This window comes from Lepidochelys kempii, chromosome 19 (assembly GCF_965140285.1).
Source record: "Lepidochelys kempii isolate rLepKem1 chromosome 19, rLepKem1.hap1, whole genome shotgun sequence".
In the NCBI taxonomy this organism is placed as follows: Eukaryota; Metazoa; Chordata; order Testudines; family Cheloniidae; genus Lepidochelys; species Lepidochelys kempii.
Window position 1 is genome coordinate 6,959,209 of NC_136398.1, and position 62,537 is coordinate 7,021,745.

Below are 62,537 nucleotides of genomic sequence, written 5' to 3' on the forward strand. Positions count from 1 at the left end.
CCCCAGTGTAGGAAATGTCAGGACAGAGATGGAGTGTGGCCAGAGCATGCTTGTGCTGTGGTTATCATCAGGTGCTGAATTGCCCCTACGGGGCATATCTATTGCAGCTGGAGGCTGAAAGTAGACATGATATGGCTAAATTTCAACAGGGGCTGAACAGGCCTTCAGACAGTCCAAGTGCTAGTCCACACTAGAAGTGCTGCAGCTGTGCCTCTGGTGAAGACACTCTATGCCAACGGGAGAGAGCTGCTCCCACCAACATAGCGCTGTCCCCACTGACACCACTCGGGGTGAGGAGGCCTATTCATGCTCCTGAGCAACGTAAGTTATACCGACATAACCTGTAGTATAGACAAGCCCTTAGAATACAAGGAGTGCAAGTAGAATTTGAACCCGTTTTTGGCATGTCCATTCTCCATTCATTAAGGCCTATATATTTTAAATGACTATTTAAAATATAAATTGGTTTCTTACCTTCCAAAGTTTTACCCAGCAAGTGTCACACCTCCTAAAAGCAAAGCATTTTCTTGCATTATTACAATAATATTTTCATATAGTATCTTTTACATACTCTCTAAACACTTTTACAGTTAAATGAAATTTACATAGAAAAGGGGAAAAATTAACTTTTAATTTTAACAGGTATCAATTATGGAGATATACTTCCAGCAGAGACTTAAAAATAGCTGAAGTTGAGGTGAAAAGATACATAAGGCTGTTCTAAACTCAAGGAGCTGCAAATGTGGTTCTTACCTACAATAGCAAATTTCTTATCCGTTGTTCAGCTGCTCCTGTGCTTCCAGTGCATAGACCAATATAGACCACATGCATACATCTTTTTAAAAAACTATATTATCAAATACCAAAGTGGCTAGATTTTATGGAGGGGCAGAGGAGACCAGTGCTAAGATAAGTGAATAAAGGGGAGAGGGAGAGAGAGAGAGAAAGCATGTGAGGTTGTTCACAGTAAATCAATAGAAGGCTTTGAAATCAGGATCCAAATTAGTCAATGGGGTAATTCTATTGAAGTGAGTAGATGGAGTTACTTCATGGATGAGTTGGGCCACAGAGGACATTTTTTCCACTATGCACTGAAACAGATGAGGATCTAATAGGATCTGTGATGAGTATGGGGTTACACTTGTTTTAATGTGTGAGAAAGTAGACAGAAGCATTCTGCACAAGCTGAAATCTAACAAACCTACACTATCTGTAAATGCATGAACGATGCTCTTTTCAAAGATTCAGCCTTCCCAAAAGGTAATGCATATATTTAAAAATAAATATGAAATACAATTAAGAGTATGCCCCAAAATAAAAAAGTGAGACACCTATTTATGTTTAATCTGAGCAGGAAACTTTTATTTTTTAAAAATAGAGCATTCCTTTTGCATCTTAAAACTATTTATTTTTAACTACCAGACTGGAGAGGTTTCATTTTGTTAGATACATATTTACATTTGTGTCGTCATTTGTCATTAATAAAATCAACTACTTTTATTTTAAAATAGTGAATTTTCATAGTTTTCAATTCTTTACAGATAAATACACTTTGACAAAAGATTTTTTTAAATTTAAATTATTGCTATATTGTATATATATTTGAATTCCTTTCAAATGTACTATAATAAGTATGGCATGAGTGAAATATAAGTGGAAAAAAGACTGTCCTTTAATATTAAAGATATAACAAATGTCAAATTTCACCCACAAACACAAGCCCTTCTTCATCTGCAGGGGAGCTACATATGCACCTGTGAGGTCAGCACTTTCCACCCCTCCCAAAAAATAAAAGTTATTGCATTTAAATATTTTAAAATATAACATGTTTTCAGAGTATAGATTTTTTCAAAGCCAGAACCGGTTGAGTATGATCAAAAATCCGACAGATCTTCGGAGTTTGAGGAAGGGAGTTCAGTCCAGTTGTTGGTGAAAATGTGTACGTCATAGGAAAACATCAGAATTGGCAACCATGTTGATAGTTTCAGCAGTCTAAAGACTGCATGGGAACAGAAGCTGAACTACCTTCCCCATTCCTTGAGAAGGTCCCCGTGGAATAGGCCTAAGCGACCATCCCGGCTTGTGGAAGAAGCTTGTACTGCTATTGGCTGTGGTGCATTTATTTTTACAGACTGAGGCTTTCACTCTCCAGAGATTTTGTTCAGGAACCAAAATACACTGAAAAAGACCTTTGCGGAGGGTGCCCATATGGTGGTGAGAGAGAGCCCTCATTTTCATATTTGCACGCAGAGCATTGCACAGGAAATCCATTTCAACTTTAGCAGTGAGGTGGGCCCATACAGATGCCAGGGAGTGCCAGTTCGCTCATTCAGGGCCCAGCTGAATGATTCCAAGAGGCACCAATTTCAAGTCTCTCCTGACTTTTTCAGATGGTTCCACTGAATGCCCACCATTTTCCATGTTTAGAAAAATAAATTAATATCTAACATTTCACATTTTCTCCACAGAAAACATTATTTCCCCCCCCCCCATGATTTGGGCTCAAGCACCACCCACTCCCTGCCTCTCACAGGTAGTGCCTTTTATTGCAGGAGAAACACCCCAGCCTCCTCTTAGGACACCCTGCCCTTCTTACAGCAACAGCCCTCCCTCCTGCCCTCTGCTTAGCCCCCCACCCTTCACAGGGGCTCTGGCCACCGTCTAGTTACAGGGGCAGGAGGCCCCCTCCTCAAATACGGTCATACAGAGATAGTACCTCTAATTCCAGCACCTATAGGTGAGGCTGCACCCCCTGGCTTTGATTTCCATCAGACAAGGGTTTAGTTTTGTTCAATGGCTTTCAGCACCCGCCCCGCCACCCACCACCCACTCTAAAAATTGCTCCAGCACCACTGGCCTCACCCCACCTCCCCCATTCTTACCTCTAGCCCCATCACGGGCTAGCCCTTGCCACCCTGCCCCCTCTATCCCCTCAGGATGGGCCCCAACCTCCCCTACAGGGCCTTCCGCTCACGCTTCCACTGCTGCTGCCCCTTTAGCTTTCCTCACACTGGGGACCGTGCTACCCCCCCCGCCCCATGCCAAAAATCGACCTGACATGCCACATCCAGCCCCACCTGAAACTCCTTCAGGCACCAACGGGAACCGAACCCGACCCGCCCGAGGTTGCTCTGGTGACAGAATTCCAACTCGACGCACCATTGGCTGAATACAGCCACCTGACAGCCCCTGGGAAGTTGGGCTAACTATCTTGTCTTCCTTCCCCCTCCCCTGTGATAGGTCAATTAAGATGACTGATTGACAGCCACATGGTCCAATAGAACTCCTTCCTGATTAGCTGCTTTGAGGGGGTGGGACCTGACCCAGTGCTCAAACAGCTCTGTGGAGTAAAAGCTCTGCAGAGCTTCCCGCCAGCCCCGCATCAACTCCACGCTGCTCTTGGCTGAACAAATCGGCAGACCGTTTTTGCCCAATGGGGTGAGGAGTTGCCTCGAGTGAGGGACAGGGGCTGGCCTGGGTGGGAGATTGTCCCCGTTCACCCCCCGGCCCTCAGAGAGGTGATGTCTTTTGGTTCCACTCTTATGCTATAAACCCTCTGCTCTCTGGCTCCACCCCACTAGCCAGCGTTGGCCCAGCCATGTCCTGCTGGGGGCCGGCTTCCCTCATGGCCCGGGCTGGTTCCCCCACCTCATATTGTACACCGTATTACACACCCACCCCACTCGCATCAGCTCAACTAGTTCTCAGGCTCGCACACACACACATCCTCACTCCAACAGGCAAACGGGACATCACCCCAATGCAGCCAGCTCTGGGGTGCAGGGAAGTAGCAGGCAGCCAACACAACTGTACATCTTGCAACAGCCTGAGGGAGGGGCAGTTTAGCCAATATGTCATTGCCCATGTGTAACAGAGTTGCAGAGGGTCAACTGGAAGGAGAGGGAAGGAAAGTGGTGACGGTATTTGCCCTGCTTCACCTACAAAACTAACCCCACCACTCTCTCTCACCTCCAGGAGATGCTGCTCTCCATAGATGGTTATAAACACCTGCACAATTAAGTCAACTTTATTTCACACTATACATGCAACTAAATTGAAGAGATTTTTAAATGGCCATGTGCACAGTAACATGATTGTAAGAAAACCCGTTCCTCCCTTTAAAGGTGGTCTTAAGTGAAACATTTTAAAAAAGAAAGCTGCTTGAAGTGGGCAGCCCTTTCTACACTTTGTATTTTGAGAAAATAATTACAATGGAAGAAGGGAAGGGTACTAAACACAGTATTAACCTTTCCTAGTTATAGTACAATAGACTCTTCTTTTTTGAGGTAGTGGGCAGTGGGGTTCGTTAGCGTGATGATGTCCCAGTTTTATAGGGACAGTCCTGATATTTGGGGCTTTGTCTTATATAGGCAACTATTACCCCCAACCCCCATCCCAATTTTTCACACTTGTTGTCTGGTCACCCTAGTTCTGACATGCTATACTGAGCCAAACAGACAACTGCAGATAAGATGTTACTGATACCTGTTGGTGATTTGCTCCTACCCTCTTTCAAACATCCCACTTCCTATGCTGATAATAAAAGGAGAGCTAGTAAGTGGTCATTTCAAAAAGATGACAATTGTCCTGCATGGATCCTATATGCAATAATGTTCAAACAGCAAAGAACAGTTACTCGCACAGTTAACTTGTACACTACTGTGAAAGATACGGGTCCCAATTCTAGTTTGCCCCTGGCAGCATGAAGGTGCCTTAGAGCTGCTGAAAATATAATTTACTCACTCCTGCCCCCCAAAAAACTCCACTTGCTGTAATTATTCTCTTTCTCCTCCCCACTAACACACCCACAACCATCCCTTGCTAGTAAAGGCCAACCCAAAATATACGTTAGCATTTAAAGAAAGACATAGGAACTTTCCGCACTGTTTACATGCAAGGTCTCAGAACTGTATAGCACAATGAAGAACGGTGAAGTTTACACACACTTCTCTGTAGGAAAGGTGTTCAGTCAGAGTTTGCCTCCTGCATGACAATGCATTGTCCTACAATGGAGGAATGTTCTGTACCGTTTCTACGGTCTTAAGAAAGAAGTAGCCAGTTTATTGACTGCCATCACGGGAACAGGAGAGAAGTGCCCTTCATATGCCAAGATCTAATTGTTCTGGGACATGTAAATCCAGGTAGACTCCCTTCTACCCCAGAAATGGTGAACGCAGCCTCTGCTTGTGGGAAGGGCAAGAAGAAACATTAGTACTGTACTACACTTACATGGACACATGCTTCATTACAGTAGGAGTTTACCAGTGTTCTATGGAGGAGATCCAGTACCACCTAGTGGCATCTTTTCACTTTAACACAGACAGGTCAAGATGGACTTTTACCATGGTAAATCCTTTCATTAGGCCAGACTAGCAGCAGAGATCTCAAGGTATGTCTACACACCAACTAGAGACTTGTGGCTTACCCGTGCCAGCCGACTCAGGCTTGCAGGGCTCTGGGTGTGGGGTCGTTTCACTGCTGTGTAGACTTCCAAGCTTGGGCTGGGGCCCAGGCTCTGGGACCCTGTGAGGTAGGAGGGTCCCAGAGCCTGGGCCCCAGCCTGAAAGCCTACACAGCAATGGAACAGCCCCACAGCCTGAGCCCAAGTCGGTTGGCATGGCCCAGCCATGGGTTTTAGTTTGCTGTGTAGACATGCCCTCGGAGGCTTTAAATAAAGTGAAACAGAGATGCCACTTTGGAATGAGCAAATTAAAATCTATATCAAAACAGTGCAAAACAGAGGAGAGGTAGTTTCTCTAAAAGAAGGCAAAAAAGTGTTCAGATCTATGACACTCTAGTCTTCTCCTGCTCCTGTTAACTCAATAACATATATTTTTGGCTAATAAAAATAACCCCCTTTTGATTTCCCCACCTACATTCAAAAGGAACCCAGTACCAATGCTGGCCTTTAAAAATCGATATAAAAGTATCAGTGCTACTGAGAGACTCCCTACAAATCCCTTTCTTTTCACCAGAGAAACTTAGCTCTCCTTTCTGGATATGCAGTTCCCAGCCTGGTTCACCATCCTCAGAGTAAAATCATAGGTGGCTATTCCCTGTGATTCCTCCTCCCAGCTGATGGAGCATCTTACTGGGTCTAAGTATTACAATACATTTATAGCCAACTGTTCCATTATTTCCAGACGGATGACAGAGTTCGTGTGGGACCTTTGCCAGCAATGACAAGTATTCACTCCTTTCAGCAGTTTTCTTCTTGTTTTAGATATCGATGATCACAAACACTTCTGGAGTCTCTTCTTCATAGATCTGCATTGCTGAATAAGTTATTGCCTTGACCTCAGTACCCTAGAGGGAATGGGCACAGGAAATTAGAGTTTGTAAACCATGAGCCCCAGCAGTGGCTCTGTATGAATCACAGCAATACATGAATATTTACTGGCTTCCTGGGAATGCTATTCAGTTTACAGTAGTTTTCAAACTGGGGTATATGTACCCCTAGGTGTATGTGAGCTCTCGTTAGGGGGTACATAAGAAAAATCCTGTAGTGGCAGACAACGCATTTTATTTAGTACAGAGATTTTCAAACTGTGGCGGGGTGCCCCCTAGGGGTGTGTGGAAGAACATTTGGGGATGAGCGGGGACACAAGGTGGCTTGGGCCAGCGAGGCCAGGCAGCTCAGGGAGGGAGTGCCACCTCCACCCCCTGCCTGATCTCTATGTAAATGGAAGGCAGAAATTGGGGAGGGGCACATGATCCCACACATCCTCCCCCACCTATGTCAGATAGGGGCATGCAGTAAACTATATTATTTCGAAATGGGTACAGAGCCTAAAAAGGAAAAGGAGTACTTGTGGCACCTTAGAGACTAACCAATTTATTTGAGCATAAGCTTTCGTGAGCTACAGTTCAATTCATCGGATGCTAAGGTGCCACAAGTACTCCTTTTCTTTTTGCGAATACAGACTAACACGGCTGCTAAGAGCCTAAAAAGTTTGAAAACCGCTTAGTTTAAAAAAAAAAAAAAATCCTTCCCCAGAAGCACAGCTGTGCTGCACTTGTTAGGAGTGTAAAGGTTGGGACATCAACATGTAGTAACTGGTCTAGGTGATGGGAAAGTAGCAGAACAAAGTTACTTTCTGCACAGCACCAACTCCCATCAACTAGCCACAACAGAACACAGTTTGGATGATGTGGGAGGGAAATCAGGAAGGATTAGATTAGTTTATTACTGAATCTCTAGAGAATTTACAACAGAGCAACCTAATAACTATCATGCCAGTGTAAGCACCCTGACTTTGGATTGGTTTGCATTTCATTGGCTCAACTAGACAACAGACTTCTCATTGCTGCTAGCTCATGAGTAATCACCCAGACACTCAGTTTCAGGAGTGCTAATTGCTGCATTCACAAATGGCAGTTAGTGAGCAAGAGCTTTGGTATCAGAGGCAATACTGGCATCTAATTACGCAGAAAAGTTAGTAACTGGCTCTCTTAATAACTTAGGAGAAAAGCCTTTGTCATACCCATGAAACCATAAGACACAGAGCAATTGTTACATACCTGAGGGTGTTTGGGTAAAGAGAACTCTTCCCCCCACCTTAGGGAACAAACAAAAAACAAACCCACAGATAAGTGTGAGGAAATTGTTGAAACTTTGGTTTAATTCAACAACCATCATTGCTGGAATTACCAGTGCAAGTGAGTCACTTAGAGGAAATCCACTTTGTGGAAAGGTCAGATTAACTCTCCTCAGTAGTTCTCTCATAGCGTAACTACTGAGGTGGTGTGGAGCATAGTTACTATCTCAGAGAGCTGAGCCATCCCAGCAAAGATACTAGTTATTTGTACCTTGCTTGTTTAAATATATAAAAAGCCTCCTGTTCCAGGCTCTAGCCTCTTGGGCAATTTTACAAGCTATTAACAGAAGAAAAAAAAAGAAAAGTAATTCAGGGAACAACATACTACACCCTCTCTAGTAGTTAAAACGCGCAACTCCCACTGTAGGGGAGAGAATGGCACACCATCCCTTGTGCCCCATGGAGGGGAATTTTTCCAACTAATTGCTGGAAAGGTCACTCCCATAAGCCAGGGTTGCTAGGAGAGGTGTGGGTGGAAGAGAGAAAGCATGAGCCAGTGGTTAGGCAGCAACCCATGACATAAAAGAATAGGGGTGAGGCTCTTCTACAGAATTCCTCTGTGATCTTGGGCAAGTCACTTAGCCTCTCATGGTCTCAGTTCCCCGATCTGTAAAATGGGGATGATAGCACTTCTACACCTCACAGGGGTTTTGTGAGGATAAATATGTTATAGCCTGTGAGGCACTAAGATAAAGGGCCCAAGAGAAGGACTTAAGATAGATAGAAGGGAGAGGAGAAGAAACAAAGCCCATTTTCCTTTCACTTATGCATTAGAGATTCACTCTTAACAGTTCCCCTATAGAATTGGGAGGATTGAAGCTATTCTGGTCCTTCCAAGTCTCCTCATGCAAGTACAATACACACAGTGTACCATCAGCTACAACACTGAAAAGCTAATCCCCCCAAAAAAATCCACTGAATCATCAACATGTATGTAAATGCTATAGTTGTCGTCCAGTGGGAGCGAAACTGGGCATCTATGGCATTGTCTAGACTAGGGCTACACCCACACCAGGAAAATGTATTAATTAACCATGTGCTAACATCCTAATCTTAATAAGGCTGCTATAGTTCAAACACTTTAAACTGGTCAAGATAAAACTTAAGGGGAGTCTAGGGTTTAACTCCATCAGGTTAACATGTTCTGAAGTACAACTGCTTTGTCTCAATTAGACTTTTAGAAGAGGTTAGTTAGATTGAGCTTTAAATCCTAAATCTAGAGAAGGCCTACAAAATAGGGAGAAGGAAGCGGAGAGACGTTGATTTGCCTACAGTCCCTGTATTGTATTAAGTAAATCCCTGAAGTTCTGGGCTCAGATTATTTTTATTTCCGGTCTGCTTCCAAGTCTTTGATAGCAACTGGCTGAAACACATCAGAATAATAAGTAGTATTATACAGTTTTACAAAGATTAGCTGATTAATCCTCATGAGAGAGAGCATGATAGATACTTAAATTTTATATACAGGACAGACACAGATAGAAGGACTTGCCCAAGGGCCCCCCGACTCCTTCCTAGTCTTTATTCACTGGTTTTCAGAATTTCGCTCTTAAATGAGATGGTGTTGATTACTCACCCAATGGACCTTATTTTGTACCTCATTCGGTCAATGTGAAGCACTTTCACCTCCTGCAAGGAAAAAAGAAACAGGGGAAAAGTTGCCTTTAAGAGGACTTCTCATATTGATTTATACCACCGGATGAAGACTCCCAGTGAACATGCCTCGATACAAAGCCAATATTCACATCACCATCGGAACCTAAAGCCAGCGTTTGAGCAGCCTCAGAGACACACTGGTGTTCAGAATTCAGATGTACACAGAACAGTTATTATGGTATAATGGCATCTATTCATTAGCTTTTACAACAGCAAAACTAAGAATATGTGCCCTGCCTCTCCCTATCCTTGTGTCTACAATCCCCCTGATGTGTTGGCGGGTCTAAGTGTTTTGTTGGTTCCACCTTTACTGCCCCAGATACTGCTGTACCTTTGGCAGGTGTTGGTAGGGAATAGTCCTGTCCTGTAAGATGGAAGAGACTTACCCTGGGTACGAAGAACTGGTCAGCACTGAATTTATACAGCCACTCATTTAAGAAGTTATAGAGAAGAGAGAGCAGGTCATGTCCTACAGGATAGAAGCAGAGAGAGAAAGCGACTCAACTGGGAGCTCGGTCAAGAACTTCCCAAACATTCTTTCAGTCCATATCAAAGGGGCAGTTTCCTGATGACAAAGTACTAGAAGATTCAGCCAACTGAGATTGGCTCCTTAGATGTAGTACTGACCTTTTTATTTCAATGCACTTCTCTTTCAACGAGTTCGTACAATAGGCTCACTGCCTTCTTACCTTCTGCCTCCACTTCTATAGTATCCAAGGGTTCAACCGTCTCTGTATCCGTCATGTAGCCAAACATGGCCATAGCACACTGCTCAAATGTCTCTTCCAAGGTATCTCCCCAGGCATGTAACCTACAGACAGCAGCATTACTCCATCATACAATAGTAACAAAGAAAGTGGGGGGATGCAGATGAAAGATTGGGGTGCTAGTATAAGTGGGAAAGGAAGTGAATGCAGAGAAGTGCAGACCTGCCATTACCTATGAATAGGGGCATTTGGGAAGAAGATTAGGGAAGCACTGTTGAAATATAGCAAGAGGAAAGGAGCTTCCTTTTGGAGGGACAGAGTGGGAAAGTAGAAAATATTTTACTAAAAGAAGTGATGTCCTTCCTAAATATGGACAGTTGGCATGCATGGAAATAGATCACTTGGAAATAAAGAGGTAGCATGAACATCTGAGGTTGAAGAGAAGAGACAAGGAGCTGAAGAATTAAAACACCTCCATGTAGCTTAGACTTATTTCAGGAGCACTCTAGGCATACCTTTGTGACATTCTGTACCTTGGAGGAGCACCCTGTAACTCCCCATATTCCTCATCTGTATATAATTGTGATATTACATATAAACATGCCTTGTAAGGTATCAGTGGGAAGGTTATGATCTGCTGAAAGTCATTTCTCTATGCATTAATGATATACATATATGGATGTGAAGTTATGAGAATTGTGTTGTATGGCTGTCACTAAAACATGCTGTAAATTGGGGAATTAGCCAGATGATAGCTCGCCAGAGGAAACAGCAAGGAAAGTAACTAACACCCAGGCAGGATGTCAAACAACCCATCAACCACCCTTGTCCAGCAAGGGAGCTACAATTCAATGACTCACTTGCATGAGGCCACACCAGAGGAATTGCTCAACCTTGCCTGGAGACTCAGCAGTGCCCTGAGACATGCCTGGACTTTTGTTCTACAACACAGGGGGCCCAGGCTTGGCCTTTTACTCCTTCACCCACCTATGCTGCAAGCAACAAGGACACTCTGAAGTCTCCAACTGAGGGGACTGGTCCAGATGTCAAGGGTGAAATCTGTGTATTTTGAACTGCAATATCCAGTGGGGTGAGAAAGACTCCTTAATCTAGTTGTTGCCCAGTCTAATAGGGTTGAGAGTTTAGACTGCATGTTTATATTTTATTTCTGTTGGTAACTAATTGACTTTTTGCCTATCACTTAAAATCTATCTTTTGTAGTCAATACATTTGTTTTACTGTTTATCTTTACCAGTGAATTTGCCTGACGTGTGTGGTAAATCTGCTCAGGTTTTGCAAAGACTGGTGTATGTACACTTTCCATTAATGAAGAAGTGAACCAGTTACTAAATTTGCACTGCCCATCTTGAGCAGTGCAAGACGGTATATTCCTGAGGTCCAATGCTGGGAGCTCCTGGCTCAATGCTGTCACCCCACCAGCTCCTGAGCCCAGGCCCCAGTCTGTCCCCCCAGCTAGCTATTCTGAACCCTAGTCTGTGACCCCTAGCAGCCCTGTGTGCCCCACTCTGTCCTAACCTGGCTCTGCAGGCAGGGTGCAGTGATGAACTTCTACTCCTGGGGGAATTCTGCTCCACTGTGCATGCACAGAAAATACATTCTGCCCTAGAAGTGCTGCAGTTCCACCTTTTGCCCACCAGAGGCTGCTGTGGCGCCAGAACAGCCAGCTGTGTTCAGGTGCTGTTGGCTGTTCTAGCGCCACAGCAGCCTCTGGTGGGCAAAAGGTGGAACTGCAGCACTTCTGGGGCAGAATGAATTTTCTCTGTGTGTGGGGGGGGAAATTCTGTGTATGCACAGTGGCGCAGAATTCCCCCAGGAGTAAATTTCTGGGTGTAACCTCACTAAGATTACTTCTTCTATCACATTTGATGTAAATCAGGAATAACTGTGAAGTCAGCAGGGTTGCATCTATGTACTGATGTGAGAGGAGAATTGGGCCAAATATATCCCCTTTGAGCTTATGGAATGCATACCTAAGCATGCTGGGATGCAGGGGTGCTGGAACTAGGGGTGCTGGGGGTGCAGCAGTACCCTCTGGCTTGAAGTAGTTTCTATCATGTACAGGTTTTACAGTTTTGTTCAATGGCTTTCAGCACCCTCACTATAAAAGTGATTCCAACGTCACTGCTGGGATGCTAGATATTCTTTGTTTCATTTCAACAATATGGTTTCTCTTTGGAGGTCATGGGGGGTGGATATATTTATCTATTTCTCTTTTGATAAGTTTGTAATGGGTTTCCCGGGGTGCAGCCTGGGACCGTGGGACTGCTGTGCCCCCTAAACTCTCCAGCCTGAGCTGTGTCTCATAATGCCTTGCTAGTGACCACCAGCAAACCCCTCTAGGAGCTGTGATCACTCAGCACAACCTCATGTGGAGCCCCGCAGCCAGCTAGATTGCATGAATGCTCCCAGAGCCACTCATGAATCATGCAGGGAAAGGCACCAGCCAAATCCCTCTAGCTGAATGGGAATTGGGATGCAAGGCCACATGGGGATTGGGGGAGAAGGGCTGCAGGGACACATAAGGATGGGGAAGAAGGCTGCAGAGACCCATGGGGATGGGAGGTGTGGGGAGACGGGCAGATGTGCCTGACTGAATGAGAGAGGATTTGGGTCAGCAAGGGTCTGCATGAGGGAGGCGTCCAAACTCCCTTACAATCCAGCCTGCCCCTCACCCCCCAAACAAACAAACAAACAAACTGTTCCATACTTCTTCCAGCCACATCCAACAACCCTCCAGGTTCACTTCAGGCTCTTTCTCTCTCCCTCAGCTCCTCCATTACCCCTGACTCCCCCAAGCCTTTGCACTGCTTCCGACTGGTGCAGGAAATACAGTTCTGTATTAAGAAAAGGAGTACTTGTGGCACCTTAGAAACTAACAAATTTATTTGAGCATAAGCTTTCGTGAGCTACAGCTCACTTCATCGAGTTCTACTTCTACTCACTACTCTGAGTTCTGTATTGTAATTTAAATTAATTACTCAAAGTTCTGTGCTAATATGCTTAGTAAGGAATCTGTTTGTCAAAAAAATTTACCAGAATCTTTTTTTGGTTACAGACAAACTTGCTGACAGATATTTTGAAATAAATTACCAAAATAATTGAAACTGGCGTGATTATACTGTGATATTTTGACAAATAAAATATGCAGAATTTTGCAGAATTTTAAAATATTGGGCACAGAATTTATTTTGGCATAGAATTCCCCCAGGAGTAGAAATTGCAGCTGTAAATACTCACTGAACGTCAGCTGTGTGATCCAGATCTGAGGGAGTAGAAGAAGAATAGTTATGAGATCATCATGGTGGTTTAAAAATAAGCAATAATATGGAAGAAAAAGTCAGGTCCTGTTAATAACAAGATAATTTTTTGTGCTTGTTTTGACACCGAAGCTCCAGCTAGTGTGTTAATCTGATTAATTAACAATGACACTTGAAAAGATTTAATTCAGTGTCATCAACACATGTCAACAGAACAGGTTTTTAAAAGAAAAACCACAAAAAGCTAACTTGTTTCTAGTGAAACCACCGATAACATGGTACAATTCAGGGCAGCTGCAACAGTGTTCCCCTTTTGTGGTCCACCAAGGGCACTCACTCTTAAACCTCCAGCTCCCAGCCATCACCTCTCCTGGGGAGAGACCCGCATCTCTCTCCCTCTCCTGAATGGGGTTTTTCCAGGTGGCACAATTCCCTACCTACACGGTGTTATTACCAGCAAGTCAGACTGCCTAAATAGACCAGGGTCTGTGATTTGCTCTTATTCCAGAAGCTATAGCCAGCTTAACTGCCTACAGTTATGCTCTTACACAACTCTAGGTCAGCACTTTTATTCAAGGTGAAAGCATTACAGAGAAAAACACAATTAAAACAATTCTACACATGCAATAATAAGTTTACCAAAGACCATTCCCACCCCTACTCCAGCAGAGGCTCTGGTAGGAGTTAGTCCTTCAAACCCCCCCAAAATGTTTTGTGGTTACAAGTTCCTAACAGCTTCAGCTCAGCACAAGCACATCCATGCATAGGTCAGTCTTTCCTTTATGCAGCCAGGTTGTCTAACTGTATCCAGCGTTTTTTAAAATCAGGTTTTTTTATTAAAATGCTATTCTAGGCCATTCCACCTTTTATCCCCCTCCAATTAATCCATTCTTTGGGTCAGCTCATCAACATTCAGCCCCTCCCTGTGCTTGTGCTCTGACTCCCACTTGCAGAAGTCAAGCACAGACAACGTAACCAAGTTAATTTTACAATTAAAGTGTACTCCCACCTCCATTGTAGGCAAAATACCCCAGAGAGGACTGAGCTGAATAAGAAAAAAGCAGCCGGTGGTACAGAATGTATTTTGCTGCTTGCATACAACAAGGTGTGGTGTTGTAATTGATAACAATATTCTACACCATAATTTTGAAGCATAATGTTGATGGATCAGGACTGGATACAAGAAGTTGGGGAGAACTTAAGAACGGCCATACTGGGTCTGACCAAAGGTCCATCTAGCCCAGTATCCTGTCTTCCGACAGTGGCCAAAGCCAGGTGCCCCAGAGGGAATGAACAGAATAGGTAATCATCAAGTGATCCATCCCCTGTCGCTCATTCCCAGCTTCTGGCAAACAAGAATCTAGGGACACCATCCCTGCCCATGCTGGCTAATGGCCACTGATGGACCTATCCTCCATGAACTTATCTAGTTCTCTTTTGAACCCTGTTATAATCTTGGCCTTCACAACATCTTCTAGCAAAGAGTTCCACACGTTGGCTGTGCTTTGCGTGAAGAAATACTTCCTTTTGTTTGTTTTAAACCTGCTGCTTATTAATTTCATTTGGCGACTCCTAGTTCTTGTTTTATGAGAAGGAGTAAATAACACTTCCTGATTTACTTTCTCCACACCAGTCATGATTTTATAGACCTCAGTCATATCCCCCCTTAGTTGTCTCTTTTCCAAGCTGAAAAGTCCCAGTCTTATTAATCTCTCCTCATACGGAAGCTGTTCCATCCCCCTAATCATTTTTGTTGCCCTTCTCTGAACCTTTTCCAATTCCAGTATATCTTTTTTGAGATGGGCCAACAACATCTGCATGCAGTATTCGAGATGCGGGTGTACCATGGATTTATATAGAGGCAATATGATATTTTCTGTCCTATTATCTATCCCTTTCTTAATGATGCCCAACATTCTATTCGCTTTTTTAACGGCCGCTGCACTGAGTGGATGTTTTCAGAGAACTATCCACAATGACTCCATGATCTCTTTCTTGAGTGGTAACAGCTAATTTAGACCCCATATTTTATATGTATAGTTGGGATTATGTTTTCCAATGTGCATTACTTTGCATTTATCAACATTGAATTTCATCTTCCATTTTGTTGCTCAGTCACCTAATTTTGAGAGATCCTTTTGTAGCTCTTCGCAGTCTGCTTGGGACTTAACGATCTTGAGTAATTTTTGTATCATCTGCAAATTTTGCCACCTCACTGTTTACCCGTTTTTCCAGATAATTTATGAATATGTTGAATACGACTGGTCCCAGTAGCAGCTCCTGGGGAACACCACTATTTACCTCTCTCCATTCTGAAAACTGATGAGTTATTCCTACTCTTTGTTTCCTATCTTTTAACCAGTTACCAATCCATGAGAGAACCTTCCCTCTTATCCCATGACAGCTTACTTTGCTTAAGAGCCTTTGGTGAGGCACCTTGTCAAAGGCTTTCTGAAAAATCTAAGTACACTGTATCCCCCTTGTCCACATGCTTGTTGACTCCTTCAAGAATTCTAGTGTATTGGTGAGGCATGATTTCTCTTTACAAAAAAAGAAAAAAAACCATGCAGACTCTTCCCCAACACTTGAGCACTTGATTCCCACTGACACCAGTAACTCAGAGGACCAGGCCTAAATGCCTTCAATTACATGGCGGCTCCCTAGTATAGCTGCACTTTGTAAGGCATTAGGTTTACATTTAAAAGTGTCGTTAAAAAATAAATTTCCAAACCTGTGCAGTTAAAGCAGATACATGAACAGTCAAAATACTGGTCATCAGCCACTAACTGATCCAAAAAAGTGTATACATGGACTGTACAATCCATTGCAGACAGATCTTTGTACAGAGTCACGTACAGAGTAGTCCAGTGAAAGGGCTAACGAGTCGTGCTCTGCGCACTTACAGTGCAAGATGCAGACATTAGGCCCGATCCTACAAATACTGCCCGTCAGCTCTCAGACAGCTGCTGAGTGAAGAGCACTCTTGAAAATCTGACCAATAATTCTTACTACCTTTAGTAGTCTTATTGACTTACGCCTAGTGTTAGCGTGATCACGCCCAAGATGGCACAATTTCTCCATTTTATTATTGCTAGTGCGGTATGCTCCAAATCCTGATTCCCCCTTAAGATTATGAAAGACAATTTTAAGCAAAACCTCTCTTTCTTAAAAGGCTTTTTACAGCTAGGTTTTGGGATGTGTGTGTCAATAACGGTTTTAAGAGAGGACAGTGCACTTAACAAATAAAGAGTACGATGACCCTAAGTAACAAAAATCTAATTGAGAGCAAAGTTAAGGGACAAAAGTAAGTGAGCTAGCGCTTGAGTGAAAACATTAGTTATTAAAATCAATAGGGGAAACCTAGAATTGGTGTATCAGTGTTGTTGCATTGTCAAACAACATATAAGTTAGAGAACCAAATTTCAAAGCAAAGATGAATACAGTCTATACCTCCTATCTCTAGCTAAAACAGATTTCTGACAGCTCTTATGAGATATTAAAGGTGTTTACTGCATCAACACAGCAAACAAGTGATGATGACTAGATGTCTGTGACAGTTTCTTCTTTTCCCTCAAGGCTGAGAAGTGTCATGTGTCCGTATTCTGCAGACCTACTGCACAAGCCTTTTCTGTTCATTTATAGCTTTTAAGCGGCCAACACCCTAATATGTGGCATTGACTTTTAAACCATTAAGAAGGATTACAAAACGAGGAACTCACAATATAAAATTGATCTTAAATTATGTAATATTAATTCTTTAAACACATATGAAATTTTCTACATCCACAATTTAGGGATCTAGAATTTAAGTCAACTCACAGTAACACAAAAGGTGTGTGAAATTGTTGGAGACAGATTTAAACTTAGGTCTAAAATAAGTAACATACAACAGATCATTACAGCTGAAGCCACCCTCTTGGCTCCATAATCACTTACCTGCTTTGTAAATAGTTCCCCTACCAACTATCTCTAACGAACAACAGCTATAGAGTCTAATTCATTTCAGCCAGAGAATAAAAATCTTCTCTGATTACAGAAGGAAGATTGGCTCCCTTTTGACTGGTGGAACATGCTGCTGTCATTAGCCTATACTAGGCTTAAGAGCTGAACAAGTCCTGAAACATATGTTAATAAATTACACAAACTACTCTCTCAAAGAGGCACAGCCTAAATAAAACTACAGTTAGACCCAGGCTGCTTCCTGTAAGCACCTAAAGCTATTAAATCAAGGCAGGAAGGAATTCCTGGGGAGGGAAGGGGAAAAAAGCCCAGGCAAAAGTCTTAAAGCAGCAGATTAAAGCACATAATGCAAAAACAAAACAGAAAAACATGTAGCGAAGAAGATGGAAAAAATACATTATCTCAAGCATTTGTTTAGAGACAAGAAACAGCTTAGAAGGAGTGTTTCCCTGGATGCTTTTGATGAATAAGTCATTGTATAGTTATTTACATCACAGAAAGGCACAAAGTAATTCAACAAATTAAGAATCACAAACAACCCCTACAGTTAATCTACAGGCACACACCCACAATCTGAAAGTGAAAACAGCATGCAGCACCCATGTATTAAGGAGACTCACCTTTCCAGAGTCCCCCTCTCCCCCACCCCATGCCCAGCACCCCATAGACTATGTCTAGACAAGGCTAGGAATACTCACACTCATATTTCTTATTGAGGGGCGGGTACTTGGCTTTAATGGCCTGCTGGTCCGCTGTCAGATTATAGTCCCTGTAGTTATCTGCCATGATCACTTTAGTGTACACTACTCACTTCCTGCTTTATAAAAATGGCCACCCCCTTCCAGGCTGTCAGGGAAGTTTCCACACGTGATGCTGGTGCTTAAAGAGAGAGTTCTCTTTTTATCAGGCCAGTCTCTGAGGAGTATCAATAGCAATTTTGGAAGAGATCTTTTATTGTAACTAAATGTAGCTAGCACCACAACTGTAGGAGGCTATGGAACTGTGATATTTCAAATGTGCCTCTCTGAATTCCCATGCCACCAAATCCTTCATTCATTGGGGAAATTTAGACCTTGATTCTGCAAAGATTTTACATGTGCTTTTAACTTTATGCGCTATGAATAGTGAACATGAACAGTGGGTAAAGTTAAGCATGTGCATAAGTCTTTGCAGGTTTGGGGCCACAAATTGTTAACTCCTTGGAGCAGGAATAATGTCTTCCTTTATGTTCTGTACAGTCCCAAGCATGCTGTCAATTCTCCATAAATAATAGAATGATATTAAAACCAAAGTAACAAGTCAGTTGTATAGGAGGACTGCCTGAGCTTCCAAGTGTCAAATGCTTTCAACTCCCCCTGAAGTTAATGGTATCTGAGGGTATTCAGCACTTTACAGAACTATGCCCAGTGTGCATATGGAAATCTAAACATAGACATGTTACAAAACAAGCCCCTATAAAGCCCACCAAAATCACAGCAGCTGGCACAAATGCAGACTCTCAGTAGCTCTCAACCATGTCACTACAGCAGATAAAAGTGAAATCTGTTCTTTAGGGCAGCAACTGTTTGTTAGGCCCCAATCCTGAAAACACATGCAAATGCTTAAGTCAATGGGGCTCTGAATAGGATCTGGTCCCTAGTGAACAAGGTTGTCAGGGCCCAGTGAGGAGTACAAGTTTCCTAAAATCAGCCTGTTTGCAGTTTCTTCAGACTTTCAAGCCCCGTTTTAATTTGAAAGGTAAATGGAAATAAACTTCAGGACCAGAAAACACGTGTCAACTGCAGGTTCTGTAATCAAGTATTTATCCCCCAACTGTATCTTCCACTTCCCCACAGAGTGACCAGCCTTGCTCTTTCCTTAAATTGCTTGCATGTGGAAGGAGCTATCTGCAGCTAAATCCAATTAGCATCCTCAACAGCTGATGGAAATTGTACTGGTTCAAAATTGTCAGCTCTTGTGATTTTATCATGAGGGTCTCACAATGTGTAGCGTCTTCTTAAAGGCCCAGGTTCTGGAATCATGATATTGCATAATACACCTCTACCCGATATAACGTGACCTGATATAACACGAATTCGGATATAATGCAGTAAAGCAGCGCTCTGAGGGGCGGGGCTGCGCTCTCTGGCGGATCAGCGCATCAGCATGTCTGCCCTGACATGCTGCTCTGAGCGGTGTGTTAAGGGTGCCGGGCTGGGGCCTAGGGGTTGGATAAGGGGCAGAGGGTCTCGGGGGCCGGTCGGGGACAAGGAGCAGGGGGGGTTGGATGGTTTGGAGTTCTGGGGGTGGGGCAGTCAGGGGATGGGGAACGGGGGCGTTGGATAGGGCATAGGAGTCCTGGGGGGCCTGTCAGGGGGCAGGGGTGTGGATAGGGGGCGGGGCAGTCAGGGGACAGGGAGCAGGGGGGGTTGGGTGCGTTGGCGGTTCTGAGGGGTCAGTCAGGGGTTGGGAAGTGACTATTAATAACAGAAATGTTTGAGGCCAAAGCAAGTTCAATATAACGCAGTTTCACCTATAATGCGGAAAGATTTTTTGGCTCCCGAGGACCGGGTTATATCGGGGTAGAGGTGTAATTTCAACTTTAATTTTTTAAAGTAAATTTCTAGCCCTTGTGGTTGCAGAGAAAATCTTGAAAATGTGAAGCAAGGGATCCCTAAAGAGTCAAAAGGCAAGAAAAAGTACCGAACATTTAATATTTTAAAAAACCCTCATGATTTTTAAAACAATCTCTCCATTTTTATGGGCCAAATTAATAATTTTTCAATGTTTGGGGTTGACAAAGCAGGGCTAATAATGTTCTGAATGAAAATGTAAGAGAGGAAATCTATAAATAAATAAGGGTATACCTTTTTACTTTCAGTAGAAGGGAAGGACTTTTTGGAAGGACTAAATAAAAAGCTCTCATAGTTTTTTTTTATCAGGAGATTTTAAAAGAGGTCAGTATCATTATCTCCACTTTAAAAATGAGGAAATGGAGGCTCAGAGATGTGCAAGTGACTCTAAAGTCTCCTAGTAGAGTCAGAAATAGAGCCTGCATTTCCTGAGTCCTAGTCTAGTGTGTACACCTCTAGACCACACACATTTAGTAGCAGCTAGTCTGCTTTTTAAAATTGGGATTAAGGACAGAGTACAGTCTGTGTCTATCCAATGTAGTGTTTTCTATAATGTCCATCTCTGTTGCATCTAAGTGGTATATATGGAAAGGGGAAAGTATTGACTAGGGTTGGATATAGTCCATTTATGTCTTGCTGCCATGGAGAGAACTAAGAAAATAATCAGGAGACAGGAAACATCCAAACATACAGGGCACATAATCAAAAAAACCTTAATTTTGTCTGTAATGTTTTAACTCTTCGGTGAGGAAGGGTGGTAACAAACTATCTAGGAAGCAGATTAAAGGCTGAATTTGAACCTTGTTTCTCAAATTCCGTAATTGTCTGGATTTTAGGGTGTTCCATACTATTATCTGATAATAGATTGCAGTGACTTGTAGACAAAAACTTTTATTCCTAGGTATATTTACTTCCCTTAGATGTAGTATGTAGGGACACACAAACTTTATAAAAACAGAGGTTTATGGGCAATTAAATTTGCATAAAGTGGAGCAGCTAACAGTTTTTCTGCTCTCTCCTAGATGCAGCATGGAGATGTCTGCAAATGTCTGATGCAGCACCTCATTAAAGAACATCTTGGAGCACTGCATGGTGGGGCCTCTAGTCTCTGTGGTGTAGTGCTGCACTATTTAAAACTGCTTGGACCAACATGCAGCATTCCATACTGGGACCATCTGCCTGTATTATAGATGGGTGGTTGTTCATTGCATATTCCTCCTTAGTGTTGGGGACACTGGGGCATGGCCACTAGGTAACTCGAGGGGATGGAAGACGACAAGCCCCCTCGCACTAGGCCCAGGTGTCCTTGGCCTCCCCTCCTGCCTGGAGGCACTCGCAGCAGCTCTGCGTACTAGGCCCAAGTGTCCTTGGCGCCCCCCCCCCCCGCCTGGAGGCACACACAGCAGTTATGCTGAGAATCTGCAACAGTATGTTGCAGAGTCAGACTGCCTGAAACTAAGCAAGGCCAAACAGGGGAGATATGGAAGAACAATGCTGAATAAAGCAGCTTTATGTATAGTTTAACAAATGATACAGAGAATCAGGAAAGTAGCTGGGAACTGGATTGGCTGGCTATATGGATACTTGGGGCAGCTTGCTATTGGATAAGTATGCTGAGAAAACGGATGTATAAAAGCCTGTGTAACTTCCTGCTCTGTTGTGCAGGATTTGAGATTTTATTCTCCCTGTACCTTTTTGCAGCTGCAAATAAACTTTTCTGCTTCTCCACCCCGTTGTGATTATTGGGTGTAGCACACCGGGTAACGAACCACTCAAGCTGTTGTTCAGCCTCTCGGCACTGGGTGCCGGCAACATTAGTGCACCTTAGCCAGTACATGATATAATATTACTCCTTATCATGGATCCACAGGATCAGTGCTACACTCCCAGTTTTGGAACAGCGTCTTGGAGGAATCCCTTTGATCTGCCAGACCCCAAGGAGTCTCACTTGACTCCCAGGGTAGGCCATGCATCCTTACCATCTCCTGAGACTAAACTTCTGGGGCTTCATCACTTCTGCTTCATACTGAGCTCTGTTCAGCAAGTCCAACTGAAACAGGGTCCTGATAGAGACTTGTACACTCTTCAGGGACTAGTGCACTTTACCAAGTAATTACACTGACACTAACATTGCATTTTCAATACAGGAGGTTTATTAGTCAGCTGGAACACGGAGTAGGAAGTCCTTAGGTTAGCATACAGAAATTAAGGTTAAAGCATAGTCCATTATGGTCAGCCCAGAGCACCAGCTAAGCAGTAGTGAACCCCATTTTCAGACTCTCTGTCTCTGACTTCCTTCCTCAGCTCCCAGGTAACAAAGCCCCAAGCTTCTTCCAGGAACCATCTCTTATGTCCCCACCTCACACCTCCCAGTCCTTTGTTCTCCAGCTTGGGTCTCTGCTCAGCTTCTCTGCTGAGGCAGGGAAATCCTCCTGTCTCTGGGTCATTGGTTGCTAGGTGTCAGTGTCCTGGTTAGTGGCTTTCCATTGGTTCCATTCCATTCTCTGCCAGTCCTTTTTAATGACACTCATCTAGTCCACTCAAGTGACACAGACACAGCTATGTCTTAGGCTATTTCTACACGACCACTTCTGTCGGTATAATTTATATCGCTCCTGGGTGTGAAGCCACCCCCCAACCAACATAAGTTACACTGACATAAGCGCCGGTGTAGACAGGGCTATGTCAGCAGAAGAGCTTCTCCAACCAACATAGCTACTGCCGCTCACTGGGGGTGGATTAAGTTGATGGGAGAGCTCTCTCCCGTTGGCTAAGAGTGTCATTGGTGCAGCTGTGCCACTGTAAGCTCTCTGAGAGCAAACACAGTCCTTTCCCCCCAACTGGGTAGCCAGGCAAAGTACAGGGGAAACTGAGGTGTACATAGGATTCGTAGGTTTCAGAGTAGCAGCCGCGTTAGTCTGTATTTGCAAAAAGAAAACGAGTACGTGTGGCACCTTAGAGACTAACCAATTTATCTGAGCGTAAAAATGAGGATTCATAAAAATTTACAAAAAATTTCCCACAGTGTCACGCTGCTCACTATGGCGGTGGTAGGGCCGGTTGTTGAGTGGCAGGAGTTACACGCAGGCTTTACCCTTCGGTCACTCACTCAGATGACCCCCAATAGTGCTGGCAAATAGGGCACACCTGTGCAATGAGATGGGCCAACCACTGCCATCCGCGAGGGGACCAATGTACATCATGCAGTGCCAGGCCATAGGGCTGGAGGGCGGCCCATCTGGAAAGGGTTTTGAGGGCCGGGCCGGTTTCGAAGGCCGCCACAGCGTCACCTGTGGCATGCGGTGCAATCGCTGATCCCACCACCCAGGGTGACCCCAACCAATGCACGGACGTGGGGCTCCAAGCGGACAGTCTGCGGTGCCTGTATGCAAGTGGCCACTGCCTGGTGACTGGCCCTTTAAGGAGACCTGGGCGAGGAAAAGGGCCCAGGCCGCCCAACACTGGAAAATGGCGGCTCCCAGGGGAACTTCAGCGGCACCTTCGCCACCCACGTGACCGGAGAGCCCGCTCGCCGCCCTCTGGGCCCGCCCACCCGAGGTCGCCTCGGCGCTACGATTGGCAGCGGGGGCCCGGCCGCGGGCTGTGATTGGCGGCTGATGGCGCGAAGGGCGCGCGGCGCTGGAGCCGCACGCAGCGGGCAGGAAACAATAGAGCGGCGGCTGGCGGGGACGGAGGGAGGCGAGGAGCCGGCTGGCCGCACCGCCTGCACCGACGCCATGGCGGACAAGGAGGGTAGGCGAGAGCGCGCAGCCGACGCGCGCAGGCCCCGGCCGGCCTGGGGCCCCTCCCCCCTCTCTGTGAGGCGGGGGGGGGCGGCGGCTCGGCCCCTTCCCCGGCCTGTGGAGAGCCTGCGCCGGGGGGCGGGCCCGGCTCCCGGTAACGGGGACCGGCGCTGGGTCCCCCTCCCCGCCCGCCGGAGCCGGTCCCCCTGGTGCGAGGCGGCCCTCCCCGGAAGGGCTGGGGGTGGGGCCCCGCTCCCAGGCGGGCTGCTGTGGAGGCGGCCCCTGGGTCTGGGGGGGCGGGGTCCGGCCCCGGGGTGTCAGGCCGCGGGCCCCGCGCCGCGTAGGGCGGGCAGGGGCTGGTCGCGCTCCGGCCCAGGGGGCGCCTGCTCCCCTAGGGCCCCCGAGTCTGGGGTGTCAAATGGGGAGGGGGGCTCCCGGAGGGGCCCTTCTGGGGTTCGCCTCCGCCCTCGTAAGGTCACTGCTGAGTCCCGCCCCTGTGAGCGTCAGGACCTTCCGCACCCTCGGCAGGCTCCCCGCGAGCTGCACTCGGCCCCTGGGGCTGTCCGGGGCTGTGCTTTGCTCATCCAGCCCAGCTGCCCTGGGATTCCCATTTCTTCCCTAGCCGCCTGCTGCTGCTCCCTCTGCCCGTCTGTGAGGTGGTTCTCTGGGGCACGTTTGTCCAGTGAAGAACTTCCTACCCTCTGCTTACAGGGGTTCATTCCTTGTGATTCCCCAAATCGCCCTTATCGACCAATTTAACTCTCAAGGGCCCCAGAAACTCCCCTTCTACACACAGGGAAGTATCTTTGCTCTGTCTGGGTTCTGACCCCATCTTTACTACTGCATTTTTATAGGATTCCTGGGTTGCTCAAACCTAGATAGTATAAAAGGAGGAAGATTTTGTTTTTCATGTTCGGTGAAAACATTAGAGGAAAGAATGCCATTCTAAATTGTGGAAAGCTTTTGTGCATTATCTTTAGTGAAGGGTGAGTTGGTAGGTTTAAATTCAACTCCTCTGTCACACAAGGAGATACAGAGGGATCTATTGGTTGACTTAGGGCTACATAGCCTTGTTGGGGATATTTCTAGTATGAACTGAGCCCAGCTAGGCACTGCTCCTTTGTATTCCAGGCATATTTAATTTTTATTGCTTCCTACATCTGTGTGACAATGGATCTTTAAGTGTTGGTTCTGGATTAGTCTTCTTTATCTGAAGAGAGAGAGGTGATCGCATGTGCTGCAGGGGATTTTTAATCTAATAGTTGTCTTTTTGGTAGATGTATGGTGTCAGTATCAGCAGTGTGACAATGTAAGACAAAAAGAAAAGGAGGACTTGTGGCACCTTAGAGACTAACCAATTTATTAGTAAGACAGATAGCTAGTTGTTAAATGCCCACTCATTGTATTGTTGCTAGCTTATAAATGTACTTGTCCATATTAATTTTGTGCATTTTAAAAAAAACTTTAGCAGCTTTTGACGATGCGGTGGAGGAGCGTGTGATCAATGAGGAATATAAAATTTGGAAAAAGAATACTCCTTTCTTGTATGATCTGGTAATGACCCATGCTCTGGAGTGGCCCAGCTTGACTGCTCAGTGGCTTCCTGATGTAACAAGGTAAATTGAGCCTCTTATTTTGAATGAGGAGGGAGACGGTGATGGAAGAACAAATTTGCTATCACATCTCATATTGCAGTGAGACTGTATAATTGCTGTCTTCCATGACCCAGCTGTTTGTACTCTTGCCTTATGAGTAGTGAGTTGAGGACTGTGATGGCCCGCAGACTGTTAGCCAATACCTGTGCTCCTCCTTTTTGGTTTAGAAACAAGCTTCTGTGTGACGGTATCTTTTTTTTTTTACCTGTATTCAAAATATCGAGTTGTTTTCTGCTCTTCCCCCACCACCCTACACCAGACAAAAGCTTCAGAGTAAAAGTAAACCGTTTACATATGTCCATTGCCTGCTTCCTTGTCTGCACGCAACCGCTGTCCTCCCCTTAATTTCTGAGCCAATTTATTTTCCATCTGCTGCTTGCAGAAAGTGCTAATGAGCCTCAAGGTTTTACTCCACTAGAAGCTCCTTGGGCGGTATATCGGGGACACTCTAGAGGGGCAAAGAAAACAAGTAGGTTTTGGTGTTGTGAGGACTCCAGTATGGGATCTGGAAGCAACCTTGTTTGAAGTGAGGGGATTTCCTATCTGAGTAGGCGCACAGGGACAATGCTAAAATGAGTGGGTGGTTGTGTTGGTTGTTTTGTAAGGGATAAGTTCCAGGCAATGGCTCATTCTGACGAGCTGGTTACAGCTGGATATCTCTCCCTTGATTACTCATGTAATTTCCTTTTGTTGTAGACCCGAAGGCAAAGATTTCAGTATTCACCGACTTGTCCTGGGGACCCACACTTCAGATGAACAAAATCATCTTGTGATAGCTAGTGTTCAGCTGCCCAATGATGATGCACAGTTTGATGCTTCACACTATGATAGTGAGAAAGGAGGTAAGAGATAAAGGAGATGAACAAAGTGGAGTTTTAACCTTTTTCTCACTAGCTCTTGGCCTTTTCTTAGCTTTGGGTTCATAAAGTACAGATATAAAAAAAATTAAAACTCTCACACTACTAAATCATCAGGAAAGGATTCAGCTTCTCTCTCATGGATTTCTACACAGTACCTCTAATCTATATGCTACACTGAATTAAATTTAATTTTCACTTAGTAAAATATAACCTTTTTTTCTTGTAACTGTGGTGAAAAGAAAGGGGGAAGGTTTAATGCAAAATGGTGGGGTACAACTGTATATCCATTATGAGATGACTGAATTCTACAGGTTGACTTTTACATTGCATAAAGTATTCCTTTGTAGTGGCTGTTTTCTTAACCTGGTGAAAGTGTCCTTTTCCTCTGCCCTAGAGGGGGTGTAATGTTTCAAATGTTCTCTTTAGTTTGAATCCTGCTGACAATATTTGTGCCAGCCCCTTCAGAATAAAAAGAATGATTGTACTTTTGTCCAGTTAAATAGTCAAATACTTCGGGTTTGGATCCCATGTTTTCTGCAGCCTTGTTTGGCTGCCAGTGTTCCTATTTGTTATAAGGAATGGCTATTTTAGTCAGTTTAATCAATTGTTCTGCATGACATATATCATTTCCAATCCTGTTGTTTGCTGTGCACTGTCTTGCTAGAAGCCAGGATTGTGCAATTGACATTTTGATCTTTGGACTTCTCAGTATTGCTCATGAACAGGAGTCTATCTAATAAAATACTTCATTTTAGTATTTATTTTCCAGAAATGTCAAATCTCAGTAAAGCTGCTTCTTTTCTCCTTCGTATCTTAATCCTTTTTGTTTTTCATGATGGGTATTGAATCACAATATTTGAATTCTACTTGCAATTTTAAGTGAGATAGGAAGTCTGTAGAGAATCTCTTCACCCCAGAACTTTTAATCATGGTCCTAAAATGGTTTTAGTTTTAATTTAATGACTTTCACATTAGTGTCTCTCAAGGAATATACCGCACAATACTTGTTCTCAATTTTGTATTCAGATGCTAAACAGCTTCAAAAAGTTATCAACTGATTTTTTTAGTCATCTGACTTTCTATAACCCTGATATATTTGCTACTCCTCATTCTTCCACATGAGGCAGTATGGCCTATTGAACTGAGCACTAGACTAGAAGCCAAGAACACTTGACCTAATCCTAGCTGTGGCACTAATGAATGCCTTGTCTAAACACCCATGGCAAGGCCTCCTATTGTGGCCTTGGGCACGTTGCTTAATGTAACCTTTCTACCTCAGTTTCACTCTGTAAAACAGATTTGTTTGCTATTATTGTTCATCTAGCTTCTATTTTAAGCCTATTTTATTAGTTGTAAATGAGAGGAGCATAAACAAGAACTTTGTTTAACTTATTACAAGAACATTAACAAGGACTATGAACTTTCTTATTTTTAATGTCCCAGTACTATAAAGTACATTCATCACAAAAGAAAACCTTGCCATTTTACTGTGAGTTCAGTTGATGAGATTTAGTGAATTAATAGTTTTCTATCTAAAAATTTTAAAATTTCTCTGAAAGTCTCATTTCTTGCATTCATGGGCCAGATTCCAATGTGGTTTCATTATCATTCAGAAATGGAAGAGAAATCTACTGTGAATCCACTCATAGGAGTAGGTAGATTGATGCCAACACTGTGGAAGAGAGGTCAGGAACTCTGTCCAGGGATTCTGTCACTCTGACACCTTTCTCACCTCTGGTCCCCTGCTGCCAGATCAATGGTGGTAGGTCCTATTCTCTTTCCTAGACTTGGGGTTGCCTGCCATATTTTTCATACAAGGTCCTGCATCTTCCTCAGGGAGCCTTGGGGGTAGGCTGAATTGGTCCTGTCTGCAGAGGCAGGCTGAACTGTTGAACAAAATTGTGCTGTAGCTCCAAGCCTTAAAGGACAGTATGATGCTTTGTTAAATAAAGTTTGGTACCATCTAACTGGGCAAGACTCGAACTGTGTTGTGTTTAGGAACAGATGTGTTCTGATGGATCTCCCAACATACATCACCTATTTGTAGAACAGAGAGGCTCTTTTAAAACTATTAGTCTTGAACCTTCACCAGTAATAGATTTGTGAGTTTCTTAGCTGAAATAATTAGCAGAAGCTTCTAGTAATAAACTGACTTGGGGGTTTGGGAGCTAGTTAGAGCCCTGTTGTGTTGATGTAACAACAACAAATGCATTTTAAAATGAAGTATTTGAAAATCAGCTTCTCCTGGCTTATTTTCTATGAATATTGCTTCAGAACAATAAATTGTCCTATAATCTATGTGGATACTTCTCTGGCCTTGTTGAGTTCTCATATTCTGTTTTGAATGACATGCTCAGTTCACTATTAACAGCTATCTGTTCCTTATTTCCAGAGTTTGGAGGCTTTGGCTCTGTTAGTGGGAAAATTGAAATTGAAATCAAGATCAACCATGAAGGAGAAGTGAACAGAGCACGCTACATGCCCCAAAATCCATGCATCATTGCCACAAAAACTCCATCCAGCGATGTCCTGGTCTTTGATTACACCAAACACCCCTCTAAACCAGGTGTCTGTAGCTCTCCTTTGCCATAGTCCAGAGCTGAGCACAAACTCTAGTGGATAGGCCGTATGAATCTGTGTGTGTGGGAAGGGTGAAACAGGCCAATAGAAGCTTAAGGGTTTGTGTGGGATATATCTTGTTTTTAATTCTTAGAATTAAAAACCTGATTTTTGTTTCTTATGTAGAAGACTTCTCCAAGGAACTAGTTGATATGTGTTCTCAGTGGCTGCCTCACTGAATGCTCTGTCATGTCTTGTTTAGAATCTAATTTTTAAATATTTATGTATTGTCTGAGTGGGGCAACGCTAGCAGTTCCTCACTAAGGCAGTGTTGGGAGTTCACCTGTTGTGGTAATGGAGGATGCTCAGTGACCAGCTGGAAGCTGTTTTGTTTGCTAGGTGGCTGAGCTGCTGTCCTGGCTAACAGGGATGTAAAATCATCAGCAAACAGCCTAGGGAAAGTAGGGAGAGGTGGTAGCCTTAAAAACTAATTTGGCCTCTTTTGGGGGAAGCCAACGAAGATCATTGCAAATTACAAAATGAGTGGTTTACATTGCACCATCCAGCCTGACAAATTACTTCTTGATTTACAGATTGTAGACATGGAGCAAAGACCGTCTTTGTTTTGACAGCACCTTAGCATAATGGAACCCTGGTCCAGAATTAGCTCCTCAGTAATAAATGTTTTGAAATATTATTCTTCCTTTTAGCAGTTTAAGAAGACATTAGTTCTAACATTTTTCTTTAGCCTTGTAGATTGTCTTGGTGCATTCTACAGCTTTTCTTAAAAATGAAATGGTCCCACTGCTGGAGAAAATACTCAAGAGACTAAAGTGGAAATTCTGTTTAAAATGTGAAAGCAAAGCTTGGGGAAGCAATGTAGAACTCTTTTTTTCATGGTGGTCTGGGGTGGGCTTGCATGAGTGGAGTTGTTAGGAACTGAAGTTTTCTGACACTGCTTTTGCAGACCCTTCTGGAGAGTGTAACCCTGATCTGCGTCTTCGTGGACACCAAAAGGAAGGCTATGGACTATCATGGAATCCAAATCTGAGTGGGCATTTGCTTAGTGCTTCTGATGATCACGTGAGTATTGTAAATATATGTAGAATGCTGTGCTTTAGTTGATTAACTATTGCTTTTTTGGGGGTGGGTGAGGGGAGGTGAGGAGAGTTCCTCTATCTTAAAGATACACTTTTTCTTTAAGACCATCTGCTTGTGGGATATTAGCGCTGTTCCAAAGGAAGGTAAAGTGGTGGATGCAAAGACCATCTTTACAGGGCATACAGCAGTAGTGGAAGATGTATCTTGGCACCTGCTCCACGAATCTCTTTTTGGATCTGTTGCTGATGATCAGAAGCTCATGATGTAAGTGGGTAGTATCATTATTTGTAAAGTTGAGAACATTCCACCTTTCTTTTGATGTTGGACAGGAAAAGTTTATATCCCATCACGTTCCCTCTCTTTGTAGTTGGGACACCCGGTCAAACAACACCTCCAAACCCAGCCACTCTGTGGATGCTCACACAGCTGAAGTGAACTGCCTCTCTTTCAATCCCTATAGTGAGTTTATTCTGGCTACAGGATCAGCTGATAAGGTATGGTCTGTCTTGAATGTGGACAGATGACATCCTTTAAGCTCGTATTCACACAACTATATATTGCTAACTCTGGTAAAAGTATCTCTTGCCTTTAATTTTATTTTTTCTTCTTCCTGAATAGACTGTTGCTTTATGGGATCTGAGAAACCTAAAACTGAAGCTGCATTCCTTTGAATCTCATAAAGATGAAATATTTCAGGTACAGTAAAATGGTATATTTTTATGGAATTACTTTGATTTTGTTTCCTGCGGTTGAGGGGCCTCCAACCTACTGACACCCTGCACAGTGTTAACATATATTGATTAAAAATTAGTCCATTTCGTTCCTTTCCTTCCACTGTCCTTAGTACTAAGGATATTTGCATTAAAAATTTGTGGCGGTTTTTGGCAGCTTTATGTGACTCTCTCCACAGTAACTAGTTGCAGTGAGGAGCTGCAGCAGATAGTGAGCCCTTTAAATGTGGAAGAATACCAAACCTTTACAGGAGTTAAAATGATTGGGAGAAAGGAACAGGTTAGATGAGAGGTAGCTTTAATGGCCTTTCCTCATTATCACTAAAAAGAGAAATGTTAGCAATACAGAGTAAAATTAAATTATTCATAGTGGTAGACAGAAACAAGGTGGTGTGCTGAAATGTCTGCAGCATGTTCATCATCTGGATTCGTCCCTCAAGGAACGCTGCACCATCTTAGAGTACAAACTGGTGACCAATAATGGGGATCTTCAGGGTCAGCTAGAGACAGTGAGCAATTGGGAAAGCAGGACACCTTTTTTAGACAGGTTAGCATCTTCAGCATCAGAAGAGATGGCAGGTGACGATAATTGTTCGAGAGCAGCAAAATGGGAGACTCTTTCGAAAGAAAAGAATATGCAGGGGTTTGTTGGGTAAGATGCTTACTATCATTGAGAACTATAACAGTTTCTAAATAGAACACTTGATGGCTTTTACATGCATTGTTGAAAGACATGTGCTTAGAACCCAACACTCTTCCCTTGACCTCTGGCCCAGCGGCTGGATTTTAGCATTCCCAGGAATAGTTTGTCCTCCAGTTGGAGGCAATAGCTCTAGTATTTGGGCTGATATAAACAGGATTTTGGGACTTCTTCCTTTTTCCCTTCTGTTCTGCTTTTTCTGTGCTCCATGTAATCTTGCATCCTATTTCACATGAGTGCATGGTTTGTTGTGTAAGTGTAACCCTCATTATCGCAGATGGGAGGGAAAGCAGCCTCCTTGGAGGATGCAGTGCTTTTCAGTAAGCATCCCACATGAGAAGGAAGACTGGATGTTGCAGCTCCCTGGAGTCTGAGTACATCACCTCATTCATGCTTTAGGCATGCCGTCATGAGTGTTCACAAGCCTCTCTTCTATGTAGAAGCATTATCAATGGAAAATTCATATTTTGAATTGATGCGTTTACAACTTGAAACTGGAAAACTGCATTCATGAGATAAAGCAGATGTAGCTCCACTGTCTCATGCATCGCTTCTTAAGATTCATCTCCTTTCTGATATGCTCTTATTTGTGCAGGTTCAGTGGTCTCCTCATAATGAGACTATTTTGGCTTCCAGTGGTACTGACCGCAGGCTAAATGTCTGGGACTTGAGGTAAGTCCTAAACTGGCAGTGTTACCTGCTATTGTCTTTCCTGAATCAATTCCCTTGTGTCCTATGAAAACTCTGTTTACATTTTGCTCTTGTTTCTACTACAGTAAAATTGGAGAAGAGCAGTCCCCTGAAGATGCAGAGGATGGCCCACCGGAGCTGTTGGTAAGTTTCTCAGACCATAACACTGGATCTGACATGCTTTACACTGTAGACCTGAATGCTCTGTCTTTTGTGTTTTCCCCAATACTAGTTTATTCATGGTGGTCACACTGCAAAGATATCTGATTTCTCCTGGAATCCCAATGAACCCTGGGTAATTTGTTCTGTATCAGAAGACAATATTATGCAAGTCTGGCAAATGGTAAGTTTCTTTGTGGTTGGCTGGTGTGTGGGGGGTGTTTTTTGTTTTCATTGTTTGGTGGCTGTGTGGGGAAATGACACTATCTCAGATCTATTGAGCAGAGTAGAATTCCCTGCTCTGATTCAGACTTGCTGTGCAGTACTGAAGTTGATTTAGGTTTTGTTTTTTTACAAACATTAAAGAAACTACTTCATGTTTCTCAATTCCAAAAATGTGGGGGGTTTTTTGGGACGATATAAACCTTCCCTTCCAGTATTTGGAACCCACACATTATATTGTGTGTGAGAGCCAAAGGAGAAGTTGAAAACTGATCAGTCATTGTCCAAAGTGAGTGAAATGCTTACAAATGGTAAATAGAATAAATGGGGCTGGGGAAATTAATTTTATATTTTACATAACTCCACTTAGAAGCATAGGAAAAGAAAATAGTGTTTTTAAGTGACTTATACCCTGACAGTCCCTTTTTTACCTCCTGCTTATCAACCTGGAAATGGATGGAATATCCACTTGATAGGGGCTTTGGAATGATCGTGTTGAAGTGCTTTGAGATCTTCTGAAAGGCACTGTCTGAGAGTAGTGCATGTTAAATATATGGAAAAGATCCTTTTTTATTGTTTTTAAAATACAGTGGGATTCTCAGTGATCTTCACTTACACAATTAGGGACTTGCCTCCTTAATTGTATTATGTACAAACTACAGTCTATATAATGAGCCTTTGTTTAAGGAAATAATGTAGAAAACATGACCATTATGAGAAGGTTGTCATATTTATAGTAACACTTCTGTAAATGCTAAATGGTCTTGAGGGATCTAGGGTGAGAGCTCAGTATGTGGAGATGAGCAACTGCTAGAACTGCAGTCCTTGGGAGTGCTCCAGTTGAATCCCTTTAACCTGGATAAATGTTGTCCTATTAAGTGCTTCTCCAATTCCCCATCCTCTGTATCTGTCTTGCAGGCTGAGAACATATATAATGATGAAGACCCTGAAGGAAGTGTGGATCCAGAAGGTCAAGGGTCCTAGATGACTGACCTTTTACTGTTTTTAGTCCTCTTTCCCTCTCTTCCCTTCCAGTCCTAATATTGATTTAACACTGGTTTTGAAACACACATAGACTTTGTGTTCAGCCTTCCTTATGTAGATACCATCAACAATGCTTTTAACTCCAACAATGAGGACCCTAACTTAAGGGCTTGGCCCAGCTGAGCTGGTACTGTGCTGTAGCTCCTTGTTTAAATTTCCTACAGAAGTTGATTGTGTATCGAGCTGGCCTAAGATGCCTTCATGAAGTGGAAAAAAACTCACTTTTTTTCCCTCTCTTCTGCTTATATGCTACAGCTGCAGGCTTTCTGGTTAACTTTAACCAAGGTTTGAGGGGTGGAGCCACCTAAGTGTGTCTGAGATGATGCAGTTCAGATGTTGCAAGGGGTTTTAATCTGTGAGCAGCTGATAAGTGGAGAGTGGTGTCTCTTGTCCTCTTTTTGGTAAAACTCAGAATATCAGGATCCTTTTCGTCTGTGTGCCAGTATTTTCAAGTGCAGATTCTAACTTCAACCAGAACTAGAGTTCTTTCCTTAATTCTGGATTTTCACTTCCCCGTCTGGTGGGCAACACAGAATTTTGGATACGGTAGCTATTCCTGCAGATCATTGTTCACCACCCATGTAGTTTGCTCTATTGTGTGTTCTTGAGCTGTGTTTTCATACTATATTTTCTTTCCTTTCTGTGAAATGGTTTTTAAAACTTGGGACCACCAAGTTGTAAAGTTGTATGTTTTTACCTGACTTACCACAGATGGCATGCCCAGTAATCTGAAAACACCATTGGTAGCTGGTATATGTAAAACAAAATATTAAATGTGGATGAGCAACTTTTTTTTTTTTAGGAGTTAGTCCTTGACCACTAGCTTCTGCACATCTCCCACTAGGGTGACCTGTTCCACCAGTAGGCTGTTACTCTCCAAGACTAATTATGTGTAAGTGCTTCAGATGGAATAAATTGTTTTTCTACATAAATGGTGTGCTGCTTTGATTTTTTTAACGCTTATCTTCAGGAAAAGTGCATTCTCAAGGCAAAATTGTACCTCTTACAATAGAGGTGCTTTCTGAGCAGCAGTGTATGGAGACCTTATACCTTCCAGGAGGTTCTTTAAAAGATGTGACCTGTAAATGCTGCCAGAAGAATGCTGGTGTGTAGGAGGCAGGAGTATGGCTACTCCTCCATCAGCCTCTGGGGCTATTAGCATTGGCAGCAGTATCATGTAGCATCTTCTTTGTGCCCCCTGCAGCCGAAACATGGCTGTCGTATTAGGGGAGGAATGAAGGGTGCTCTCTTGCCCATTCCTTCTAGAGTACATATACAGAGCTATCCATAATTTTAGCCTTCAGAAAGTTCTTCTGTTCACACCCTCTCAAGGACAAAGTTCTAATGGTGTGGCAGCCTTGGGTGGGGGAAGAGTCCCAAACCTTGATATTCATGAGGTCAGAAAATCAAGGTTTTGTAGCATGGATTACCTTTTTATATAAGGCTGTGTGGTTCTGATTCATTCAACATTAAGGTAAAGCTTGGCCTTCAAGAAGGCATGAGCAGACTGTAGTAACCCCTTTCAGAATTACACCTCAGAGTCTGAATCTCCCCGGGTGCTTTGAGTGGGGCTGTCTCTACACTGCAGATGCTGTGGTGCTACAATGATGGAAGGGGGTTCTCTCTTGCTGTAGTTAATTCACTCCTCCTACAGGCAGTAACTAGGTTGATGGAATAATTCTTCTGTTGACCTACTGTGTGTACACAGGGGCTTAGCGGTGTCCGTTAAGTCACCCTCAGGAGTGAAAGTTCCACACCACTGAACAACATAAGTCCGCTTAAGTTTTAGATAGAGACCAGGCCTGGGTCTTAAATCCCCCTAATAATTGTTAATAGGCTGTTAGGTCTACATCCTATGATGATTGTTAACGTGTGAACAAATTTACAGCTGTTTTGATTTGATCATGTGAGCATGTTGCAGTCTCCATGAGGCAGAATGTGGGATATACAAGCAGCCTTTAAAACCTGAATCCTTATTTTCAAGGTGAGATTTTTATATAAAGTGGAAACAATTTGTTTGGGAACTCAGTTTATGGACCCTACTAGAACATATCACAATACAGCAGTCCTCTTTTGAGCTACAAAAGAAACAATCCTGTTTACGGTGCAACAACAGTAGTTCTCTGAAGTGTTTCTTTGAAACAAAAAAAAAATTGGCTTTCTATATGACCCTTTCTGTGCAAGCTTATACGATCCACCTACAAAACAAGATTGATATGCTTTCCAAACACACAGCAAAACAGCTATCATTCCTCTTTATATGTTCATTGTTTAGTACAAGTGTACTTTTCTGTGCCCTCCTGGAGGACAGCAGCTTTATTCTTTTCTACCGTGCTAGAAGATCAACAGAGCAGCACCTCAAGAAATATAAACAAGCAAATGATTGTCTGGTAGTCCTGACTTTAAATAGTTGCTATGCATTATTTAGGAGGGGGTGAGCAGGGAGAGGGGAAAAGTAAGTGTCCACTGCAGATACCTCAGTCCTTCACATTGAGCTCTTCTGCATTTATTTTCTGATAAAATAAGGAAAGTCCATGAGTCAGTCCTGGTCTACTTTTTCTTCTGAGTTGCAAAGATGACCATAGATTTCTAAGCAGCCCCTGCAAGGGAATAAAGTAAATTTAGGCCACCAATTCTATGAAATAATGATCTTGAGAGTTATGGGAGGAAGACTTTATTTATGGAGAACACTCTAGTGCTGCAAGGTGTGCAGGAATAGCACTGGATAGCAACCAGGTTCGCCAACTAAGCATGTAGAACTGAGATTTGCCTCCAGAATGCAGATCAGCTTATCCTCAGCACAGAGTGTGACAAACGAGGAATTACTGCTATGGCAGAGAGAAGAATGGAGTTGACATGTAGGCCACAGGCAAAGGAGCAGATGACCCACACTTTCAAATGTGGGTGCCCAATTTTAGGTTTCTTATTTAGATATCTCAATCCATATTAAGTGGCCTAACTTTTAGTGGTGAACACCTGCAGCATGTGTAAGTATCCAGGAATTCTGACTATTAGGCAACTTTTATTTAGGTGCAGATATGGACTTAAGAGTCTAAGATTGATCATTCACGTTTGAAAATGTTGTCCTTTGAAACCTGTGATTCAGAATAATCTGGCCTACATCTGTAGTGTCCTAAAGTCTTTGCTATCTGATACCCCTTCAGAAGGGCCCAGATAAACTTCATCCAAGAATATTAAAGGAATTGGCACATGAAATTGCAAGCCCATTAACAAGAATTTTTAATGAATCTGTAAACTCAGGGGTTGCACCATATGATTGGAGAATTGCTAACATAGTTCCTATTTTTAAGAAAGGGGAAAAAAAGTGATCCAGGTAATTATAGGCCTGTTAGTTTGACATCTGTAGTATGCAAGGTCTTGGAAAAAATTTTGAAGGAGAAGGACATTGAAGTCAATGGTAAATGGGACAAAATACAACATAATTTTACAAAAGGTAGATTGTGCCAAACCAACCTGATCTCCTTTGAGAAAGTAACAGATTTTTTAGACAAAGGAAACACAGTGGATCTAATTTTCCTAGATTTCAGTGAGGCATTTGATACCGTGCCACATGGGGAATTATTAGTTAAATTGGATAAGATGGGGATCAATAGGAAAACTGAAAGGTGGATAAGGAATTGGTTAAAGGGGAGACTACAACGGGTCCTACTGAAAGGTGAACTGTCAGGCTGGAGGGAGGTTACCAGTAGAGTTCCTCAAGGATCGGTTTTGGGACCAATCTTATTTAATCTTTTTATTACTGACCTCGGCACAAAAAGTGGGAGTGTGCTAATAAAGTTTGCGGATGATACAAAGCTGGGAGGTATTGCCAATTTAGAGAAGGACAGGGATATCTTACAGGAGGATCTAGATGACCTTGTAAACTGGAGTAATAGTAATAGGATGAAATTTAATAATGAGAAGTGTAAGGTCATGCTTTTAGGGATTAATAAGAATTTTAGTTATAAGCTAGGGACGCATCAATTAGAAGTAACGGAGGAGGAGAAGGACCTTCGAGTATTGGTTGATCATAGGATGACTATGAGCCGCCAATGTGATATGGCCGTGAAAAAAGCTAATGCGGTCTTGGGATGCATCAGGAGAGGTATTTCCAGTAGGGATAAGGAGGTTTTAGTACCGTTATACAAGGCACTGGTGAGACCTCACCTGGAATACTGTGTGCAGTTCTGGTCTCCCATGTTTAAGAAGGATGAATTCAATCTGGAACAGGTACAGAGAAGGGCTACTAGGATGATCTGAGGAATGGAAAACTTGTCTTATGAAAGGAGACTCAAGGAGCTTGGCTTGTTTAGCCTAACTAAAAGAAGGTTGAGGGAAGATATGATTGCCCTCTATAAATATATCAGAGGGATAAATACCAGAGAGGGGGAGGAATTATTTAAGCTCAGTACCAATGTGGACACAAGAACAAATGGATATAAACTGGCCACCAGGAAATTTAGACTAGAAATTAGACGAAGATTTCTAACCATCAGAGGAGTGAAGTTTTGGAATAGCCTTCCAAGGGAAGCAATGGGGGCAAAAGATCTATCTGGCTTTAAGATTAAACTTGATAAGTTTATGGAAGAGATGGTATGATGGGATAACATGGTTTTGGTAATTAAATATTCATGGTAAATAGGCCCAATGGCCTGTGATGGGATATTAGATGGGGTGGGATCTGAATTACCCAGGAAAGAATTTTCTGTAATATCTGGCTTGTGAATCTTGCCCACATGCTCAGGGTTTAGCTGATCGCCATATTTGGGGTCGGGAATGAATTTTCCTCCAGGGCAGATTGGAAGAGGTCCTGGAGATTTTTCGCCTTCCTCTGTAGCATGGGGCACTGGTCACTTGCTGGAGGATTCTCTGTTCCTTGAAGTCTTTAAACTACGATTCGAGGACTTCAATATCACAGATATAGGTGTGAGGTTTTTTGCAGAAGTGGTGGGTGAAATTCTGTGGCCTGCGTTGTGCAGGAGGTCAGACTAGATGATCATAATGGTCCCTTCTGACCTAAATATCTATGAATCTATTAAAGGGTGGATACAACTAACTCCTTCTTTGGCAGTCTGAGGAAAACATGATATTTCTCTGGAGTGAGGGAATATTTTCTGAAACTGTACAAAAGGAAAAAGTGTGGGGGAAATGAATGCTACAATAAAAAGGAAAATTACTAAACACCTCCAGAGCCTGAACAGCCCAAGGAAGGGGTAAGATGTCTCAAAGTGAAAACCTTGAGAAGCGAGACCAATGATTGTACTGATGCAAATCAATGCATTTTTGTTTGAAATTCTTGGCATTGTGGAGTATTCCCGTAACAAGATGAGGCGTCCTGAGGAAAAATTAGCAGTAGCGGTATCTTGGCTAGAAGGGGAATTTCCTCCCCTTGCTTGTGGTGATGGAGACTATCCACTGGTGCATTTCCCAAACTTTTCCAAAACTGGGGCTGCCTCCAGGAAAACTGTGCCCCCACTACAAGCCTTCTGTGTTGTTAAAGGTCTATCCATTTTACTTTCTATCCATCTCCTCCTGCTCTCTGGTAAATACTTGAGTTCCAGTCCCTCCCCTTTCTGGCTGACACTAATGGTATTGTGCCTAGTTTGTACAGTAAGTGCTTTCCATCGAAGTAGTACTACTTTGGCCCCCTGCTTGTATAGGAACTAGGAACCTTAGGCTCCTACTCAACCAAAGTCTAAGGCTGCCCTTGAGAACGACTTAAAATTAAAAAATAAACTGACTTGTAAATAGATAGCTCCTGGTGCAGGCTGGTCCTCAGCTCTTCTAATTCTTGGTTCTTACGTTGCTGAAGTTGGACCTCATTTTTCAGCTCCCTTAGCCTCTCTTCCATCTCTTCCACCTGTTCCTGTGGACAAAGAATATGTCTGATGTGTAACTCTGAAACACAGTGCCTGGGAGATGAAGGTTAACCAGCTCTTAGTGTTGCTTTCATGGGGAGGGGTGGAAGGGAGAGGTTTTGCCCTGCTTACAGCCATCAGTATAGCAGGTCTGCCTGGTTACATTATGGGTTTGCACAGTTGCAGCTATACTGATGGCTAGCGCCACCCATTGATTGATTTCCCCGGTATAGATAAGGAACCTAGTTTGCCTAGGGAGGAAGTTCTGCTCTTGGCTGAATGTGCTAATGCATGTTCACTAGGCTCATCTGTATGTATGGGATGTTTCTCAGCTCATAGTGCCTCAAGAAGCAACAACTGAGGTGTAATACAAACAGGAAAATTGTGTGTTTCAGAGAGATCTAATCTGTATTTTTATCTTCATGTAAAATTTCCAGGAGCTGAAGAAGAAATTAATGGAGAAAGTATGCCCTGAGTTCTTGTGTGATGTGGAAATAGTGGGGAGATCATCCAAATCAATTTTCAGCAAGCCCTGTCCTTTCAGAGCGCTGAATAGGGAGAAAAATCTAAAATGAAAAGTTGATGTAAAGTCATAAGCTGATCTGGACATAGATGGCTTGTCCTCTTCATACAGAGCCTGCAGCATCTGTTACCTTCATGCATGATATGGGGAACTTGCCAAAAGCTTTTCAACAGCAGCATTCAGAAAGGCTATAGGGATTGAAATCCAAGTCCAGTTTTAGAAGCCACTGGCTGCCTTGGCTTGCTTTAATTGAGCTGAAAAGCTGTAAAGTGAAATGGGGGTAAATGTTGTGGATCATCTTCATCTAAATGCACTCTGCAGGTATTTAATTGCTTTTCCTTTCCTTACAAAATGGGGGAGAAATGCTTAACATTGGACATTTCTCTTGTCTTTATAGATAACCTGTGGCAAGGGAGACAGCCCAACCCTGTGGCAGAGTACTTGAAACTGTTACTGTACTATTAATGCATGAGGAAGTCAGCCAGGCAGTGCTTTCACTGGGACCCAACATGTTAGGTAAACAGCTGTATCTGGGCATTCAGAAAGGCTTTTACTCGTAAAGGAGCACCAGCTTCATTTACTAGATGGCATAGACTCTATTAACAGCGATGTTAAGAAAAGCAGAGAGAACAATACTGAAAATAGTCTGCCATTATAGACCTTGACAGTACATTCTCCCCTTTGAATTTTGTGGGTTTAGGTTTGGTCTCAAAAAGCATATTCTAGAAATAGAAAAAACTAGGGGAAGTGTTTTGTTTAAAGACAGGGAAAGTATTTGTATAGGAAGAGATTAGAATTGGACTATTATGTTTAGAGAGGAGGTAAATATGATAAGGTATAGAAACAGGGTCAGCTAGGGGGTTTCTGTTTATCCTCTGTCCTAATACAAGAACAAGATAAAGGAAATGCAGCAGATTTTAGAATGGAAAAGGAAACTTACACAACTCACTGAACCTGTGGAACAGTGCTAAAAGAATGTGGCAAATAACTTAGTAAGATTCAGAGAAGGAGTAGTCACTTATCTGAGTAATATCTGCTATTGCACCAACTGGGATAAAAAATGTTTAAGAGGCATAAACCTTCACATTTCAGGGCATAAATCAACTATTAGCTGCATTTGCTTAGAAAGAAATTCCCTCTCCTTTCCATTCCCCTGAGCAGGTTGTTGCATAAGTAGCCATAATGAAGGTTTATATCTTTCTTTAAAGCTTCTAATGTTGGCCATTGGAGGATACCGGATATCAGACTGGATGGGACATTGGTCTAATCCAGTATGGGAATTTGGAGGAAAATCATTTTTCTCTCTATGGGGGGAAAATGGCCCTACTTGAAACAATAGAGAGTGGTCTATAGCTCTTCCCATCAACATCAGTAGTTTAGTATTAACAGTGTGTTTGGCTTAGGCATTTATAATGGTGCCAAACATCTCCACAACTGGTCCTTTGTGTTACTCAAACCAGTTGCTAGCAAAGGCTTACATTTTCAGGATATTTGACATCCACTCTCTGGCTTTGCCAATGATGGACCAGTGAGGGCAATTCCAATGTGTCTTACACAGCAGCCTGAAGCTCACCAAGTTAGCAGCCCAGTGTCCTGCCAACAAGGTGACAAGATAAATAACAGGCGTTAAACCATTTAAGGCTTTATAAACTAACCAGCACCTGGAACTAATCCCAGAAGCAGACCAGGGTACTCTGAACACTAGTGTCTTCGTAGAACCTCGCTCATTATAAGAGGAGCTGCTGTATTCAGCACAAAGTGAAGCTAATAGGTGCTTCTCGAGTAGCCCAGGCAGAAATGTGATGTGCTGCAAGTTGGACTCTTTAGATACATCTCTCTCTTTTTGTTTTGATGTGCTTATCTCTGTGGTATTTGAACATGCATGTCTCTAAGGCAGAAATAAATCTGCAGGAGTGTGTTACATACCTGTAAGCTAGTGTGTGTCTGTATATTGGATATGCAGTAGTGTTGTAGTCCTGTTGGTCCCACTTTATGCCTGTGTATCCAGTATACATAGACACGTTCTCCTGGGACAAATCTAAATAGAGAGAGGGTCAGATCCTGTGGTGGTGTTAATCGGTGTCGCTTCATTGAAGTCAATGGAGTTTCACTAAATTATACAGAGGATCTGTTTCATTGTGTCTAATAAGTCAGTCAAAGCTTGGAGGCTTTTAAAAAACCAAAACTTTTAGCAGGACTTGTATTGGACATCTGATTTAAATACAAATACATAAGACAACTGCTGCAAGTACAAAAATCAACAGCTTGGGCACTACACTGCTTCGCAGGCTTTAAACGAACTCCTTGACAATGAACATGCATGTGATAAACTCATGATGGTGTGCTGTAGGCCCTTAATTAATATTTGCTTTTAAAGTAACACAGCTAAAGTTATTTCTGCTCCACTGTGTTTCACACAGTGTGCTAGGTAGGGACTGGCTTTATTTGGAGGTGTTATTTAGGTGCCTCATGTCTGAAGAGGAGATCAGTAACTGATCCGGTTAAACTAGAAGAATATTCCCTTTGGCTGCCCATGGTGATGAAGCCATAGCAATATCGCCTGGTGTCCTCTTTATTTCTAACCTCTTTTCTGCCTACCTAGCAGCTGCCATTGCTTTGCCTTGCCTCCATAAAGGAGAGGGGACATCTGTCTTTTCTGGGCTACTAAATGTATCGGCAAGTAGAGGGTGTCTGACTGTTCCCAACTCTTATGTGTAAGGTACTTGTCTAGCACCAATCACTGTAGCATGCAGTTGCTGAATCCAGGAGCCCCAGACCACCTACAAGGAAGCAGCACAGACTAGGCCTATACTAGAATGGTGTTTAAACTATTTTATAGGCCCGTAAAGCATACCCTGTACTGGAGAACTTCTTCGTCCCGTTTTTGCTTAACGAGCATGATCTGTTCTTCCAGACTTCTGTTCTGCAGCCGCAGCCTGCTGGCCTCTCCCTGCAGTGGTCGCAGTGTCTCCTTCAGCCCCTGAATCTCTCCCTGTGTTTGTTGCAAAGCCTTAGCACTGGCTTCTCTCCTTTCTAAAAGGCACACAAGCTGTGGCTCATAGTGTTTCTCTAGGCCCTGGCGACTCTCTGCCACAAAGCTCTCGAACTCCATGGAAAGCCTTCGGCTCTCCTGCAAGTAATGGCTGTCCCCCCGGTATTGGGGCATTTCTAGGCGCTGCCTGAACTGTTCCTTCTGTTTTTCACAAGTCTCTCTCAGCTGCGATATTTCTTCTGAAAGCTGGCTGACCCTGGTTTCCAGTTCAGCCCGATAGACTGCATATTGGGCCATGTCATGCCGTCTGGTTTCCAGCTGGTACTGGCAAGCCACGCACTCTCTGGTTACCTTGAATAGCTTGTGCTTGACTTGTCGGATCTCGTTCCTCAGATTGTCCCGCTCCAGCTCCCCCTTGGCCTGCAGTCTGTAGGCTGCCAGTATCTCCTCATGAGCTTGTCTGATTTCTTCAAGGGCAGGTTCCCGGAGCAGCGTGAGTTCCTGGATGAGGCTATCTCTCTCCTTCTCCAGCTGCTCCACTGCTTCAATGCATTCCTGGAAATGCTCTCCTAGCTCCTCAATGCTGAGAGTCTGGGACTCTGCAACATCTAAGTCCAAGGGAGCGTCTGCGCCATCCACATGCTGCTCCAAGTGTGCATCTGTGTTGTTCAGCTCCAGGGGGGCGTTTGTGACATCCATATGTAGCTCCAAGGGGGCATGTGCAACTTCAGGCTCCAACGGGGCATCTGTAACATCTCCCTCGAGCTCTAAGGATGTACCTGTATCATCCACATGCAGCTCCAAAGGGGCTTCTGAATCTGCCATCAGGTCTCTGGAGATGAGAGATGAAGTGTGAATCAGAACAACATTCACTGCGAGTTTCAACCTTCCCTTTCCCTCTCCGAAATGTTAAGGAATGGTTCCTCAAACTGGTTCCCCTGAACCAGGAACATTAATGGTGTGTTAACCTAAGCACCTGCTTCTGCTGCAAAGCCCCATCTCTGCTGCTCTTAGCTGCCTTTGCACAAGTAAGACACCCTTCCTGTCCTTTACAAGAAACCATGCTCTAAAATTCACAAGCCGCTTCAAGCATGAAGGCGACAGTATTGGCTGGTATTGATGCATTGTGCATGGTCTTACAAGAAGTTTGCCCTTAAAAAATCTAAGATGTTTGAGAAATAAGAAGTGACATTGGCTCGGATGGACCGGGAAGAAGAGATTTGTAGCAGTAATTTGAAAACCAGCTGAAGTTCCAGCCTCCCAGAACTGTACAGCCACTTCTTCATCCAGTGGACCTGCAGGGAGTTACAGAATAAACAGCCCAGGACAATACATTGCAAAGTTGCACTGCGATAGCTGGTCAGGTAGTAAAACTTCACTACTGATGCAAACCGTTATCCCGTGGCAGGATGTGGCTAGTGAGTGACGGCTGAGACCGGGGCACATAGACACTACGGTGACTGTTGCGTTGTAAATACCGAGGTAGCTATATCCTTTTTGTTTCCTGGTTGCCGGTAGTAAGACACTGTTTCTGATCCCTCCTTGTTGCTTCATAGGGACTAGACCAAATGATCCTGATCCATTTACTCACTGTTTCTTCACACTGCCTTGCGCCACAAGTACAGAGAATCCTACTGGATGTCTGACTATGGCCACATGTACCCCTAGACCAACACTCAGCTAAACTTTTTTTGTTTACATGAGTGAAGGTGTTTACTGATAGAGGTTGGGTGTGGAAACCCATCTCTCTTTTTCTTCCGTAGTTGACACGTGAGCTGGTGGCTAGATGCTGTAGGGATGGGTGCAGTGGACGTGCCTAGATTCATATTATTGCTTGTCAAACTATATTTCTGTCAGGCTAGGTCTATACCAGAAACTTCAAAGTGCTGATGCGGCAGCGCTTTGAAGTGTGAGCGTGGTCACGCTCGAGCGCTGGGGGAGAGCTCTCCCAGCGCTCCTGGTAATCCACCTCCACGGTTTTTCACCCCCCTGCGCGCAGCCAGTTTGAGCGCGATACAATGTAAGTGTAGACGAGCCCTTTGGAATTAAAGCTCTTTGAGGCAGGGACTGTCTTCTGTTCTGTGTTTGTACAGGGCCTAGCACAGTTCCCAGCCTTGGTTAGGATGCTGAGGTGCTGCAGTAATACAAAATAATAATAATCGATGAGTATTCCTGCCTCTCCCACATGCTGTGACTGGACTATACGTGCTAAGTCTGTATCTCTTTTATTTTTAGGAGAGAATTTACTCCTCAGAATGATAGAAAGTCAAATGAGAGGCTTTTACTAGATGCTGTTGCATCAAGAGCTCGTATACAAAATGTCAGGCAGACAGCGGTTTATACAGTACTGCCAAGCTATAGATTTTTTTTTTTCTTTCTTCAGTAAAACCTGCCTGGTTTTTGCCATGCTGACACAGCCTCTGAGGGAGGGAATGTGCTGTTAGACTACATCCAGGCTCTCCAAGATGGCTGAGGATGGAATACAACATTTAACACAGAGTAGAGAAGCTTCAGCTTTCCCAGGAGGGATTCTTAACTTGCCTCTGCAGCTGTGAGCTGATCATTCATCCACTACAATCTGTGTAAGTCCTCAGTGCACGTTGTTACAAAATGCTTCAGTCATAACTAGTCTAAACGTATGCGCTTTGGGGTCGTGAGGAGAGAATGATCTGTTGCAAAAAGGCTGTTACATTGTTGGGTTGTTTTTTTTAAATTACACCCTAGAATATGTTCGGTGGGGAAGCTACAACCACACCCAATTTGGAGTAGAGTCAGAGAGGAAGAAAGCATGCTCGCTGCCAGCATGGATCTGAGCTAACGTCTAGTCACCTAGAAATAAATTAGCGTAGGCTGGCACAATAACAGCGCTCCCCACTGTTCACTAAAACAGTTCTAAGATGAGAGAACAGATTATTTTAATGGATACGCTCCCTCTTTCCAAATAAGGCAGTTTTCTGAATTCATGACACATCCCTAGCCTCAGAAGCAGGGTGAGTGTCTCTTATTTCCTAAGGGAGAAGGGGAAAAATCATGAAAAGGTGATGACAAAAGCAGAGCCCTTTTTCAGCTGGTACTATCAACTTTTTGGCTAATTGAACCCCTTGGTGCTCATCTGCACGTGTGGGACTAAAATCAGGAAATAACCCCTGCCACACCTGTCCTGCTGTTGCAGGATTTAATCCTGAAACTGATCAACTGCCCAAGACCACACACTGCAGTCCCACCCTTCCAGATCTGGGTTTAGAGATTCACATCCACGCACCATGCCACCCCTCTTCTCATTTGTGTGTGTGTGTGGACTCCCTCTCCCTCCCTCCAGTTCGCACAAGGAGTCTCTTACCTGGCACATAACATCCCTTCCTTATCGTCCTGTGGTGAAGTACCACACATTCTTCAGCACAGACCAGAATGGCTGGTAGTCTGACCTGCATGTATTGAAGAAGGCAAAATCCTGGCAGATCTTCTAACCCTGTCAAATGAATGAAGCTCCTGCCTGCAGGAGCCCTGCTGCCCTACATCCTGAGCAGAGCTGCTGGACTTTCTGGGTTAATCCCAGCATGAACGGTGAAAGTGGCTCTGCTCAGGGAAGACCCGTCCCCACCCCTCCACTTTTGCCCCATTTACCCCATCTGGTCCCAGACAAGGGAAAAGCACAGCCCCAATTTACAATTGTTAGCTCTCACCTTTCTCTCCAGGAGCCCAGTTCCTCGTGTTCTGGACTGGATGTGGGTGTAGCATGGGAGTGTGTATTTGCTATTAATAAACTGTTGGAAACCAGAGCCCTCTGGCCTCCAAGCAGCAATCTCCCTTTCTTTGCCTGGACGCCAGCTGCAATGCCAGCTGCAGGCTGACACTGGATCCCTCCCAGTGTGGTCAGGGACGAGGAGGAGGAGGAGGAGGGCGGAGAAAGGGAAAGCTGGCTCCTTGCTCCAGATCATTTTTAGCAGGCGGCAAGTAACAGCAAATGAGGCTGGGTCCTTCCAGAAGTCCAAGGCAGGCTATGGGCCGGGAGTCTGGATCTAAAGCATGCCCATCCTGGGAGGCATTTGCCAGGGAAGGTGGTGGCTGGAGTTATCCTGTTCGAGACAGAGCACAAGCTCTGGGTTGCTGTACTCCTTTGATTTTTAGAAGGATTTGAAGTGATGGTTTTTGTTGTGCAGCCTTAAGCCCGCCCCTTCCCTGCCCTTATTGGGCCCTCTTCCCTGACTGGCACAATACCCTTACCATCCCAATCCAGCCATGGCGATGCTTGCACAGAGAGGCAGCTGTCTCTGCAGTCCTTGGGAGTGCTCCAGTTGAATCCCTTTAACCTGGATAAATGTTGTCCTATTAAGTGCTTCTCCAATTCCCCATCCTCTGTATCTGTCTTGCAGGCTGAGAACATATATAATGATGAAGACCCTGAAGGAAGTGTGGATCCAGAAGGTCAAGGGTCCTAGATGACTGACCTTTTACTGTTTTTAGTCCTCTTTCCCTCTCTTCCCTTCCAGTCCTAATATTGATTTAACACTGGTTTTGAAACACACATAGACTTTGTGTTCAGCCTTCCTTATGTAGATACCATCAACAATGCTTTTAACTCCAACAATGAGGACCCTAACTTAAGGGCTTGGCCCAGCTGAGCTGGTACTGTGCTGTAGCTCCTTGTTTAAATTTCCTACAGAAGTTGATTGTGTATCGAGCTGGCCTAAGATGCCTTCATGAAGTGGAAAAAAACTCACTTTTTTTCCCTCTCTTCTGCTTATATGCTACAGCTGCAGGCTTTCTGGTTAACTTTAACCAAGGTTTGAGGGGTGGAGCCACCTAAGTGTGTCTGAGATGATGCAGTTCAGATGTTGCAAGGGGTTTTAATCTGTGAGCAGCTGATAAGTGGAGAGTGGTGTCTCTTGTCCTCTTTTTGGTAAAACTCAGAATATCAGGATCCTTTTCGTCTGTGTGCCAGTATTTTCAAGTGCAGATTCTAACTTCAACCAGAACTAGAGTTCTTTCCTTAATTCTGGATTTTCACTTCCCCGTCTGGTGGGCAACACAGAATTTTGGATACGGTAGCTATTCCTGCAGATCATTGTTCACCACCCATGTAGTTTGCTCTATTGTGTGTTCTTGAGCTGTGTTTTCATACTATATTTTCTTTCCTTTCTGTGAAATGGTTTTTAAAACTTGGGACCACCAAGTTGTAAAGTTGTATGTTTTTACCTGACTTACCACAGATGGCATGCCCAGTAATCTGAAAACACCATTGGTAGCTGGTATATGTAAAACAAAATATTAAATGTGGATGAGCAACTTTTTTTTTTTTAGGAGTTAGTCCTTGACCACTAGCTTCTGCACATCTCCCACTAGGGTGACCTGTTCCACCAGTAGGCTGTTACTCTCCAAGACTAATTATGTGTAAGTGCTTCAGATGGAATAAATTGTTTTTCTACATAAATGGTGTGCTGCTTTGATTTTTTTAACGCTTATCTTCAGGAAAAGTGCATTCTCAAGGCAAAATTGTACCTCTTACAATAGAGGTGCTTTCTGAGCAGCAGTGTATGGAGACCTTATACCTTCCAGGAGGTTCTTTAAAAGATGTGACCTGTAAATGCTGCCAGAAGAATGCTGGTGTGTAGGAGGCAGGAGTATGGCTACTCCTCCATCAGCCTCTGGGGCTATTAGCATTGGCAGCAGTATCATGTAGCATCTTCTTTGTGCCCCCTGCAGCCGAAACATGGCTGTCGTATTAGGGGAGGAATGAAGGGTGCTCTCTTGCCCATTCCTTCTAGAGTACATATACAGAGCTATCCATAATTTTAGCCTTCAGAAAGTTCTTCTGTTCACACCCTCTCAAGGACAAAGTTCTAATGGTGTGGCAGCCTTGGGTGGGGGAAGAGTCCCAAACCTTGATATTCATGAGGTCAGAAAATCAAGGTTTTGTAGCATGGATTACCTTTTTATATAAGGCTGTGTGGTTCTGATTCATTCAACATTAAGGTAAAGCTTGGCCTTCAAGAAGGCATGAGCAGACTGTAGTAACCCCTTTCAGAATTACACCTCAGAGTCTGAATCTCCCCGGGTGCTTTGAGTGGGGCTGTCTCTACACTGCAGATGCTGTGGTGCTACAATGATGGAAGGGGGTTCTCTCTTGCTGTAGTTAATTCACTCCTCCTACAGGCAGTAACTAGGTTGATGGAATAATTCTTCTGTTGACCTACTGTGTGTACACAGGGGCTTAGCGGTGTCCGTTAAGTCACCCTCAGGAGTGAAAGTTCCACACCACTGAACAACATAAGTCCGCTTAAGTTTTAGATAGAGACCAGGCCTGGGTCTTAAATCCCCCTAATAATTGTTAATAGGCTGTTAGGTCTACATCCTATGATGATTGTTAACGTGTGAACAAATTTACAGCTGTTTTGATTTGATCATGTGAGCATGTTGCAGTCTCCATGAGGCAGAATGTGGGATATACAAGCAGCCTTTAAAACCTGAATCCTTATTTTCAAGGTGAGATTTTTATATAAAGTGGAAACAATTTGTTTGGGAACTCAGTTTATGGACCCTACTAGAACATATCACAATACAGCAGTCCTCTTTTGAGCTACAAAAGAAACAATCCTGTTTACGGTGCAACAACAGTAGTTCTCTGAAGTGTTTCTTTGAAACAAAAAAAAAATTGGCTTTCTATATGACCCTTTCTGTGCAAGCTTATACGATCCACCTACAAAACAAGATTGATATGCTTTCCAAACACACAGCAAAACAGCTATCATTCCTCTTTATATGTTCATTGTTTAGTACAAGTGTACTTTTCTGTGCCCTCCTGGAGGACAGCAGCTTTATTCTTTTCTACCGTGCTAGAAGATCAACAGAGCAGCACCTCAAGAAATATAAACAAGCAAATGATTGTCTGGTAGTCCTGACTTTAAATAGTTGCTATGCATTATTTAGGAGGGGGTGAGCAGGGAGAGGGGAAAAGTAAGTGTCCACTGCAGATACCTCAGTCCTTCACATTGAGCTCTTCTGCATTTATTTTCTGATAAAATAAGGAAAGTCCATGAGTCAGTCCTGGTCTACTTTTTCTTCTGAGTTGCAAAGATGACCATAGATTTCTAAGCAGCCCCTGCAAGGGAATAAAGTAAATTTAGGCCACCAATTCTATGAAATAATGATCTTGAGAGTTATGGGAGGAAGACTTTATTTATGGAGAACACTCTAGTGCTGCAAGGTGTGCAGGAATAGCACTGGATAGCAACCAGGTTCGCCAACTAAGCATGTAGAACTGAGATTTGCCTCCAGAATGCAGATCAGCTTATCCTCAGCACAGAGTGTGACAAACGAGGAATTACTGCTATGGCAGAGAGAAGAATGGAGTTGACATGTAGGCCACAGGCAAAGGAGCAGATGACCCACACTTTCAAATGTGGGTGCCCAATTTTAGGTTTCTTATTTAGATATCTCAATCCATATTAAGTGGCCTAACTTTTAGTGGTGAACACCTGCAGCATGTGTAAGTATCCAGGAATTCTGACTATTAGGCAACTTTTATTTAGGTGCAGATATGGACTTAAGAGTCTAAGATTGATCATTCACGTTTGAAAATGTTGTCCTTTGAAACCTGTGATTCAGAATAATCTGGCCTACATCTGTAGTGTCCTAAAGTCTTTGCTATCTGATACCCCTTCAGAAGGGCCCAGATAAACTTCATCCAAGAATATTAAAGGAATTGGCACATGAAATTGCAAGCCCATTAACAAGAATTTTTAATGAATCTGTAAACTCAGGGGTTGCACCATATGATTGGAGAATTGCTAACATAGTTCCTATTTTTAAGAAAGGGGAAAAAAAGTGATCCAGGTAATTATAGGCCTGTTAGTTTGACATCTGTAGTATGCAAGGTCTTGGAAAAAATTTTGAAGGAGAAGGACATTGAAGTCAATGGTAAATGGGACAAAATACAACATAATTTTACAAAAGGTAGATTGTGCCAAACCAACCTGATCTCCTTTGAGAAAGTAACAGATTTTTTAGACAAAGGAAACACAGTGGATCTAATTTTCCTAGATTTCAGTGAGGCATTTGATACCGTGCCACATGGGGAATTATTAGTTAAATTGGATAAGATGGGGATCAATAGGAAAACTGAAAGGTGGATAAGGAATTGGTTAAAGGGGAGACTACAACGGGTCCTACTGAAAGGTGAACTGTCAGGCTGGAGGGAGGTTACCAGTAGAGTTCCTCAAGGATCGGTTTTGGGACCAATCTTATTTAATCTTTTTATTACTGACCTCGGCACAAAAAGTGGGAGTGTGCTAATAAAGTTTGCGGATGATACAAAGCTGGGAGGTATTGCCAATTTAGAGAAGGACAGGGATATCTTACAGGAGGATCTAGATGACCTTGTAAACTGGAGTAATAGTAATAGGATGAAATTTAATAATGAGAAGTGTAAGGTCATGCTTTTAGGGATTAATAAGAATTTTAGTTATAAGCTAGGGACGCATCAATTAGAAGTAACGGAGGAGGAGAAGGACCTTCGAGTATTGGTTGATCATAGGATGACTATGAGCCGCCAATGTGATATGGCCGTGAAAAAAGCTAATGCGGTCTTGGGATGCATCAGGAGAGGTATTTCCAGTAGGGATAAGGAGGTTTTAGTACCGTTATACAAGGCACTGGTGAGACCTCACCTGGAATACTGTGTGCAGTTCTGGTCTCCCATGTTTAAGAAGGATGAATTCAATCTGGAACAGGTACAGAGAAGGGCTACTAGGATGATCTGAGGAATGGAAAACTTGTCTTATGAAAGGAGACTCAAGGAGCTTGGCTTGTTTAGCCTAACTAAAAGAAGGTTGAGGGAAGATATGATTGCCCTCTATAAATATATCAGAGGGATAAATACCAGAGAGGGGGAGGAATTATTTAAGCTCAGTACCAATGTGGACACAAGAACAAATGGATATAAACTGGCCACCAGGAAATTTAGACTAGAAATTAGACGAAGATTTCTAACCATCAGAGGAGTGAAGTTTTGGAATAGCCTTCCAAGGGAAGCAATGGGGGCAAAAGATCTATCTGGCTTTAAGATTAAACTTGATAAGTTTATGGAAGAGATGGTATGATGGGATAACATGGTTTTGGTAATTAAATATTCATGGTAAATAGGCCCAATGGCCTGTGATGGGATATTAGATGGGGTGGGATCTGAATTACCCAGGAAAGAATTTTCTGTAATATCTGGCTTGTGAATCTTGCCCACATGCTCAGGGTTTAGCTGATCGCCATATTTGGGGTCGGGAATGAATTTTCCTCCAGGGCAGATTGGAAGAGGTCCTGGAGATTTTTCGCCTTCCTCTGTAGCATGGGGCACTGGTCACTTGCTGGAGGATTCTCTGTTCCTTGAAGTCTTTAAACTACGATTCGAGGACTTCAATATCACAGATATAGGTGTGAGGTTTTTTGCAGAAGTGGTGGGTGAAATTCTGTGGCCTGCGTTGTGCAGGAGGTCAGACTAGATGATCATAATGGTCCCTTCTGACCTAAATATCTATGAATCTATTAAAGGGTGGATACAACTAACTCCTTCTTTGGCAGTCTGAGGAAAACATGATATTTCTCTGGAGTGAGGGAATATTTTCTGAAACTGTACAAAAGGAAAAAGTGTGGGGGAAATGAATGCTACAATAAAAAGGAAAATTACTAAACACCTCCAGAGCCTGAACAGCCCAAGGAAGGGGTAAGATGTCTCAAAGTGAAAACCTTGAGAAGCGAGACCAATGATTGTACTGATGCAAATCAATGCATTTTTGTTTGAAATTCTTGGCATTGTGGAGTATTCCCGTAACAAGATGAGGCGTCCTGAGGAAAAATTAGCAGTAGCGGTATCTTGGCTAGAAGGGGAATTTCCTCCCCTTGCTTGTGGTGATGGAGACTATCCACTGGTGCATTTCCCAAACTTTTCCAAAACTGGGGCTGCCTCCAGGAAAACTGTGCCCCCACTACAAGCCTTCTGTGTTGTTAAAGGTCTATCCATTTTACTTTCTATCCATCTCCTCCTGCTCTCTGGTAAATACTTGAGTTCCAGTCCCTCCCCTTTCTGGCTGACACTAATGGTATTGTGCCTAGTTTGTACAGTAAGTGCTTTCCATCGAAGTAGTACTACTTTGGCCCCCTGCTTGTATAGGAACTAGGAACCTTAGGCTCCTACTCAACCAAAGTCTAAGGCTGCCCTTGAGAACGACTTAAAATTAAAAAATAAACTGACTTGTAAATAGATAGCTCCTGGTGCAGGCTGGTCCTCAGCTCTTCTAATTCTTGGTTCTTACGTTGCTGAAGTTGGACCTCATTTTTCAGCTCCCTTAGCCTCTCTTCCATCTCTTCCACCTGTTCCTGTGGACAAAGAATATGTCTGATGTGTAACTCTGAAACACAGTGCCTGGGAGATGAAGGTTAACCAGCTCTTAGTGTTGCTTTCATGGGGAGGGGTGGAAGGGAGAGGTTTTGCCCTGCTTACAGCCATCAGTATAGCAGGTCTGCCTGGTTACATTATGGGTTTGCACAGTTGCAGCTATACTGATGGCTAGCGCCACCCATTGATTGATTTCCCCGGTATAGATAAGGAACCTAGTTTGCCTAGGGAGGAAGTTCTGCTCTTGGCTGAATGTGCTAATGCATGTTCACTAGGCTCATCTGTATGTATGGGATGTTTCTCAGCTCATAGTGCCTCAAGAAGCAACAACTGAGGTGTAATACAAACAGGAAAATTGTGTGTTTCAGAGAGATCTAATCTGTATTTTTATCTTCATGTAAAATTTCCAGGAGCTGAAGAAGAAATTAATGGAGAAAGTATGCCCTGAGTTCTTGTGTGATGTGGAAATAGTGGGGAGATCATCCAAATCAATTTTCAGCAAGCCCTGTCCTTTCAGAGCGCTGAATAGGGAGAAAAATCTAAAATGAAAAGTTGATGTAAAGTCATAAGCTGATCTGGACATAGATGGCTTGTCCTCTTCATACAGAGCCTGCAGCATCTGTTACCTTCATGCATGATATGGGGAACTTGCCAAAAGCTTTTCAACAGCAGCATTCAGAAAGGCTATAGGGATTGAAATCCAAGTCCAGTTTTAGAAGCCACTGGCTGCCTTGGCTTGCTTTAATTGAGCTGAAAAGCTGTAAAGTGAAATGGGGGTAAATGTTGTGGATCATCTTCATCTAAATGCACTCTGCAGGTATTTAATTGCTTTTCCTTTCCTTACAAAATGGGGGAGAAATGCTTAACATTGGACATTTCTCTTGTCTTTATAGATAACCTGTGGCAAGGGAGACAGCCCAACCCTGTGGCAGAGTACTTGAAACTGTTACTGTACTATTAATGCATGAGGAAGTCAGCCAGGCAGTGCTTTCACTGGGACCCAACATGTTAGGTAAACAGCTGTATCTGGGCATTCAGAAAGGCTTTTACTCGTAAAGGAGCACCAGCTTCATTTACTAGATGGCATAGACTCTATTAACAGCGATGTTAAGAAAAGCAGAGAGAACAATACTGAAAATAGTCTGCCATTATAGACCTTGACAGTACATTCTCCCCTTTGAATTTTGTGGGTTTAGGTTTGGTCTCAAAAAGCATATTCTAGAAATAGAAAAAACTAGGGGAAGTGTTTTGTTTAAAGACAGGGAAAGTATTTGTATAGGAAGAGATTAGAATTGGACTATTATGTTTAGAGAGGAGGTAAATATGATAAGGTATAGAAACAGGGTCAGCTAGGGGGTTTCTGTTTATCCTCTGTCCTAATACAAGAACAAGATAAAGGAAATGCAGCAGATTTTAGAATGGAAAAGGAAACTTACACAACTCACTGAACCTGTGGAACAGTGCTAAAAGAATGTGGCAAATAACTTAGTAAGATTCAGAGAAGGAGTAGTCACTTATCTGAGTAATATCTGCTATTGCACCAACTGGGATAAAAAATGTTTAAGAGGCATAAACCTTCACATTTCAGGGCATAAATCAACTATTAGCTGCATTTGCTTAGAAAGAAATTCCCTCTCCTTTCCATTCCCCTGAGCAGGTTGTTGCATAAGTAGCCATAATGAAGGTTTATATCTTTCTTTAAAGCTTCTAATGTTGGCCATTGGAGGATACCGGATATCAGACTGGATGGGACATTGGTCTAATCCAGTATGGGAATTTGGAGGAAAATCATTTTTCTCTCTATGGGGGGAAAATGGCCCTACTTGAAACAATAGAGAGTGGTCTATAGCTCTTCCCATCAACATCAGTAGTTTAGTATTAACAGTGTGTTTGGCTTAGGCATTTATAATGGTGCCAAACATCTCCACAACTGGTCCTTTGTGTTACTCAAACCAGTTGCTAGCAAAGGCTTACATTTTCAGGATATTTGACATCCACTCTCTGGCTTTGCCAATGATGGACCAGTGAGGGCAATTCCAATGTGTCTTACACAGCAGCCTGAAGCTCACCAAGTTAGCAGCCCAGTGTCCTGCCAACAAGGTGACAAGATAAATAACAGGCGTTAAACCATTTAAGGCTTTATAAACTAACCAGCACCTGGAACTAATCCCAGAAGCAGACCAGGGTACTCTGAACACTAGTGTCTTCGTAGAACCTCGCTCATTATAAGAGGAGCTGCTGTATTCAGCACAAAGTGAAGCTAATAGGTGCTTCTCGAGTAGCCCAGGCAGAAATGTGATGTGCTGCAAGTTGGACTCTTTAGATACATCTCTCTCTTTTTGTTTTGATGTGCTTATCTCTGTGGTATTTGAACATGCATGTCTCTAAGGCAGAAATAAATCTGCAGGAGTGTGTTACATACCTGTAAGCTAGTGTGTGTCTGTATATTGGATATGCAGTAGTGTTGTAGTCCTGTTGGTCCCACTTTATGCCTGTGTATCCAGTATACATAGACACGTTCTCCTGGGACAAATCTAAATAGAGAGAGGGTCAGATCCTGTGGTGGTGTTAATCGGTGTCGCTTCATTGAAGTCAATGGAGTTTCACTAAATTATACAGAGGATCTGTTTCATTGTGTCTAATAAGTCAGTCAAAGCTTGGAGGCTTTTAAAAAACCAAAACTTTTAGCAGGACTTGTATTGGACATCTGATTTAAATACAAATACATAAGACAACTGCTGCAAGTACAAAAATCAACAGCTTGGGCACTACACTGCTTCGCAGGCTTTAAACGAACTCCTTGACAATGAACATGCATGTGATAAACTCATGATGGTGTGCTGTAGGCCCTTAATTAATATTTGCTTTTAAAGTAACACAGCTAAAGTTATTTCTGCTCCACTGTGTTTCACACAGTGTGCTAGGTAGGGACTGGCTTTATTTGGAGGTGTTATTTAGGTGCCTCATGTCTGAAGAGGAGATCAGTAACTGATCCGGTTAAACTAGAAGAATATTCCCTTTGGCTGCCCATGGTGATGAAGCCATAGCAATATCGCCTGGTGTCCTCTTTATTTCTAACCTCTTTTCTGCCTACCTAGCAGCTGCCATTGCTTTGCCTTGCCTCCATAAAGGAGAGGGGACATCTGTCTTTTCTGGGCTACTAAATGTATCGGCAAGTAGAGGGTGTCTGACTGTTCCCAACTCTTATGTGTAAGGTACTTGTCTAGCACCAATCACTGTAGCATGCAGTTGCTGAATCCAGGAGCCCCAGACCACCTACAAGGAAGCAGCACAGACTAGGCCTATACTAGAATGGTGTTTAAACTATTTTATAGGCCCGTAAAGCATACCCTGTACTGGAGAACTTCTTCGTCCCGTTTTTGCTTAACGAGCATGATCTGTTCTTCCAGACTTCTGTTCTGCAGCCGCAGCCTGCTGGCCTCTCCCTGCAGTGGTCGCAGTGTCTCCTTCAGCCCCTGAATCTCTCCCTGTGTTTGTTGCAAAGCCTTAGCACTGGCTTCTCTCCTTTCTAAAAGGCACACAAGCTGTGGCTCATAGTGTTTCTCTAGGCCCTGGCGACTCTCTGCCACAAAGCTCTCGAACTCCATGGAAAGCCTTCGGCTCTCCTGCAAGTAATGGCTGTCCCCCCGGTATTGGGGCATTTCTAGGCGCTGCCTGAACTGTTCCTTCTGTTTTTCACAAGTCTCTCTCAGCTGCGATATTTCTTCTGAAAGCTGGCTGACCCTGGTTTCCAGTTCAGCCCGATAGACTGCATATTGGGCCATGTCATGCCGTCTGGTTTCCAGCTGGTACTGGCAAGCCACGCACTCTCTGGTTACCTTGAATAGCTTGTGCTTGACTTGTCGGATCTCGTTCCTCAGATTGTCCCGCTCCAGCTCCCCCTTGGCCTGCAGTCTGTAGGCTGCCAGTATCTCCTCATGAGCTTGTCTGATTTCTTCAAGGGCAGGTTCCCGGAGCAGCGTGAGTTCCTGGATGAGGCTATCTCTCTCCTTCTCCAGCTGCTCCACTGCTTCAATGCATTCCTGGAAATGCTCTCCTAGCTCCTCAATGCTGAGAGTCTGGGACTCTGCAACATCTAAGTCCAAGGGAGCGTCTGCGCCATCCACATGCTGCTCCAAGTGTGCATCTGTGTTGTTCAGCTCCAGGGGGGCGTTTGTGACATCCATATGTAGCTCCAAGGGGGCATGTGCAACTTCAGGCTCCAACGGGGCATCTGTAACATCTCCCTCGAGCTCTAAGGATGTACCTGTATCATCCACATGCAGCTCCAAAGGGGCTTCTGAATCTGCCATCAGGTCTCTGGAGATGAGAGATGAAGTGTGAATCAGAACAACATTCACTGCGAGTTTCAACCTTCCCTTTCCCTCTCCGAAATGTTAAGGAATGGTTCCTCAAACTGGTTCCCCTGAACCAGGAACATTAATGGTGTGTTAACCTAAGCACCTGCTTCTGCTGCAAAGCCCCATCTCTGCTGCTCTTAGCTGCCTTTGCACAAGTAAGACACCCTTCCTGTCCTTTACAAGAAACCATGCTCTAAAATTCACAAGCCGCTTCAAGCATGAAGGCGACAGTATTGGCTGGTATTGATGCATTGTGCATGGTCTTACAAGAAGTTTGCCCTTAAAAAATCTAAGATGTTTGAGAAATAAGAAGTGACATTGGCTCGGATGGACCGGGAAGAAGAGATTTGTAGCAGTAATTTGAAAACCAGCTGAAGTTCCAGCCTCCCAGAACTGTACAGCCACTTCTTCATCCAGTGGACCTGCAGGGAGTTACAGAATAAACAGCCCAGGACAATACATTGCAAAGTTGCACTGCGATAGCTGGTCAGGTAGTAAAACTTCACTACTGATGCAAACCGTTATCCCGTGGCAGGATGTGGCTAGTGAGTGACGGCTGAGACCGGGGCACATAGACACTACGGTGACTGTTGCGTTGTAAATACCGAGGTAGCTATATCCTTTTTGTTTCCTGGTTGCCGGTAGTAAGACACTGTTTCTGTTCCCTTCTTGTTGCTTCATAGGGACTAGACCAAATGATCCTGATCCATTTACTCACTGTTTCTTCACACTGCCTTGCGCCACAAGTACAGAGAATCCTACTGGATGTCTGACTATGGCCACATGTACCCCTAGACCAACACTCAGCTAAACTTTTTTTGTTTACATGAGTGAAGGTGTTTACTGATAGAGGTTGGGTGTGGAAACCCATCTCTCTTTTTCTTCCGTAGTTGACACGTGAGCTGGTGGCTAGATGCTGTAGGGATGGGTGCAGTGGACGTGCCTAGATTCATATTATTGCTTGTCAAACTATATTTCTGTCAGGCTAGGTCTATACCAGAAACTTCAAAGTGCTGATGCGGCAGCGCTTTGAAGTGTGAGCGTGGTCACGCTCGAGCGCTGGGGGAGAGCTCTCCCAGCGCTCCTGGTAATCCACCTCCACGGTTTTTCACCCCCCTGCGCGCAGCCAGTTTGAGCGCGATACAATGTAAGTGTAGACGAGCCCTTTGGAATTAAAGCTCTTTGAGGCAGGGACTGTCTTCTGTTCTGTGTTTGTACAGGGCCTAGCACAGTTCCCAGCCTTGGTTAGGATGCTGAGGTGCTGCAGTAATACAAAATAATAATAATCGATGAGTATTCCTGCCTCTCCCACATGCTGTGACTGGACTATACGTGCTAAGTCTGTATCTCTTTTATTTTTAGGAGAGAATTTACTCCTCAGAATGATAGAAAGTCAAATGAGAGGCTTTTACTAGATGCTGTTGCATCAAGAGCTCGTATACAAAATGTCAGGCAGACAGCGGTTTATACAGTACTGCCAAGCTATAGATTTTTTTTTTTCTTTCTTCAGTAAAACCTGCCTGGTTTTTGCCATGCTGACACAGCCTCTGAGGGAGGGAATGTGCTGTTAGACTACATCCAGGCTCTCCAAGATGGCTGAGGATGGAATACAACATTTAACACAGAGTAGAGAAGCTTCAGCTTTCCCAGGAGGGATTCTTAACTTGCCTCTGCAGCTGTGAGCTGATCATTCATCCACTACAATCTGTGTAAGTCCTCAGTGCACGTTGTTACAAAATGCTTCAGTCATAACTAGTCTAAACGTATGCGCTTTGGGGTCGTGAGGAGAGAATGATCTGTTGCAAAAAGGCTGTTACATTGTTGGGTTGTTTTTTTTAAATTACACCCTAGAATATGTTCGGTGGGGAAGCTACAACCACACCCAATTTGGAGTAGAGTCAGAGAGGAAGAAAGCATGCTCGCTGCCAGCATGGATCTGAGCTAACGTCTAGTCACCTAGAAATAAATTAGCGTAGGCTGGCACAATAACAGCGCTCCCCACTGTTCACTAAAACAGTTCTAAGATGAGAGAACAGATTATTTTAATGGATACGCTCCCTCTTTCCAAATAAGGCAGTTTTCTGAATTCATGACACATCCCTAGCCTCAGAAGCAGGGTGAGTGTCTCTTATTTCCTAAGGGAGAAGGGGAAAAATCATGAAAAGGTGATGACAAAAGCAGAGCCCTTTTTCAGCTGGTACTATCAACTTTTTGGCTAATTGAACCCCTTGGTGCTCATCTGCACGTGTGGGACTAAAATCAGGAAATAACCCCTGCCACACCTGTCCTGCTGTTGCAGGATTTAATCCTGAAACTGATCAACTGCCCAAGACCACACACTGCAGTCCCACCCTTCCAGATCTGGGTTTAGAGATTCACATCCACGCACCATGCCACCCCTCTTCTCATTTGTGTGTGTGTGTGGACTCCCTCTCCCTCCCTCCAGTTCGCACAAGGAGTCTCTTACCTGGCACATAACATCCCTTCCTTATCGTCCTGTGGTGAAGTACCACACATTCTTCAGCACAGACCAGAATGGCTGGTAGTCTGACCTGCATGTATTGAAGAAGGCAAAATCCTGGCAGATCTTCTAACCCTGTCAAATGAATGAAGCTCCTGCCTGCAGGAGCCCTGCTGCCCTACATCCTGAGCAGAGCTGCTGGACTTTCTGGGTTAATCCCAGCATGAACGGTGAAAGTGGCTCTGCTCAGGGAAGACCCGTCCCCACCCCTCCACTTTTGCCCCATTTACCCCATCTGGTCCCAGACAAGGGAAAAGCACAGCCCCAATTTACAATTGTTAGCTCTCACCTTTCTCTCCAGGAGCCCAGTTCCTCGTGTTCTGGACTGGATGTGGGTGTAGCATGGGAGTGTGTATTTGCTATTAATAAACTGTTGGAAACCAGAGCCCTCTGGCCTCCAAGCAGCAATCTCCCTTTCTTTGCCTGGACGCCAGCTGCAATGCCAGCTGCAGGCTGACACTGGATCCCTCCCAGTGTGGTCAGGGACGAGGAGGAGGAGGAGGAGGGCGGAGAAAGGGAAAGCTGGCTCCTTGCTCCAGATCATTTTTAGCAGGCGGCAAGTAACAGCAAATGAGGCTGGGTCCTTCCAGAAGTCCAAGGCAGGCTATGGGCCGGGAGTCTGGATCTAAAGCATGCCCATCCTGGGAGGCATTTGCCAGGGAAGGTGGTGGCTGGAGTTATCCTGTTCGAGACAGAGCACAAGCTCTGGGTTGCTGTACTCCTTTGATTTTTAGAAGGATTTGAAGTGATGGTTTTTGTTGTGCAGCCTTAAGCCCGCCCCTTCCCTGCCCTTATTGGGCCCTCTTCCCTGACTGGCACAATACCCTTACCATCCCAATCCAGCCATGGCGATGCTTGCACAGAGAGGCAGCTGTCTGGTGAGCAGGACATGAGAAAGTAAATGCAGTGGAGTGGGTGGGATCAGTTGGAGGGTGAGGCGTAAGGGTTTGTGATATTCGTTCTGAGTTCTTGGCCTGTGATCAGTTTTAGTTGATTGGAATAGAAAATACTACAGAATTTTTTTTAAAAAACCCCAGCAAATCAAATATTTTGAGATTAAATGGACTTTAGGGATGGGGCACTGCTAGGGTGACCAGACAGCAAATGTGAAAAATCGGGACAGGGGTTGGGTGGGGGAGGGGGGTAATAGGAGCCTATATAAGAGAGACCCAAAAATCAGGACATCTGGTCACCACAGGCACTGACCTGTGAGTCAGGCTCCCGGGTTCTACTCCCACATCTGCCACAGACTCGCTAGTTGATCCAGAACTAGTCACTTTAGATAAAATTTTCAAAAGCACCTAAATCATTTAGGAGCCTAAGTCCCACTGATGTTCAGTGAGATTTAGGCCCCTAAGTTCCTCGTGACAATGAGGCTATGTCTACACTTCAGGCACAGTTACCACCCTGTAACTCTGCCTCTGCGGCACAGTCGTATAGACGTTTCTTACAGGGGCTGGAGGAATTTCTCTGTCACTGTAGTTTAATCCACCCCCTCGAGAGGGGATAGGTAGGCGGTTTTTACACCAGGGCTTAGGTTGGCTTAACTACATCTCTTGACTGTGAATTTTTCACACCCCTGAGCGATGTATCTAGGTTGATCTAAGTTTTAGGCCTAGACCAGGTCTTAGACTTAGGCCAGGTCTATACTTAAAAGTTAAGTTGACCCAGTTACGTCACTCAGGGATGTGAAAAATTCATACCTCTGAGCAATGTAGTTAAGTTGATCTAATGCCAGGTGTAGACAGCACTAAGGCAACAGAAGAATTCTTCCATCCACCTTCCATCCGGCAGATAGACTGACTACAACAATGGAGATCCCCTCCTGTTGCTGTAGTGGGGTCTGCATCAAAGGGGTGCAGCTGCAGCATTTCTAGTGAAGACATAGCCTATGTCCACACTACAGCCTTCTGCCAGCATAGCTCTGTTGATCGGGAGTCTGAGATTCCCTGACTGACTGACTGAGCTGTGCTGGCAAAAGTTTGCTGTGTGCACACAGCTGTACTAGGAAAACGACGCTCTGATTGGGTTAGCTTGTTTTGCTCATGGGCGAGTGGAGTTACCATGCTGGTATAAAGCACAGCTTTGCCAGTACAGATGTGTCCACACTAGGTCTTTGCTGGGATAGTACTTGTAGTCCTATGCTGGTAAACTGCTCCTGGAGTAGACACAACCTTAGGCTCCTAAGTCACTTACATGCTTCTGAAAATTCTATCCTTTACCTTTGTGCCTCTCTGTCCCCATGTGTAAACGGGATTAGAATAATGACTGCGGTAAAGCACGTTGAGACCTGCAGTTGAAAAGTGACTACATAAGTGCCAGGTGCTATTATTGTTAGGAATAATTAAGTTCTGCCTCCTTTGTCACTGCACTTCGGTCTTCCCCTCCCAGCTGGCGCAAGAGGGAGCTCAGCTGTGGTTCACTAATAAACCTGCCCACCCCCGTAGCGCTGCTCTGACAGTAACATTCTCCCTGCCCTTTGGAATGCAAGGGGGCTTTGTTGTTTCAAGATTGCACCCTTTCAAATATATTCCCATTTGCTAACATTGAATATATATATATACAAATGTTCTCCCCTCATGCTTAGTCTCCTCTGCAATGTGGCTATTCTGAGTGTAATGCA

At 43.9% G+C, this 62,537-nt stretch overlaps 4 protein-coding genes across 10 annotated transcripts; 1 reads left to right on the forward strand and 3 right to left on the reverse strand.

Moving 5' to 3' along the window:
- Window positions 1-4,299: 4,299 nt before the first annotated feature.
- Window positions 4,300-18,012, reverse strand: ZBTB8OS (zinc finger and BTB domain containing 8 opposite strand). Of its 2 annotated transcripts, XM_073318016.1 has the most exons (7): window positions 17,898-18,012; window positions 13,220-13,244; window positions 9,944-10,065; window positions 9,641-9,723; window positions 9,175-9,227; window positions 7,522-7,558; window positions 4,300-6,306 (listed from the first exon to the last, which is right to left on the reverse strand). In XM_073318016.1, exons 1-7 carry the CDS (start codon window positions 17,983-17,985, stop codon window positions 6,220-6,222), a joined length of 495 nt encoding a protein of 164 aa, XP_073174117.1. In that variant the 5' UTR covers window positions 17,986-18,012; the 3' UTR covers window positions 4,300-6,219. The 2 variants fall into 2 exon arrangements, with proteins under 2 accessions (XP_073174117.1, XP_073174118.1); XM_073318017.1 differs by lacking the exons at window positions 13,220-13,244; window positions 17,898-18,012 and adding an exon at window positions 12,690-12,775.
- A 5,364-nt stretch (window positions 18,013-23,376) lies between these two features.
- Window positions 23,377-34,207, forward strand: RBBP4 (RB binding protein 4, chromatin remodeling factor). Of its 4 annotated transcripts, none has more exons than XM_073318073.1 (12): window positions 23,377-23,564; window positions 25,026-25,170; window positions 25,906-26,051; window positions 28,462-28,635; window positions 29,596-29,711; window positions 29,815-29,993; window positions 30,097-30,223; window positions 30,348-30,425; window positions 31,756-31,832; window positions 31,937-31,994; window positions 32,083-32,193; window positions 33,150-34,207. In XM_073318073.1, exons 1-12 carry the CDS (start codon window positions 23,429-23,431, stop codon window positions 33,213-33,215), a joined length of 1,413 nt encoding a protein of 470 aa, XP_073174174.1. In that variant the 5' UTR covers window positions 23,377-23,428; the 3' UTR covers window positions 33,216-34,207. The 4 variants fall into 4 exon arrangements, with proteins under 4 accessions (XP_073174174.1, XP_073174173.1, XP_073174176.1 ...); XM_073318072.1 differs by having other exon boundaries at window positions 23,378-23,564; window positions 25,023-25,170; XM_073318075.2 differs by having other exon boundaries at window positions 23,379-23,564; window positions 29,833-29,993.
- Window positions 34,208-35,265: 1,058 nt separating this feature from the next.
- SYNC (syncoilin, intermediate filament protein) lies at window positions 35,266-46,782 on the reverse strand. 2 transcript variants are annotated; one of them, XM_078849432.1, is made up of 5 exons: window positions 46,332-46,782; window positions 45,989-46,073; window positions 42,511-43,480; window positions 39,017-39,141; window positions 35,266-35,875 (listed from the first exon to the last, which is right to left on the reverse strand). In XM_078849432.1, exons 2-5 carry the CDS (start codon window positions 46,036-46,038, stop codon window positions 35,815-35,817), a joined length of 1,206 nt encoding a protein of 401 aa, XP_078705558.1. In that variant the 5' UTR covers window positions 46,039-46,073; window positions 46,332-46,782; the 3' UTR covers window positions 35,266-35,814. The 2 variants fall into 2 exon arrangements, with proteins under 2 accessions (XP_078705558.1, XP_078705559.1); XM_078849433.1 differs by lacking the exon at window positions 45,989-46,073.
- A 2,355-nt stretch (window positions 46,783-49,137) lies between these two features.
- Window positions 49,138-60,654, reverse strand: LOC140900448 (syncoilin). 2 transcript variants are annotated; one of them, XM_073317753.2, is made up of 5 exons: window positions 60,204-60,654; window positions 59,861-59,945; window positions 56,383-57,352; window positions 52,889-53,013; window positions 49,138-49,747 (listed from the first exon to the last, which is right to left on the reverse strand). In XM_073317753.2, the coding sequence occupies exons 2-5, from the start codon at window positions 59,908-59,910 to the stop codon at window positions 49,687-49,689; spliced, it is 1,206 nt and encodes a 401-aa protein (XP_073173854.1). In that variant the 5' UTR covers window positions 59,911-59,945; window positions 60,204-60,654; the 3' UTR covers window positions 49,138-49,686. The 2 variants fall into 2 exon arrangements, with proteins under 2 accessions (XP_073173854.1, XP_078705560.1); XM_078849434.1 differs by lacking the exon at window positions 59,861-59,945.
- Between the last annotated feature and the right edge of the window lie 1,883 nt (window positions 60,655-62,537).

What these genes read in the sequence shown, in the direction of transcription:
- ZBTB8OS (XM_073318016.1), bottom strand. Translation starts at nt 17,985, where the DNA reads ATGGCAGATAACTACAGGGACTATAATCTGACAGCGGACCAGCAGGCC. An exon ending in GATCACACAGCTGACGTTCA is followed by an intron (nt 10,066 to 13,219) that starts GTGAGTATTTAC and finishes TGCTGTCTGTAG; the next exon opens with GTTACATGCCTGGGGAGATA. An exon ending in ACCAGTTCTTCGTACCCAGG is followed by an intron (nt 9,228 to 9,640) that starts GTAAGTCTCTTC and finishes TTTTCCTTGCAG; the next exon opens with GAGGTGAAAGTGCTTCACAT.
- RBBP4 (XM_073318072.1), top strand. Translation starts at nt 23,429, where the DNA reads ATGGCGCGAAGGGCGCGCGGCGCTGGAGCCGCACGCAGCGGGCAGGAA. An exon ending in CGCCATGGCGGACAAGGAGG is followed by an intron (nt 23,565 to 25,022) that starts GTAGGCGAGAGC and finishes AAAAAACTTTAG; the next exon opens with CAGCTTTTGACGATGCGGTG. An exon ending in CTACAGGATCAGCTGATAAG is followed by an intron (nt 30,224 to 30,347) that starts GTATGGTCTGTC and finishes CTTCCTGAATAG; the next exon opens with ACTGTTGCTTTATGGGATCT.
- SYNC (XM_078849432.1), bottom strand. Translation starts at nt 46,038, where the DNA reads ATGTGTGGTACTTCACCACAGGACGATAAGGAAGGGATGTTATGTGCC. An exon ending in AAGAAGTTCTCCAGTACAGG is followed by an intron (nt 39,142 to 42,510) that starts GTATGCTTTACG and finishes CTTTGTCCACAG; the next exon opens with GAACAGGTGGAAGAGATGGA. An exon ending in CAGGAGCTATCTATTTACAA is followed by an intron (nt 35,876 to 39,016) that starts GTCAGTTTATTT and finishes ATTCCCTTGCAG; the next exon opens with GGGCTGCTTAGAAATCTATG.
- LOC140900448 (XM_073317753.2), bottom strand. Translation starts at nt 59,910, where the DNA reads ATGTGTGGTACTTCACCACAGGACGATAAGGAAGGGATGTTATGTGCC. An exon ending in GAAGGGATGTTATGTGCCAG is followed by an intron (nt 57,353 to 59,860) that starts GTAAGAGACTCC and finishes TCTCATCTCCAG; the next exon opens with AGACCTGATGGCAGATTCAG. An exon ending in CAGGAGCTATCTATTTACAA is followed by an intron (nt 49,748 to 52,888) that starts GTCAGTTTATTT and finishes ATTCCCTTGCAG; the next exon opens with GGGCTGCTTAGAAATCTATG.